At 37.1% G+C, this 71,406-nt stretch overlaps 4 protein-coding genes across 7 annotated transcripts; 3 read left to right on the forward strand and 1 right to left on the reverse strand.

The window, feature by feature from the left end:
* Positions 1-12,434: 12,434 nt before the first annotated feature.
* On the forward strand, positions 12,435-29,268 carry LOC147273120 (uncharacterized). The gene is made up of 39 exons (XM_086256425.1): positions 12,435-12,619; positions 13,069-13,130; positions 13,632-13,725; positions 13,869-13,976; positions 14,123-14,239; positions 15,016-15,166; positions 15,563-15,810; positions 15,982-16,170; positions 16,863-16,939; positions 17,049-17,166; positions 17,652-17,735; positions 18,055-18,150; positions 18,335-18,436; positions 19,019-19,087; positions 20,203-20,298; positions 20,398-20,505; positions 20,635-20,748; positions 21,019-21,102; positions 21,233-21,361; positions 21,542-21,740; positions 21,859-21,999; positions 22,169-22,212; positions 22,670-22,753; positions 22,863-22,931; positions 23,024-23,100; positions 23,661-23,730; positions 24,672-24,821; positions 25,181-25,246; positions 25,353-25,497; positions 25,643-25,707; positions 25,810-25,875; positions 26,405-26,498; positions 26,729-26,765; positions 26,894-26,951; positions 27,040-27,150; positions 27,571-27,638; positions 28,254-28,320; positions 28,421-28,489; positions 28,893-29,268. The coding sequence occupies exons 1-39, from the start codon at positions 12,545-12,547 to the stop codon at positions 28,977-28,979; spliced, it is 3,888 nt and encodes a 1,295-aa protein (XP_086112551.1). The 5' UTR covers positions 12,435-12,544; the 3' UTR covers positions 28,980-29,268.
* A 2,055-nt stretch (positions 29,269-31,323) lies between these two features.
* Positions 31,324-37,128, reverse strand: LOC147273121 (protein NLP5-like). 2 transcript variants are annotated; one of them, XM_086227545.1, is made up of 5 exons: positions 36,893-37,128; positions 35,337-36,370; positions 34,629-34,676; positions 33,628-34,537; positions 31,324-33,232 (listed from the first exon to the last, which is right to left on the reverse strand). In XM_086227545.1, exons 2-5 carry the CDS (start codon positions 36,207-36,209, stop codon positions 32,343-32,345), a joined length of 2,721 nt encoding a protein of 906 aa, XP_086083671.1. In that variant the 5' UTR covers positions 36,210-36,370; positions 36,893-37,128; the 3' UTR covers positions 31,324-32,342. The 2 variants fall into 2 exon arrangements, with proteins under 2 accessions (XP_086083671.1, XP_086083670.1); XM_086227544.1 differs by having other exon boundaries at positions 33,628-34,540.
* Positions 37,129-43,032: 5,904 nt separating this feature from the next.
* Positions 43,033-46,788, forward strand: LOC147273122 (uncharacterized). The gene is made up of 3 exons (XM_086256738.1): positions 43,033-43,137; positions 45,095-46,674; positions 46,785-46,788. The coding sequence occupies exons 1-3, from the start codon at positions 43,033-43,035 to the stop codon at positions 46,786-46,788; spliced, it is 1,689 nt and encodes a 562-aa protein (XP_086112864.1).
* LOC147273123 (uncharacterized) lies at positions 46,176-54,263 on the forward strand. 3 transcript variants are annotated; one of them, XM_086257685.1, is made up of 5 exons: positions 46,176-47,357; positions 47,532-47,843; positions 47,944-48,046; positions 48,131-48,766; positions 54,181-54,263. In XM_086257685.1, exons 1-4 carry the CDS (start codon positions 46,957-46,959, stop codon positions 48,752-48,754), a joined length of 1,440 nt encoding a protein of 479 aa, XP_086113811.1. In that variant the 5' UTR covers positions 46,176-46,956; the 3' UTR covers positions 48,755-48,766; positions 54,181-54,263. The 3 variants fall into 3 exon arrangements, with proteins under 3 accessions (XP_086113811.1, XP_086113810.1, XP_086113809.1); XM_086257684.1 differs by lacking the exon at positions 54,181-54,263 and adding an exon at positions 49,332-49,498; XM_086257683.1 differs by lacking the exon at positions 54,181-54,263 and having other exon boundaries at positions 46,177-47,357; positions 48,131-49,095.
* The last annotated feature ends 17,143 nt before the right edge of the window (positions 54,264-71,406 follow it).

Here is a 71,406-nt window from a genome sequence, read left to right on the forward strand (position 1 = left end):
TGTAAATATTAGTTCTATTGTAATTAATTAGGTTCCCTGTGTACGTAAATAAGGCTGAGTTGTACTTTCTTTATTCTTATTGATTATGTACTTACTCATATAAATTATTTCCTATAAATACCCCCATATAAAGAAGAATACATATCAGAATATTACCCTAAAACACCTTTATTTTGACATGGTATAACAGCAAAGTTTTAGTTGAGTGCTTATGGCTCTTGCTATTGACGGCTAATTATTAGTTGTTTTTCGCTATTTGTTGGCTACCCATATCATCATTTGTGGCGATTTTTGATGTGTGATTCTTTGCTAATGGATTATGCACCTATTTCTTTGGTAAAGTCTGGTACGTTTAATTATGCTAGCTCTAAGTGTTTGTGCTTCTACTTTTGATAGTGCATGATAATAGAAACATGCGCTATAAATCATAAGACTTGTGACCCTAAACAATTTGACAGGTACTCTGTCTCACCGGCCACTCTCCCAAGATATGTATTACTAATGCTAATTAATGGTATTCTTCTCCATTCAATTGAAGAAGTTCTATATCTCTCACTCCATCTTTATTTTTGTAATAATTAAATTTACGTTTGTTTAGTTAATAACATTTATATAATTAAATAATCTCCAATTTGATTAATTTTTTGCATAAATAATCTTTAAATAATAATTAAAAAAATTAGAATTTAATCCTTCTAACATTTCTTATTTAGAAAAAAACCTTATGACTTTTTTTTTTGCCAAATAAAGTCCTTATTTTACTATTAAAAGTCCTTTGACCATTGTCTTATTAAAAAAATATGTCATTATTTTTATTTTTTAAAGTTATAAGGTATGAGTTCACCTCATACCTTCCTAGGGTATAAAATGAGATTTGTGGAGGTTGTATGTTAGGTTTTAACTCTGAGATTTTCGACAGAGTTAAAACCTAATATAAAACCGACAAATCAGGACTTTAGAAGAAATAAAAATGCACTGCCGAATACTCGAAAATAACTACCAAAGACTCAACACCTGGTATGAGTGAAAAAATGGAAACTAATATATTAATATTATGCAATATGAAATAATTACAATATTATTAAATTTTAGTTAAAATTTTAAAAGTTATAATGCTTTATTCTAAATTGTTAAATTAAAGTAACTAAATAAAAATTTTCTTTAAAAAAAAAAAAATTAGATAGCATTCCTCTATTAATATTGTTTTCGTGAAATTAGCGTGTGGAATTTGCAGTTTTGCATCATCATCGAGGCGTGCCGCCGAGAGTGATGATAGCGTCCAATGAGTGGAAATGATGACTCTGAATGGATTCACTTCTTCTCTATCCTTTTTGCTCTTTTGTTTTGAAGCTGGCGAAAAGAGACTGAAAAGCCCAAAAGGCCCCTCCGCGAGTCCGTTGCTATATCATCACTACTGCTATGCTCACTGACTGACACTGCGTTGGTCCCTACTACATGAAGAATCTGGTCATCACTCACCATCATTGCTCCCACTACCTTACCATTTCGCCAACTGTTAATTGCCCCACTACTTTTCTTAATCAACATGCACCTCCTTTTTCCTTCGTTTCACACCCCAAAGCCTATATAAGCACACAATCATCTTGGCCAAAAAAAAAAAAGCACACAATCATCGATCAGTTTATGCAAATTTACTGCTTTGTATTTAATCTTGTATTTAATCTAATCAAAATTCATGTAGTTTGTTTAACTTGTACCAAGATTCATTTAGTTTGGTCCAAGTTGTATCAAGATTTGTTTATTTTTTATTGTACCAATTTTATTCATGTAATTGCATAACACGTATGATTTGATGTCGCATTTAACATTTTTAATTATGTTAATTTATCCAATGGAAATAGCACATTACGCTTAGACAAAAAAAAAAAATAGCACACAACGTTGATTAATTAGTAGTGGTATTTTATCTATGAGTTCTTGTTCAAGTAACATTAAAACATGTGGGCAAGTGAAACCAGTAGCAAATCCTGAATTCAAATCTTATTATTTGTTTAAAAAAAAAAAAACGGACTATGTATAGATAAAAGAACTTATCTTAGTTAAAGTTACTTCTGAATTAAGGAGGTGGGTCTGTTTAATTAATGGGAAAAAAAGGTTTTTAGTCTCAGTGTTTTACCTTGAAAAATAAATTTTGTTCATATGGTTTCAAAAGTCCACATTTGGTTTTTGTATTTTATATTATTTGCAATATAAGGACAATTTTAACAAATTCAAATTTTCAATTTTTGTTTGAAAATTAAATTGAAGGTTAATTACATACATGATTTTTTATCATTTTTTTTGTAAAACTTGCAAATTTATACAAGTCATTAGTTTTAATTTTTTCAAAAAAATCATCTTTGTTATAAAATGTCCTAAAATTACAAACAATACAAAACACATGGACCAAATACGAAATTTTAAAACCACATAAACCAAATATGTTTTTAACTTTTTAGAGTAAAACACATAGCTAGACTAAAAATGTTTTTTTTTTTTTTTTTCTGGAGGGATTGTATTTGGTAAGCAAGCATTTTCATACAATCCGGACGGTTCTGCAAAATAAGATAAAAGACATGCAAATGCAATGATGCCCATGACCATGCATGTTCAACTTTAAGCCTTCAACCACAACTTGATCTAGCAATTATCTCCCGAATCACCTCTTTATCATGTTTAGCCTTAAGAAGGAGCTAGGCCTTGCTTTAAGTAAAAGATATTGACCTCTACTATTATTATTGTAGAATGAAAAAGTCAAAACCAAATTCCGTGCACAAAGTAATTGGCTCACACCATCTTTGATATTTTCACATATATACCGTTGAGTGCCCAGACATTTATATAGTTTATATTTTAGTAGATCAATGAGTTGCACTCTAAAAAAGTAGATATCATGTAGCCTGCAAATGAACCATGATGAGGAATTCAGTTCTAGTACTGAAATATTTATTATACATATATCATAATCTTTACTTTGTCCACATCTGACATGGCGTCACATATCCTCAAGTCATGAAAGGTTTTCCTATTTTTCTCAGGCTAGGAATTGTGGACCATATAAATATAATGGCATTCCCGGCCTTAAACCATCGATCGGCACCCACTTTGCATCATCTCCAATTTCTAAGCTTAGCAACAAAATCAGATTCATGCTTCTAGTTCATTATTATATGTCGTAGGACCTTGTTCATTTGTTTTAGATGACATTCTTTTTTTATGTAAAGGAATATCGTGAGAATGTGGAGTGTTGTTTCACAGTTAAAAAGTATAATTTTGCCTAGTAGTTTATAAGGATTTGAGCAATATATTCTCTCATTGCCAATTAGTTTTGGATTGGATGCTTAAATTATTCATGGTATCAGAGCAGGTTCACCCACATGTGTTAGGCAAAGCAGTCACACGTGCTCCACGTCATCCAATATAAGTTATCTACGCGTTTGGCTTAAAGTGACGCCACACATGCGGGGTGTGTGAGAATGTAGAGTGTTGTCCCACACTGAAAAAATATAACCTTGTCTAGTACCTTATAAAGGTTTAAACTATTCCTCTCATTACCAATTAATTTTAGGTTAGATGCTCAAATTCTTCATATATACAGTTACATATTTTATTGAATTATTAGTACTACACTATATATAAATAATTAACAAGTACATTATAAATCATGCATGTAGCGTGTATGCTAGCTAGGAATGTAAGCAAAGCATGTAACATGGGAACCACCAAAACTGTGACCCGGCCTGAATTAAAAAACTAGCTTTTTATTCAGGGGGTGTATTAGTATAATAAGGAGTTAGTTTGTGTATCTTAAAAAATATGTGTGGACAAAAAACATAATAAATTCATGACACCTTTTAAGTATGTGGGATAGAAATGTGGGTGGAATGAAATTCAGTAACCCTTTTATTTTTTTATTTTTTCATTTTTTCTGAGAAAAGTAACCCTTTTATTTAAGGCTGAGTAGTTATCGATCGAGATCCTGCAAATCCCTTGTATTACAAGGTTGGTACGTTGTAGGATATATCCTATATGAATGGTACAAGAAATAAGAGGAAGTTAGAGCTTATATATATTGTTTATTGCGTGAGGTTGATGACTTGCTTATACATGCAAATCTTGAATAATATGACTCATGCACTTGTACTCGGTCCAAAAGAAAAAGCCAAAGAAAAAAAGAATCATGCACTTGTACCACTTCAAGATGTCAAATCTTATAAATCAAAACTCATTTTAAATGAAGATATATATGTATATAATTGACTGTTAGTTTAGGAAATTCCAGCAAATTTGAGCTTTTTTGGCCGATCATAGCCATCCACGCATATACCTTGGAGGTAGGCTTCTAGATTGTGCTAGCAAATTCCATTGCAACTGAGTAGTTCAGTGGGTTGTTGGGGATTTTAATGCGGCGTTGGCTTTGCTACTGTTAGTGAATAGTTAAGCAACTAACGCCCTTGTGAGGTGTGCATATATATAGTATACCACACAGCCATATGCATCTCCAATTGTTGAGATGTTGAGAGTGAAATTTGAAAATGGTATATATTCATATATCGAAAAATTTACATATAATGAATGTATATATTTATTTGCATGTAACGAATGTATATACTTTTTAAGTTTTATTATATTTTACTTACTCAAAATTTGAGTTTGATCTCATTTCACCACAAAAAAAAAAAAAATATTGTGTTAATTTATCACCTGAATTAAAAATTTGTTGTAATGTACCACCTTAGACTCATTATATCTAAACTCTTGTTGAAAATAAAAGTATTTTGGTATTTTTAAGTTAGTTTTTATTGTGTCAAAGCGGGTAAAGTGTAAAAAATCATTTTTTCTAACAATATGAATTTGAAAAAGACCAAAATATTCTTATTTTTCACAAAAGTTTAGACAAAATGAGCCAGAGATGGTACATTGTAACAAATTTTTAATTCAGATGTTAATTGGCACAATATTTTTTTTAAGTGGTGAAGTGAGATCGAATCCAAAGTTCAGGTGGATAAAATGTAAAAAAACCTACTTTTTATTTCACAATAAATGATTATATGACTAGCATGTGAGGAGATGTTATGAGAGTATAAATGTATATACTGTTACATATAAGTTTTTCTTATTCATATATGGTATGAGTTTTGGCATGAATATATAGTATAATATGAGAGAATCAAATGTGAGATCTAAATTTTTGTAACAAATTAGAATATATATGTTTTATTTTTAATAAGTGTTTGGTAAATTAAACTTTATAACTTTTATGTTTATAAAAATAATACCAGTATATTAATGAGATTTTAAAATAATAGTATTAAATATACTTTTAAATTACTATGAATTTTGGGTATTTGGAGCTAGTTTTTCCATTGTTTGCCATTTTTGGTCTTTTTTACAATTCTTTATTTATCTTTTTCAAAAAGAACCATTGGATAATTGGATATGGCTCGATTTCCAACTTTCGTTGAAGTTAGACCTAAATCTCCCTTTCACTGGGCCTCAGGAGATAGCCTAATTTTAGTTCAAGTATACTTTTTTCTCTTGTAGGTAATAGGTTCCATTTGATTAATTCATACAATATATGAGTACTTTGAAAATTGGGAAAATTCGAGAAAAATAACGTGATATTATCACCCATTCGTAGTTGAGATGCTACATTCAAAATGTTCCAATTAAAGACTCCACTTTTACTTACGGTTCAATTAAGGATTTACCTTTGTTAAAACATCCGTTAAAAATTGATCATGTGCTTGATTTTTAGGGTTAAATGTGTGAAAGTGAATTTTCTTCTATAAAATAATTTAAAAAATAAAACTAAACTAATTAAACAAATAAAACTAAAACAATTACACAAAAAAAATTAAACTAAAACTAAACCCACCACCTAGCCCTTCCCCTTCCCTTCCCCCCCCCCCCACCACCACCACCACCACCACCACCACCACCACCAATTTGAACTTAAAGATTTGTTTGTAGTTGCTGATATTTCTAACTGCTTATCATGCCCCCGCAAGCTCATGGGTCGTGGACGGACTAGAAGCTTGGACACCAGATTGAAATGTGCAGCAGACAACCCTTTAGTAAAAATATCTGCTACTTGGTCCTGGTTGCAAATATAGTTAACAACAAGTTCTTTTCTAACCATCTTGTCTCGAACATAGTGATAGTCCATTTTAAGATGCTTGGTCCGAGCAGGAAGAATAAGATTGGAGGCCAAAGAGATAGAACTCACATTATCACACCAAATTAGAGGACTTGGGATATGTAGATGTAAATCACAACATAAAGATCGAAATCATAACAATTCAGTGGCAGTATAGGTCAGCTACCTATTCTCCGCTTCGGTATTTGAGCGAGATACTGTTTGCTGAGTCTTAGAGCTCTAAGAAACCAGGTTTGAACCAAGATTGTTGCAGTTCCCACCATTGGAATATCTATGGTCCAGGTCATCGGCATAATTGGCGTCGGAAAAAGCAATAAGTCACGTGGAACCGGCTTTGTAGAAAAACACCATAGTGATGAGTGTTTTTTAGATACCGAAGAATGCGTTTCACAACTTGCCATTGAACATTTGTTGGTTGATCCATGAACTTGTAGATCACTTGGTTCATAGAGAATGCTATGTCGGGCCGGGTGATTGTTAAGTATTGGAGGGCACCCACCACACTTCAATATTGAGACGGATCAGGGAGAGGATCTAGCCCTCCATCATGCAAATTCATCTTTCGTCCGTAAACAGCTGGAGTAGAGATTGATTTAGCATCTTGAAACTTGGTTCTGTGCAACAAGTCTAGAACATATTTTGATTATGTGAGATGTAAGCCACTAGAAGCAAACTCGACTTCAATGCCCAAAAAAAATGCACAAGACTCAAGTCCTCCATAGAGAATAATTTTCCCAATTGAATAATAAGATTAGAAACCTGGAAAAAACTATTTCTTGTAATAAGGATGTCATCAACATAGATAAGTAAAATGATAAACACACCATTTTGTGAAAAAGTAATTAAATAATGAATAATCAGCTTTGGATTCTTCAAATCTTAAATCTTTAAGGTAATTTGAGATTGGAACCAGGCCCTCGGAGCCTGCTTAAGACCATGGAGAGACCATTTCACATTACTGATGCAATGAGGGAACTGCTTGTCAATGAAACCTGCCGGTTGTCACATATACACATTCTCCGTGAGAAAGCCATGGAGGAATGCCTTTTGGACATCGAGTTGGCCGATAGTCCAACGTTTACGGACTTTAAGGCAAGAACAAAATCGAATGTTGGAGTGTTTCATGATTGGACTGAAAGTTTCAGAGTAATCCACCCCTTCTTGCTGGTGAAATCTGTTGGCTACAAGTCGGGCCTTGTAGCGTTCAATCGAGCCGTCGGTAAAATGTCATTAACGTCAGACTTCCTTTTGATTTCACTTGTTTGGGAGGATATTCATAGAGGTCGTGGGTGGAACAAGAACCAAAGTGCCACTCTTTTGGTGTGCATTAAATTATACTCCCATAATATCGCACTACTTGACAAGTTTAATTGCTTGGCTGAAACAAGAAGGCTCAACAAATTGATTAGAAATAATAGCAGTTATATCATACTTAGAATTGGGTTTGTAGAGACCCTGTTTACCACGAGTTAATATGGGATGAGAATTGAGTGGTGGAGTACGATTAAGAGCAACCTGAGAAGGCACTGATTACTAAGGATGTAGTGGTGGACTGTTAGAACTAGGCGCTAGACTCGAAGTGAAGGATTGAAAAATAGATCGAGAGATAGAGGGAGATGTGGGCGTTGTAGGAGAAGAATATTGGGGCTGCTGTGTGATTGCCGTGTTTGGCGTACAAGGAGAGTGAAGACTGGAAACAAAAAGTGTATGGGACAGGCTTTAAGGCATGGACTAGTTTTAGCTCATGGGAGATGGGGACCTCAGAGAATGGCAAAGAACCATTAGGCGGTGAAGCGCAAAGGGAGGAGTGAGGGTGCAAGTCCCTGAACGGAAAAGAAGTCTTATCAAACACCACATGTCTGGATAAATAAACTCAACCTGATGAAATATCAAGACAAGGATACCTAAGGTGATTTAGAAAATATCCCAAAAACACACATTTTTTGGAACACAACTAGAGTTTATTGGTATTATATGGTCTGAGCTACGGGAAAGACTAGCAAAAATTCATATTGAGGAAAACGATGAAAAAGTTTTTCATATGGAGAGAAATTATTTAGTAAGCGAGTAGGAGTGCGATTGATTAAATAAATGGTAGTGTTGAAGGCATCAATCCAATAGCGTGAAGGCATACCAACATTGAAAATATGTCGATGCTTGCGCTCAGCCATCCTGTTTTGCTCGGGTGTTTAGTACATGAAAAACATTGTTGAATGCCATTAGTTGCCAAATATTCTTGAAAAACAAATTTTGTAAATTCTCCCCTTCATCAGTTTGAAGGGATTTGATTTTACAAAAAAATAAATTTTCTACATGAGTGTGAAATTGAATAAATATAGAGTATACTTCATGTTTATATTGCATGGGAACTAAGAGTAGCGCGAGTAATCATAAACAAACAAAAAATAATATGTAAACCCTTTTATTGAATTTATGGAAGAACACCATACATCAGAATGTATAAGTTCTAAAGGACTATAAGACACTGAACTAGATAAATGAATTGGTAATTTCGTGCTAAAGGACACGAATGGCAAAATGGAAGAATATGAGAACCTTTAACAAGTAAGGTTTTATTAACTAATAAGGATGCAAAACACCAGTAAAAGAGTGTCCTAAATGAGCATGCCAAATAGAAGAGGCAACACGACAACCAACAAAAGCAAAATGATGGGCAATAGGAACCAAAGATGACGCAGCAGCTGGGGACTGTTGATGATCAAAGACGCAATAGGTACATGCCTTGCTCACTCCTCCCTTGGAAAAGCGCCTTCCCTATTTGCAAATCCTTCCCATAAAAAGAGTCAGGAAAAAAGATAAACTAACATTGATTATCATTAGTAAAATGAGGGACAGATAACAAATTAATAGAAGCCTTTGGAGAGTAAAGAATATTGTTGAGGGAAAATGAAGAATAATAGGAGAGAGTAGAAGACCAAATATGAGAGACAGACAAACCTAGGCCATAACATAGAATCGCGGTATTCCTTCAGTTGTGCTAGGTTGCCTAGATCAGTGGTGATGTGCACATTCGCACCGTTGTTTGTTAACCATGTGGAGGAGGTAGGACGAGACCCTTGAGTAGTGGCTATAGCAGCCATAGTTGAAAACTTCTTGGTGAGAATTTTGCCTTTATATGAAAAGTTGAGACGATTATACCAATCAAGTGCTATGTGGCTTGAGCGATTACAGATTTGACACATGGGGCGATTGGACCAAAAAACAGAAGAGGACCCATTGGACGGGTGTGGTCCAAGGAGAGAGTCACAACCAGTAGAAGCACCAAAAAACTGCCCACGACCACCACGAGTAGACCTGAAGCCTCCACGTCCATTACTACGTTGTCGATGAGCAAGAAGAGTAGTAACCATAAGATCAATAGCAGGAAGAATGTGGTTTTTCATTTTTCGTTCAACAAAGAGTAGAAGCGCTTCGAGACTATCATAAGTGATAGGCGTGTCACGAGCTTGGGCAGAGCTTATTGTGGTTTCGTACATGAAGTCAGAGATGGATATGTTGTCACGAACAGTGTGTAGAGGCTCTCCTTGTAACTGGATGATACGGTTCTGATTCTGAGAGGAGAACCATTTCTCTAAGGAAACCTAGGTAGCATGAGAGGATGTGGAGCGTGCCATTGTAGAAAGGACGGATGGAGTGAGGGAAGCATTAATCCAATTGAGGACCAATTGATCTTCTTGTATCCAAGACTCATAGGCCGGAGATACTTCGTCAGTGATTACACCGGCTTCATCGGTGATAATGGCTGGAGGACATGATCTTGACCCATCCACATAACCAAGTAAGTTGCGGCTACGGAGGGAGGGCATGGACAATTTGGGTGAGTCACATAGTGTAATTGGAATGGTCCAGTTTGTAGGTAGTGAGGAAATTGGAAACATGAGGAGCTCCAACTTGAGGGGGAGTATTAGCATTGCTAGGGAAATGTTTAGGAAGATATTGGAGAGGAAAGAAGTCGTTGGACTGTGTGGTGCTCTGATACCATAAAATACAACACAAACAATTGAAAGATATAGTTGAAGGCCTTGAAACACAGAGACCATATTCACTTTTATTTATAGAGATTACATACAGTACTTTCCCTTTCAAAGGATAAGCCATAACAGAATTACAAAGGAATTCAAAATATACAACTATTTGAAACTCTAAGCTATAACAAGATCAAGGATCAGATAGGTTGTGATGAGTTGTTTGAATTTGAGCTTGAAGATTCGTTTGTAATTGCTGATATTTCTAACTGATTATCAGGTTATACATGTCCTCTGGGGCTGCACCGTTGCCAAGAGTGTGTATAGGCTATTTGTACTGAGCGAGATGCTGGGATTGGAGATGGACGGTACATTTGCTAGTTTTTTCCAGTTTTCCTAAGCGGTTATTTCAAAAGCGGAGTTAACTACTTTTGCTTATTTGTGTTGGGGCTTGTGGAATATGAGGAACAACTATATTATCAATAATGTTGAGGAGAGGGCTGAGGTGGTTTATGAGAGGCTCATATAGTTTGCGGAAGATTTTTTGCAAGCAAATGCCCAGCCATGCACATAGTGCACAATGCTGGCATCATCTATGAGGTGTGGAGCTCCCCCATCTAACCGCTATAAAATAAATATTGAAGGTGCTATTGAAGGTTGAAATCGAAGAAAAAGGTTGGGAGTTATCATTCAAGATAACATGGGAGGTATGGTGCTCGCTACAACAAAGCAAGTCTTGGGTCCCTTTACACCCCCTACGAGACTAAACTGATGGCTAGCGTGTTTGGACTACAACTTGCAGCAAATATTGGTCTCAATGATGTTATTCTGGAGACGGCTGCTGCTGAAGTGGCCAAGATGGTAAGCTATCCTTTTTTGTGTTTGACAACATATGGCGTTCTTGTGGAGGACATCAAGATGTTACTGGCGTCCCTTCAAAAAGCTTGCTGTCAATTATGCTGAAAAGACAGGAACAAGGTCACACACTCTCTTGTGAAGTACGCTTTATTGGTTTTCATTGTTGGCTCGACAATAACGATGGACCTCATTGGCTTGGTGTGATTTGAGTTGAATAAAAGTTGAGTTTTTTTCTGAAAAAAATGCTCTTATTATTGTTAGTTAATTACAATCATGTTATTGCTGGAAATTACAATTATATTTTTTTATTTGGGGGGTGTCCTTAACTCAGATTTTAATGGATTTTAAAATCTATAGAATCCATCAAAATCTAAAGGAATTTGGTTAGAATTCTCATAGAATTTGTTATGTGTAAAAAATGCATCTAAATCCATTAGAATCCTTCACTGAATAAAATTATGATTTTTTTAGAACACCTGAATTTTATTAAAATCCATTAAAATCTGATTTAGGATACTTAAATTTTATTGGACTTTTAAAATCTAGTAAAATTCAAGTTGGAGATACCCCCTAAAACTTTTTTTTTTTTTAAACCTGTGTATATTACTTTTGTAATGGTGGTGTATCAACATTTAAAAGTGACATGTAAAAAGAAAATATAAATGAGTATTTTTTTTAATGTAATTATGGATTATAATTGACTAACCATTACAAGCCCAGCAATGATAGATGCAAATACTTAAAAATGGACTATTTGTATTAAGTGTGTGAGATGTTTTGTCCCTCTGTATTGTCCCAGTAAAATACACATGACAAATTCAGGTCCGCAATGCCATGCGTCTTTATCACTTAACAACCGCACTCAATGCCAAGCCGGACACCTGTTTAAAATTTGTGCATTTTCACTCCCTCTCCCTCACACACTTCAAAAATCCAAACAACCACTTTGTGCACAGTGCACCACCCACTGAAATATATATGTTTATTATAATGTTTTCTTGCTTGAGCTAATATTATTATTATAAGCATAACATTCCTTGTGAGTTGTGACTTTCCAAAACGGACTTAATTCCAAACCTTTTGCATTAGTTTTCAACTCACTAACAGCCAGCCCGAACCAAAAATTACCAGAAAACCCTTGAACTTTATCCAAGTTTACGAAAACGCCCTCGCCGCTTCCCCAACGTTAACAAGTCTCTAAAATCATTAAAAAGTAGAATGCTCCGACAGGGCAACCGAAAGCAAGGGCAAAATAGTAAATAGGGGGAAAATGGTTGTGGGGTCCATCCAGGGTCCTCCTGCATCGGTTTGGATGCCCCTTGAAGATGGTGAATGAAAAAGAAGGGACTCTTCTGCGTTCTCACTTCTCTCAGTAGTAACTATAAATACGCTCTTTGACTACTCACTCACTCGCTCGCTCGCTCGCTCACTCTCTCTCTCTCTCTAATAGACACACATTCACACATTAAACGCACGCAGAGGTCGTCGTCTTCCTCATTCGCTGTGGAGCTAGCTCTCTCACGCAACGCAGAGGATAACGATGATGAGCCTCCTCCTTCTCCTCCTCCTCCGTTCTCGTCGTTTAGGGCTTGTCGTATCCGTTACTCTGTTACAGGCATGACCTTCATTGCTACTCTCTCTTTTTTCGTTACTTTATCAAAATGTCCAAACATTTTGAGCCAATTTTGTTGCTTCGTTTCCGACTTTTTCTTTCTTTCCAAACAAGGAAAAAGAAATGCTTACTTTTTTTTTTTGGTTGAAGGAACGAAAAAGAGTTCAAGCTTTTTCCTCTTTTTCTTTCTTTCCTTGCTTTTTATTCTGTATTTTTCCTGGAAATAATTTTAAACATTTCTTTCTTTTGAGTTTTGATTTGATATGATTTTTTTTTTTGAAATTGAATTAATTTTTTGTGTAATTGAAGATTTTCCAGTATGACAGGCGTTTCTTGTAATCTCACAGTTGGGTTTAGGCATTTTCAATTATGTTTACTTTCAAGTACAGGACTTTGATTACTTCTTCTCATATTTTTGTAATCTTTTTGATTCATGTGTAAACTCTAAACAGGTATTATTGATTCTATCTCTAGCATATGCTCAGAGGCCCGCAACATCGAATGCTACAACAGGGTGAGGCTTCCTTGATAATTTTACGTGCAAACAAATTAGATAATTTCTGAAACTTAATTATTTTTTCTCATTTAGTACTGCTGATTATTTTTTGCACTTTATGAGCTCATTGATGCATATTGCGTTGTCAGTTGAATTTTATTCAAATTTTAATTAGCAGTTTTTGAATTTGCTCAGATTGCTAATGTTAGTTGATTTTTATTAAAATGACATGCCCTGGTTCTGAATTATGTGCTGCTGATGTGGTGTCTCTATGATGGTTCAATTAATTTTTTAAAAATAATTTTTAATACCTGCTGATGTGGTGTACCAGTATTTTTCTCTATGATGTGCTCATATATTTTAAGCATCAAAATATACTTTGTCCATATTTCTGTTTGATATTTTTTTTTTCTACTGCATATTCTACATTTGACAAAAGAAGTTGAATTTTCTTCATCTTATATTCTTTTGTTTATATTGGGAATTTCTTACTTTTCTTTTTCTGTTGTCCCTGGAAAGGCATTCTGAAGGATATTGTGCCATGTATGGCATTTGTGGAAAACGTAGTGATGGAAAAGTATTGAACTGTCCTTATGGTTCCCCATCTGTGAAGGTACATGATAGAAGCAGTTATTGCTCTTTTATCATTAACAGAGTAGCTTCAAGTTTGAAGTCTGTCTTGCATCTTATTCTATCAGAATGAAGATCTGTTAAGGTTTTCAATCACCCAATGATTACTTATTTTTTGTCTTCCAGCCAGATGATTTGCTTTCATCCAAGGTCCAAAGTTTGTGTCCAACAATTACTGGAAATGTTTGTTGTACAGAAGCTCAATTTAATACACTACGGACACAGGTCCAGCAAGTAAGTATTTTTGTTTTTAGAGTTGACTGTAACCCACTCGGCTAAGAAACTAGAGTTATTCATCTTCCTCTCCAAAATCTTTTCTACCTCACCCAAAATTATATCATTTATATATACACTTTTTAATTTGTGTACTACTTTTGCAGGCAATTCCCTTTCTTGTAGGTTGTCCAGCATGCTTAAGAAACTTTTTGAATTTGTTCTGTGAGCTTACCTGTTCTCCGAATCAGAGTTTATTTATCAATGTGACTTCTGTAGCCAAGGTCAGGAAACCCGCACTGTTCATATTTTATGGTTACATATTAAGAAGATTTACTGTGTTCCCACCGTCATGCTGCTCGGCCTACTCCAATCTTGTTATTAATTAATTTTTAAATGTGAATGATATAAATTAACTCAAGTGCCACAAGAAACATTGATTCTTTCATTTAAAAATTTTCCTGCCCATAGATTTATATTAATCAGCTTGTATATTTCTTGGATTGTTCAAGGAACCTATTGCAAGCCATTGTTGCTTATGATATCTGCTGTTTTTAATGGTCATTTTCTCTAACACGCACAGGATCATGTGGTATCAATTGTGTCCCCATATCTTTCTTTCACGATTTTATTTGGTTAAGAATTTAAGTCTTAAACTATTGCATCAAAGACAAATGGAAATGAAAGCTTACCATCATTTGGTAAAAGATTTTAATCTTGAAAGTAATTTGAAATTTATTCTTTATGGTTGGTTTACTTGATATTACAAGCTTTTGAGTTTCATTAGGTTGATGAAAAATGAAAAAAAAAAAAAATTCTTGAATTATTTGAGGATGTTGTTACCCTCTTAATTGGTTGGATTAAAGTTTGAAATTGCTGCAATGAGTGGCATACTCTTTTATTTAGAAATATGTTTTTTTTTAAAATTGTTTATTGAATAGTGATTATGTTTACATGTCTTCTTGGAGAGAGACAATATTCTGCATGTAGAAGAGTATAGAGTTACTTTTTTTGATAAGAAGAGTATAGAGTTACTTAAGGAAGTTTATTCCCTTTTCAGGTTAATAACAATTTGACCGTCAACGGGATTGATTATTATATAACTGATGCTTTTGGTGAAGGGTTATATGACTCCTGCAAGGAGGTCAAGTTCGGTACCATGAATTCTCGAGCTATAGAATTTATTGGTGCTGGTGCTCAAAATTTCAAAGGTAAATTTATCCTTCTGAAATTGCAAATTAGGACTCTCTCTCTCTCTCTCTCTCTCTCTCTCTCTCTCTCTCATGCATGTACACTAATATGGAAACACAAGCATATAAAAAAAAGGTATTAATCGAGCCACGTGTCAATTTTTGAAATTGCCGATAAGATATCAATGCGGCAACATGAAAGTGCTGTACCAATTCTCTTATTTTATCCTCTTGGTTTGCTGGTATTAGAAGGTGGATGCTTGGTGTTTCATGTTCTTTAGAAATTCAAGAATATCTCTCTATTTACATTCTGCAGTGAAAATCTATCTTTATACTCTTAGGTCCAGTGCTTGTATGTCATTGCCTTAGTTTATTCTGTTTAATAACTTGTAGTGCTTTTACTGTGATTCATGGCAGAGTGGTTTACTTTTATTGGTAGACAAGCACCTCCCGATGTGCCAGGTTCGCCATATGCCATTAGATTCCGACCAAGTGTTACTGAGTCATCTGCGATGAAACCTATGAATGTATCTACTTATTCATGCGGTGATAATTCACTGGGCTGTTCCTGTGGTGATTGCCCTTCATCTACAGTTTGTTCTAACACAGTTTCTCCAGTTTCCCCAAAAGGAGGTTCATGTTCAGTGAGAATTGGGTCCATTAAGGTGAGAGAGCATATTGTTGAATACTTTTAACTTCTGGCTCTTGCATCAATTAGTTCATATTGGATGCAGATTTCTCATAGGCACAGTGTGAAATTAGGTATCATAGATGCACACTATAATTATGTGCTATAGATGCCTTGTTTACATGCTTTCCTCAAATGAAAACTGCAGGCCAAATGTATTGACCTTGCTGTAGCTGTTCTATATGTCATACTGGTTTCTGCATTTTTTGGGTGGGGTTTGTTTCATCGGACTAGAAAAAGAAACCCAGCTTCTAAAACAAAACCGTGGTGGAATGTAATGGATGATGCCGAAGTTCATTCAGTTAACAGGGAGAAGAATGAGAATCCCCCGATGCAGGTGGAAACCATTTTGCCACCCTTTTCCAATGTTTCTGTTTTTAAATATATTTTTATTCATTAATCTTTTATAATGTCTCATTTACATCTGTATGTGTGTTCAGAATTTATATAATCTATGTTTATGGTTAATGGTTTACGGGTTTAAATTTACTTTTTCCTCTCATCATTTGACACTTACATACCTTTGATATGGTGTATTCCATCATGTGCCATTTATCTTTGCTGCTTTTATCTGTCTGCATATCATCCCGCTGTTAAGATTTATTGATCATTTATGTCATTCTGAACTCACCAGCCACACTCCTGGAATTATATTTTATTTTTTCCGTTCTTTTGTTATTGTGTCCATTGATACTCTTTGTTGGCTAATTATGAAGAATTTCTTATACACTGTCAGATTATTGAATAACATTGTTGAGCTATGCATATAACTGGGATAAGCTTTGGAATTTTTCTTTGCTTTGATTTCTGCATAATTCTTTTCCAAAAAAAAAAAAAAAAAGAACAAGTCTCTAAAATTTATGCTGTATTCTACTAGTATTATCTTCTTCTTTAGCGTTCTGTAGTCTAATCACTTCATGAATTTCTCTTCTCTATTTGTGCTCAATTATTTTACTGTCATTAATCTTTAGATTTCTGTAGGCTGCTCTCCTCATAAAATTTGCTTGGACTGAATTTGTTGATTATTAGGTGCTTGAAGGTGCCCCTCACATTAAAAATGGTGTCCAACTTTCATTTGTTCAAGGTTACATGTCAAAATTTTACAGGTGACTGCTCGTGCCATTGTTCCATGTAGAATGATTGATATGTGTCAAATTTTTATGTCAGTTACGGCATAATGGTTTTTTACTTAAAAGCTTGCATTCTGATGTTCAGGAGATATGGAACGTGGGTTGCTAGGAATCCAATCATAGTATTGTGTTCATCATTGGCTATAGTTCTTCTGCTTTGTTTGGGTCTTATCCGTTTCAAGGTGGAAACAAGGCCTGAGAAGGTTCGATTTAATACTTGACTAGTTTTTTCTTAAGTTGTGTTAATCCCCTTTTATGAGTATTTAATAATGTGAAATGTGCTTGAATGCGCCACTGCAAACAAAATTAATTTTAGTTCTCTGTGATAGTTTATAATTGTTTTCATTGGACCTTCTGGGACCATGACTCAATGTGTCATTGTGTAATGGAACACATGTCTGCATAACTTATGAGGATGAGCAGTTTCAAATCATGTTGATAGTTTGCAACTCATATGTAGTTGATTCAAAATTATGATCTTGTGCATACTCCGACATGGTTTCTCTTTTTGACATTTAGCTTTCAAAAGAATCAAAAACCTTGTGTGCATGTCACGGTTTTTGAAACCATTAGAAACCGTGACATTTAGTTTACATTTTATTTTAATTTGTTATGGTCAAGAAGCATTCTATGTTATCATCAGACTTCAACAATTTTCTGCTCAACTTAAGTTTATGCACTGTTTCAGCTATGGGTAGGGCCTGGAAGTAAAGCAGCAGAAGAGAAGCAATATTTTGATAGTCACCTAGCCCCTTTTTACAGAATTGAGCAGGTTCGAAATTGTTACACTCTTTTTGGGTAAATTATTATTCTTTTAATGAGCTCTTATGCTTTAACATATGGGTATGCAAGGAGGCTATCTTTTAAAGCTAGTATAATTGGAAGGTAAAAGCAGCATGTAGAGCCAGCCAACAGACATCACAAGGGAATGAGCTGCATCTTGTTTTTTTCTTCCATTACTTACCATTATTAGTTTATTGTTGGTATGAGAAGCCTGCTGTAGACTAGGTGAAGTGGGTAGTGTTTTGTGACAGAAGTCCATTTAGTTTTTAAATTTTGGAGAAACTTCTGTCACCTTGTGTTTTTTGCAGCTTATTGTAGCAACAATTCCAGATGCTAAGCTTGGCAACTCACCTAGTATTGTGACAGAGGACAACATTAAGTTACTTTTTGAAATACAGAAGAAGGTATTTGGTCTTTCTAGAATTTAGTGTTACTTTTGAGAAGTGTTTATCTAATAAGATTGGACAGGTTATATGAAACTAGGACTGCCCTTTGATTTGAATTAACTCAGTTCTTTTCTTTGTCTTTTCTGAATTTGATGTGTGGCCAAAAAAATACTTCTAATATTATATTACTCATCTTTGACAGGTTAGTGGAATTCAAGCAAATTATTCAGGCTCAGTCATATCTCTGGCTGATATTTGCATGAAGCCACTAGACAAAGATTGTGCCACCCAAAGTGTCCTACAGGTAGAACTTTGCTTGATGGTCTGCATTTAGGTGACAAATTTTAGGTGCCTATATAAAATGCAAAAACCAAGCGTTCAATTTTTAACATCTAATGCAATCATTCTATTCAAATGTCAATTTTTAGGTACTTGTAACAAAGTATGATATGAGTATCTTAAAGTCTGTAGTCTGTACTCAAACCTGTATATCGAGGAACAACACGTCTTTAGCTGTTCCCGTTCCCCCTCAAACTCTTCTTCTTTTTTCTTTTCCCATGGTTGATGCACATGGAAAAAAGGATAAGAATTGATGTGAACATTCATATCCTGTTGCTAAGAAATTTCTTCTGCAATAGCCCTGTTGCTTTTCGCTTACCTTGTGTCTTTGATGGCATGTATCTTGCATTGATAGAGCGTCTGATTTCTTTTATAAGGTGTTATACCAACAATTTCTTCGTTTTATAGAAAATTATTGTAAAACTACCTACTGTTTTACAATTTATGTTGAAGTGCCTTATGGTGTTACCTTCTTACTATAGCTGGAGAACCTAGATAAATTTAACATTGTTATTAACATGTTGCCTTTTTATCTTCATGGTACCAGTATTTCAAAATGGCTCCTGCAAATTATGACGATTATGGTGGGATTGAACACCTAAAGTATTGTTTTGAGGTATTTTCTTATAATTTCCATCTACACATTGTCTAAAGAGTGAATCTGTTTTCTTGTTTAATTAGATACTGGCGTTTGGACAAACTGTTCTAGGTATTTGTTGTTTTTATCGATGCCACCATTTCCAGTATAAGCTACTAGAAGCAATCCAGTTTCCATCAAATTAAACACTAATATAATGTATGTTTGTATTGAACATGAATGGTGAAAAATAAAATTTGAGTGTCAGGTTGGTAAGACAAAATTAGGCCTGCAATATGGTTGTTTAAAATAACTGATGGGTAAAGGAATTGGATATCAGTGTATCAGTTTCTGGTCCTACTGCTTGATCTATAATATGTGCATCTCTTATCTGTAGTATTCTTAAACATTAAAAACCCTTAATAGTATCTGTGTGTTACACTATTTTTGGTTGATATCTGTGTGTTACTTTGGAATGGGCATTAATGGTGACAATTTAAATCCTAAAATGTCAGGGTTGATAAGACAAAATTGGGTTGCAAATATTGGTGCATCTGTTACTGATCCACTGTTTGATCTATAATATGTGCATGTTTGCTTCTAGTTTCTGCTACATTTTTCAGATAATAAGAAAGTAGATCTCTGTCCATATATGCCTTTTTCTAGATGAGCCATAATCAAGGCTGATCGTAATATTTATAGGGCATTATGTGAAAGTTGAAAACATGGGTCCTTTGTACATACTCACTTGGAGAAATACAAGAGAAATTTTTTTCGCATGTCAATACATACATTAATAACTGAGACTTTCTATTTTTTATTTTCACCAAAAACCGAAACTGATACTTAATGCATCACAAAACACAAATCATAGTGAAATGAAAGAAGTTAGAACAACAACCTGATTTGAAGCATTTAAGAGAGCCACAAGATAATTTATAAATTTAGAACATGATAGAACAAGTAACAAGATAATTCGTCTGGTCAGATGACCAGCCTCACATCTTAACATGCACTATTCAAGCCCACCATTTTAGAGTTGCTTTTTTTTTTTTTTTTTTTTTTTTTTTTCCAAATTCCTCAAATTACATGGCCATGAGCCCATGATTTCTTGAAAGTTGACCTGTTGACATTTCTGTTTTGTGCTTTTCAAGCACTATTCCTCTGCTGACAAATGTATGAGTGCATTTAAAGCTCCTCTTGATCCTAGCACTGCATTAGGAGGTTTCTCTGGGAAAAATTTTTCTGAGGTAATAACTTATCCATTTCTCCTGAACTAATTTCTTTTTTCATCCTTTTTGAAGATAAGATTGGAGTCTTTAATAACCATTATGATTTTTCCAACGCAGTCAACGGCATTTATAGTAACTTATCCTGTAAACAATGCTATTAATAAAGAAGGAAATGAAACTGAAAGAGCAGTGGTGTGGGAGAAGGCCTTTATCGAGTTAGCAAAGGTTAGCTCTTTGTTTTGTGTCATTCCCGTAATTGTTTAATTTTTGCATGATTGGTTATCCTGCCTGTTCTGCATGAAGGTAGACAGTTATCTTTTTTAATCTCTAAGTTTTATACCTTGTTTGTGATAGGCTGAGTTATTTCAAATGGTGCAATCTAAAAATTTAACACTTTCTTTTTCATCGGAAAGTTCTATTGAAGAAGAACTTAAAAGAGAAAGTACTGCAGATGCCATTACCATATTGGTGAGTGTTTTCTCTCTTTCTTTTTAAGTTGCATTTGTCCTTTCAGAGTCAAATATCAGAATATACTGTAATTCATAACACTTTTCTTACTTCTTGATGTAGTCATTTGGAATAGATATTTCTCACTCTTCTTATCCAAAAAAAAAAAAAAAGAAATAAAAAAGAAAAAAGATTAGATTTCTCTCACTCATTAAGTGTAACTGCAACAAATTCCTTTATGTGAGCCTTTTTAAATGCCTCATCCATTTTTGGTTTTCCACTTCATTGCAGATAAGCTATCTTGTAATGTTTGCTTATATATCTCTTACTTTGGGTGACTCACCTCGATTATCTTCATTTTACATCTCATCTAAGGTATGGTCTCAAATATTTTCATTTTTTTTTAATGGACTGAAGAATTGCATTATTTTTTAATGGTAGTTTCTCTAGGTTGAAAATGTAGACATTATTTATATCATTGTAATTGTATATGGCTGAATTCCAGGTTTTGCTTGGTCTCTCTGGAGTTGTGCTTGTCATGCTGTCCGTTCTTGGGTCAGTAGGGTTTTTCAGTGCCATTGGAGTAAAATCTACCCTAATCATTATGGAAGTTATCCCATTTCTTGTTCTAGCCGTAAGTTTCCCCTACAATATATGTCCCTCCTACGGATTCTAAATTTTGTACGAATGCTCTGTGATTCCCATATTCAGACTACAGCATGTACATTTTTGTTTGCCAAAATTGTTTGTTAATGTATATCTCTTACTGATTTTGTTGTAGCTTATAATACTCTGAAGTCTCTTGTCTTATCAGGTTGGGGTCGATAATATGTGTATACTGGTGAATGCTGTCAAACGACAACCACTGGAGTTGCCTATAGAAGGGAGAATAAGCAATGCACTTGTAGAAGTTGGACCATCCATCACACTAGCTAGTCTATCAGAGGTTTTAGCATTTGCAGTTGGCAGTTTTATTCCTATGCCAGCATGCCGTGTGTTCTCCATGTTTGCAGGTCTAACATTTTAATCTATTAAACCTATACCTGTGAAATAGTTTTTGTATTTTGTTGTTCCCTTGCTGTCTTATCTCAGGCCTATTCTTCAAACTTACTTTTGCACATCCTTCTGCAGCACTAGCTGTTCTTTTGGACTTCCTCCTTCAGGTTACCGCTTTTGTAGCTTTGATTGTTTTTGATTTCCTGCGAACCGAGGATAAGAGGGTTGATTGTTTCCCGTGTATGAAAATTTCATCATATACCAACTCTGATAAAGGTATAGCAAGAGTTCTGTAACGTCTGTCTGATTGATGTATTATTGCTCACACCAATTTTCAGTATATGATATATCATAATTTTTCCTTTTTCCTTGTTTATTTATTTATTTTTTAAATCTGTTTGCATTAAAATTTGTATAATCTCTATCTGAATGCTGTCTTATTTAGGCATTGATCAGAGGAAACCCGGTTTGCTGGAACGCTATATGAAGGTGATTCTTTCTTGTGATTCAGTCATTTTTTTTATTGATACTACCTTGACCCAGTAAACTATCTTGATATATAGTCTGGATAAGGATGAATTACAGACAATGTGGAACTACCAGTGTTGTCACAGTTTCCTGTTCTAATGTTTAAAAGTCAAGAACACACGTTACTAAAAATTCTACTGTAATGCATAGACCAAATCAACCTCTAAAACTTAGTATGTTGCCTTAGCATTTAAATATTTTTATCCTATTTTTTGTTCTTAATTCTGTGTGATACCATTTGCTTTATGATTCACATGTTCTTTTGCCGTGATAATAGTTTTTGCTTTCTGCTTACCTTAATTTCTAATCATGTTGGGCTTTGTTTTATGTTTCACATATTCTTTCACCGCGATAATAGTTTTTGCTTTCTACTTTCCTTAATTTCTAATTTTGTTGGGCTTTGTTTTGCATTTTTCAGGATATCCATGCTCCCATTCTCAGTATTTGGGGAGTTAAAATCGTTGTCATATCCATCTTCGTTGCATTTTCATTGGCAAGCATTGTGAGTTCTGGTTCTTTTACCTGCTTTATCATATTCATGCTGATATCCATTTTGTTGTTTGTGCTCATACATTTCCTGAATAGACTTCTGATTCTTTCAAACCCTGTAGGCATTGTGCACCAGGATTCAGCCTGGTCTGGAACAAAAAATTGTTCTTCCTCGAGATTCCTATCTTCAGGTCTAGAATTCAGTTACCTATTTATAGCAATGCATTTATGTTATCAAGTATTCTGATTTATGCGATGCGACATTCCATTCTATATATTGCAGGGGTATTTCAATAATGTTTCAGAGTACCTCCGAATTGGACCGCCACTATACTTTGTTGTGAAGAACTACAATTACAGGTATCACATTGTCATTTATATTCACTATTTCCTGACGTTGCCCACTATCACATTATCAATAGCTAAGACGTGGTGCTTTCTTCAAGCATGTTACCGTACTACACATGAACATCTAGTTCTGGAGTCAGTATATAATTCCATCTCATATAACAGAATCATGGGTACTCGAGATTTCTGTTAAGGACATGCAATCACATATAAGCATCCTGATGAAAATTTTACCTTTCAATATATATGATATTCTTCAGAATTCCACTGCATTTTCCATGTACAAGCCCCACGATGCCTATCTGAAATGAAAATCATTTTTTTCCTTTAGTTGGCATCACATGGACGATTGGCATGGATAACATCTGCTCGTGAAAGCAATTATAATAAACTATCTATAGTCAAAGGGAATTATCTCCATCTATCTTTTCACAATGCATAGTTCTCTTTAGAATAATGTGAAGTTTCATTTGGTATTTTGGAAGGTAAAATGCCTTTATGTAAATACTCATCATACTTAATGCTTCCATCATTGGAAATCTTCTTGATGCTGATGTTACTCTGCTCCTCAGTTCAGAATCAAGACATACAAACCAATTATGCTCAATTAGCCAATGTGATTCAGATTCTCTTTTGAATGAGGTAAAACCTTCTTCCATCTATTGTGATAAAAGGGTAAAGTCTTAGTTTTTGGGCACTGCTTAAAAGAATTAGATGCCTCCCCCCTGCATTCTCTTTGTTCACATGTCAGACCTGCAAGTGTACAATAGTGCATGTTGCTGTTGTTTTGAAGTATCTTTCTTGTTTGAGCTGGTTGCTTCCATTCATACTGCTAATTTCATTTTTTCAATTTGTTAAACTGACTTCTATATGGGTTATAGAGGCTTACAGCCTATAGGTAGGAAAACATTCGGGTTTTATTAATCTGTAATTGGATAGAGGGTTCAGTATATTTAATATAATATGTAATGCTGGTAAAACTATAGTTTTAATAGAAAATCAGTTTAGGTCCCTTGTTAACATTTTTTTTTTGACAAGTCCGCGTTAAGTTTTTTTCCCTTTTGGGTTAGGTGTGCGCTGACTGTCCTTTTTTGTCTTTTTTGACAAAAGTCCCCAATACTTTGTTTTCTTAAAAATGTTCAGTCTCAACCCAATAAATAGGTAGGAAAATTATTAAATGAGGGACCTAATCTAGGAAAAAGGTCATCGAACTTATTGTATTAAATATTATATGTTCATTTGTTTGTATGGAACATGGCATTGGAATTTTACCTCTGTTGAGTCTTTATTTTACAAGTTTCAGCCCACTATTGAATTTTCATTACGAAAAAGGCTGAGATTGTTGACAGTTTGGTTTAGCAGTTCAGACATTTTCATCCATGACCTTCACTCTTCTCTTTGTTTGTGGTTCCTTCTTTTGTCAATCAATCTATTTGTGGCTTTGGTATCCTTTATGTCTGGTACCCTCTTAGTTTAATCTAGATTGATAATTTGGCAATATAACATGTCACTATGTTACACTGTCTGGCAAGAGACCTATATGTGCGTATGTATGTATGTGAATTATCCTTTCGCTTCTGCAGATTTCAAGAGCATCCTTAATTCCAGAATCAAGTTACATTGCTAAGCCTGCTGCTTCATGGCTTGATGATTTTCTTGTGTGGATATCCCCAGAAGCATTTGGGTGCTGTCGGAAGTTTACAAATGAGAATTATTGTCCTCCTGATGATCAGGTGAAGATCCACTGATTCTTGATTATAACTTTTGGTATAGATATGGAATCATGGTCTCTGATGTTTGAAATTTCTTTTAGATCCAAAATTGTGGGGTTCTTCTAAAGTTTGGAATCATGAAATCACTTTATTCAGTTTAGCATGTCAGAGTCTCTCCACCATCTGGGAATTTGTAACTAATTGATGTTTTCAATACTGATACTATTCGTAACTATGCACCAGTTACTTTCAACAGTATAAAAAATAAGAACAGAATTCTAATCATGCTTCCTGTTAGCTTAGACATCTTTTATACCAAAATTCACATGTTTTGTTTTGGTATCTGCAATCCATTAGTACTAAAATTTAGTTTCTTCCAGCCTCCTTGCTGTTCGTCCAGTGATGGTTCCTGTAGCCTTGGTGGAGTATGCAAAGATTGTACTACGGTAATATATGCACTGCATATTTGAGAAATGTTTCAAGTGAATCTGCCATCTGATTTCTTTGTCAGATGTATGCATCAATTCTCATTTTCTGCTTTGGAGTTTTCAGTGTTTTCGTCACTCAGATCTGCGTAATGATCGTCCATCTACCACACAATTTAAAGAAAAACTTCCATGGTTCCTCAATGCTTTACCCTCTTCCGATTGTGCTAAAGGTGGCCATGGAGCTTACACTAGCAGTGTGGAATTGAAAGGTTTGTGGAAAGGGTATTGTGCTTTCATAATAACCTGCAAGCTGATAACATGCTTTAAGAAAAAAAAAAAAAAAAACTCTCATATTATTGTGGCTTGTTATTTGAATTTACGTTTTAATTAGTTAATCATATTTTTGTTCGTCAGGCTATGAAAGTGGCATTATTCAAGCATCATCATTTCGTACATATCACACACCTCTCAACAACCAGGTATGAGAGTCTGTGATCACTAGAAACAAAATTTCAATTTTTGGTTTTTTCCATCTTGGATTAAAGTGAGCCTCACAATTAATTATCTATGATTTATTTTAGGTTGACTATGTAAATTCAATGAGGGCTGCTCGAGATCTCAGTTCAAGAATTTCTGATTCTTTGAAGGTGAGATTGAAGGCTACTTTCTGAGTTAATTGGTTTATTTACATTACATCGTTACTTTTATAAAGCCAAGAGTCATATGTTTCACCAAACTCTGTATTACTATAAATGTAGTTTAAATATTTTAGTTAAACTCATATTATTACACATGTTTATTGTTGTAAATAAATTGACAGGAAGTGTCGGAATGGCTTTTATTGTAAATAAATTGAAAAAAAGTTTCGAAAGAAGAGAGGAGAGAGAATGTGGAAAAAAGTTGGGAGAGTGGCAGAAATGGTGATGTGGGCATGTAAACTGTTGTTTTTTCTTTTTAATTGAAAAACCAAAGTTCTTCCAGTTAGATTGAGTACAACAACTGTCTTGCCCCTTTCAAGCTTTCCATAAGCTTCTGGTGCTTAATTCTCATTATATTATTTTCTATGAAACATTTTAGGCTGTTTAGCCACAATAAATTAGCATTTATTAAATTTTTTATTCACCTCTGTGCTACTCGTGGTATGTCTATTGGACTGATGTTTCTTTTCTGGTGCAGATTGAGATATTCCCTTATTCAGTTTTTTATATGTTCTTTGAGCAATACCTTGATATTTGGAGAACAGCGCTGATCAACCTTTCTATAGCTATTGGTTAGTTGTTATTATTTTTTATAAAACAATGATAAAAGTTAGATTATTTCTACATATGTGTTAATTCTTATATCCAAAATTATTGATGTAAAACTCAAATGTTACTTGTCTGAAACTCAGATTTTACTATGAAGTTTGTATCTTTCTCTACTTATGTGCATATATGATAAATTATGGTTTTTTCAGTTAATCAAAAAGAATAAATCAGGATCTGTTTTATGTTTTTCCAGGTGCTGTATTTATTGTTTGTCTGGTTATCACCTGCAGGTCAGTAATGATATTCTTAGCCCTTAGTTAATTGTAGGCAAGAAAATTTGTGAGGAGGAGGTGTTTATATTTAATGAATTGAGTATAAGAAATGATATATTGATCTTCCCTTGAAATTTGGTTTGTAGTTTATGGAGTTCAGCAATAATTCTACTGGTGTTGGCAATGATTGTAGTGGATCTCTTGGTGATCTTTCTTCCACAAAATTCTCTTTCAAAAAAAAAAAAAAAATTCTATTAGTTGTCATGTTTGCTCACAAGATAACATTCTACAGGGTGTGATGGCAATTCTTAACATCCAATTGAATGCAATCTCTGTTGTTAACCTTGTGATGTCAGTGGGCATTGCTGTTGAGTTCTGTGTGCATATGACGCATGCTTTCTCGGTCAGTATCAATTTAAATATTTGTATCTTAATTATTTATTTTTGCCTTCTTCTTGGAGAAGGATTTAACATCGAAATGCACTACGTTGTGATCCATCACTTTTCCATTTCAATTTAAAAGGTAATTTGTGTGCTCATACTCTCTCTCTCTCTCTCTCTCTCTCTCACACACACACACACCTATACACTCACACACAACAGAGTTATGAAGTTCTGGAATAAAAAAAAGAAAAAGAAAAGAAAGAAAAGAAGATACAGTAATGGAAACTTTAAATGTATTTCTTTAATATTTTTTAAATGGTTTAAATTTTTTTTAGAGTTATCGATACTTAGTTCTGCTTAGTTCTTCTTTCCCTTCTAATATTGGGTCATTTTTGCATACAACTTGACAGTTTGCAGTTGGTGTATATTTCATGTACAGGTTAGCACTGGAGATAAAGATCAACGCACTAAGGAGGCTTTGGCTACAATGGGTGCCTCTGTCTTCAGGTATATATATATATATATATATATATATCTCTCTCTCTCTCTCTCTGTTTTTCTGGGAAAGGGATGTGGGGGGGGGGGGGGGGGGGGTGTGGGTGGTTCTTAGCGCCAGAGAACTGGTATTCAGATCCCTGAGACGTTTGCATTACTTGGACATTTCTAAGATACTTGTGAATTTGTTAAATGTCCCGACAGTAACTCAGTATATAATAGTTTCAGTTTCTAGTTGTGTGACTAGGAGCAGTATCTAATTAGTTCTGCTCAGAGATGCTGACTAGCTGCTATCTATTGATTGGCTGTACAGTTTCCCTGGTTGGAAACAGTTGATACTGGGTGCACAAAATGGACCAACCTTACCCCTATGACCGATCCAGACCGACCTTCCTGAAAGAAATAAACTCCTTTCACTATGTCTGTCACATACTGGAGCACCTTCCACAATAGATCATGCTTTCATTAAACAGCTGACATGTTAAGTCCAATGTCAAAGGATCCTGTATAATCCAGTCTTCCAGATGTAAAATTTTTCTCCCATCCAGTCTTCCAGATGTAAAATTTTTCTCCCATCTTACATCACCATTTTAGTATAATATTTTCTTTGCTGACATGGTTTTGCAGTGGAATCACACTAACAAAGTTAGTTGGGGTTATTGTGCTTTGTTTCTCGAGGACGGAAGTCTTTGTGGTACTGATCCCTTACTCTCATGATTGTCCAATTTCACTGGCCATTACTGTCAGCACCCTAGAATATTTATCTTTCACTCACTTATATATATGTTTTGCAGGTGTATTACTTCCAAATGTACCTTGCTTTGGTTCTTCTTGGTTTCTTACATGGGCTTGTATTCTTACCAGTAAGTCAGTACACTTTTACTTAGTTAATGTCCTTGCCATGTACACAAGTCAGTACATGGGCTTGATGCAATTACATGATTTCATTTTCGAGTCTGCATCCTTTACTGATCTTTTTGGTGTTGATCTTGTGTTTATGTCTAGAACTACATAGTTGTAGACTTCTATATAATTATATAAATCCTAAATACTAAGCCCTAAACCTGGAATGTTTAATTTTTAAACTCCAAAACACATTTTCGTTCTGGATTTAGGCACAAGATCATCAGTAGATCCTCTCTTTGGAATCGGAAAATAAAGAAGTCATGTGAATCTTGAAAATTCATGATCACAATAACTTGAGAAAAGGAAATATGTTTAAATGAAGAAGGAAACCATGACTTGTTGGGTTTTTCTTGTTTGCAGGTGGTGTTGAGCATGTTTGGTCCACCTTCAAGATGTGTGGTGGTTGAGCAGCCAGAAGATCGGCCATCTGTTGCATCACAACTATGAGAAGCTGATATGATTTGGTGACCACAACAGCAGCTCTTTTTGTAGAGTCAATTCCTATTTCTTATACAGCCGAAATTTCATGTATGATCAGAGTAGAGAAATGTCTAAATAGCTCAACGTGTAAATTATATTACTTCTGCTGACAAGAAAAGAAAAAAGTGAAAGAAAAAAAAAATTATTTCTATGCATTTCACACTACCATGCGACTACATCAATTTCCTTTGGCAATTGGCATTGACCTTGGCAATAAAAAGAACACTGAGTTCATACACCAACTGACCAACCTGGACCATACCTCATTGTGGAGTTATGTTGTGATCTTCAATTGGTGTAAAGAAGTAAACTTACAAGAGTGTTCACATATTGTACAAAAATAAGGAACATCTGCAGAAATAGAGTTAAAAAATTATTAATTATTTGTTTTATGAATTATTTCAATAAATTCAAAGGAATCTGGCACACTGGATCTGTCAAATTCTTCCAAATTCTATGACTTAAATCAATGAAAGTCAGTAAGAGTTTGCCAATGAGGCAATAACGAATATCGAAGAGACACTACTCAGTATTACTTGGACAATGCTTTACAACCACTGGATTCCTCGATTCTTAGATGGTTTGGTCCCACTAATTCATATAAATTGTTCGACTTACAATGTATGATTGGGATCCTTTTGATTTAATGACCCTTATTCTGCATTTAGGAATTCCTATTAAAATGATCCAGATATATAATTACAAGGGAATTTTTTAAAATATTTGTATGGCAGAGGCTATTTCGACCACTCTCCATTGCTGAGTTAACCACCTTAACATATTTTGGACAAATTTTTTCTAGTTTACCTTTTCTTGCAAAAAGTTATGGAATGACCCAGATTCATTCAACAACATGTCACTGAAATATACTAAGAAGTTCGGCAATTTACGGCCAAATATAATGACAACGGTGGAGTTAAGCCGGTAAGGACTAAAGCCAATGGGGGAGTCAAGCCGTTGAGGCTATCGAGACAGTCTGTCTTTAACAAATGACCTGTTTTGAGGCAAAAAGAGTGCCAAAAAAAAAAAAGAGCCATCAAGTCAATTCATTATAAATAATAGAATTAATTAATGTACAATATATGACAAACCTTTTATTTAACAATAAGGAGATCTTTGTAAGTATTAGTCACATAGCAGATGGTCATACCGTTCATGTCCAATCCTTTCACGTGTCATTTTGCCTTGTTGTCTCTGGGTGAAAAATTTATTAGCTGCCTTTGACTTCAACCATACAATATTTAATAATTTAATAATAAAATACTGAATTAATGGATTGAAGCATTATTATTAGCTTGCCGAGTACCTTTTGAGTTGAGCTTCAGTTTACACATTGAGAGATCGAGAGTCGGTGGAGAGAAAAAAAAAAAAAACAGCATAAGCAAGAAGAAGAAAGACCAAAGTAGCAACCAAGTCCCATTCTCTCTCTCTCTCTCTCTCTCTCTCTCTCTCTCTCTCTCTATCTCTCTCTCTCTGTGTTGTGAAATAATGCTTTGCCTGTAGTTTACAGTTTCAGTTCGCAATTTCAGTTTCAGATCTATAGTTGATTGCATTGGAATCGATTTTTCAGTTCGCAGTTTCAATGTTAGTTTGTAGTTATAGTTTGCAGTTTCAGTTCACAGTTTCAGTTCGCAGTTTCAATTTCAGTTTCAGTTGAAATCTCAATTGCAGTTTCAGTTTCAATTATAATTTAATTTATGAAAATTCTCAAATTTGATATACCAGTTTGAATTTGGAGTCTTATAATTCTTAAATTTTTCATTATTGTAATAGTTTCATAAAAACTTTCTTATTCTATGTGTTTTTTTTTTTTTTTTTGGTTTGCATATCTAATAATTTTATGAAATATGGAGTCCTCCTTTTTATGTTTTTAGATTTCGGCGTACACTCTAAAGAATTTGTTTGTATGTGTAGTTAGCTTGCAGGTAATGTTCATCATTTTCTGCTTTCATGGTTGACTAGATTACCTGAAAGTTAATTTTTTGTGAAAGTTTGGGTTAATATATATTACCTAGAAGTTGTTTTCTGTTGGGCTTTATAGGGGGTGGGCTGCAAGTAAGTAGTAGGTGGGGTTTGAGTAATTATTTTTATTTAAGTGCTTTTAGTTAATTTAAAATATTGTCAATACCTTGTAATTAATGGACTCTAAATAATATCAGCATAAACACTATTTATCAATAGGAAAACTCCCTATAATTTGAGAATAATCAATTCCAGTTAATTTCAACTAGAAATCTACCAATATCTACAATTTAGTTGGTTACATAAATCAATTCACATTACAAAAGGAAAACAAGAACAAGAACAAGAACAAAAGCAAAAAGCCTACAGTTTTTATGGTGAATAAGGGGGCCAAAGGCCTAAAAAAACAAGAAAAAGACTACAAAAATAGCCCAAGGCCTAGCAACACCTGCCAGGTCCTCAACTAATCTTCCCTGCACAAGTAGGAGGGGATGAGATGCCCAACTCAGCAAGACTGTCAGCAACACTTTACAAGTCCACTCCAACCCCAACAAACGCTTGCACCCGAGAATGAGAGTAGATAGAGGATGACAATCCTCAAGAGGCTTCCAAACAACCCGAGTCCCAAGCAGACTTAAGCCCAATTATATCCCCCATAACTCAGCATTTAGAATCTGCCTTTTGCCACTCTCCATGGTGATCCAGAAACAGGAAACTGCCAAGCTAGAGTAGCTTGAGTCCTTAAGGGTTTTGACAACTTGGTCCTAGTAGCACAAAACCATTCCTAAGCTGCATCCAGAACAGTCTTGTGAGGCCATATGTTGGGAGAAGATCTAGGACAGAACACCCTCTGCTTCCTCCGCTTCCAAAGATACCAGAAACTCAGACACAGTGGCCCAAGGAAGACCGCTGCAATCATGACCATTGTTCTTAAGATGATTAAGAATCCAACCAACCCTATCTCCTCTCTGACCATCAACAAGAGAAGCAGGCATGCCAGAACCAGCCCAAACCTCTCTAGCCTTAGGGCAGGCAGTCTCTCACAATAAGCACAGCATCTTCACAATTATGGCCAAAAAGCTTACACTTCATTGTTGAACAAAAAAATTATGTTCATTCACTAAAATATACTGGCAACTATCAACTATATATAATATAATGGACCAACAAAGCAAAAAAGCTTGACCAATGCCTTGAACTCAATATCCCCAGATAATTTCTGTTTAAGATGGATTACCAAGACTTCATGCTCCAATCCATGCAGTGAGACTTCAACACCAGTACTGAAACTAGTGCAAGTGGTACGTGCATTTTATAGACTGCAAAATTCTGCAACATCAGTGTTGCAACTCGAGAAGCATCTTACACTCATGAATGGCCACTACTACCTAACAACAGTTTTAAATGACGACGAGAAAGCTGGAGAGAGAGCTTAATTGTGTGGCCCGGCGAAGATTGGCATACATCAATACACTCCTCTAAATCAGCATCACATGTTAATAGCACCCACTCTGAGTCATCATCCAAGTATTTGATATCAAATTTACTCATGTCTTCTATACTAAATCGCCTTGCAATTTCTTGCACCAAATCTTCATATCCCCAATCACTTTGAATGCGGAACCGGGTTTTCTCGTCTCCATATGTGACTTTTACTCTTTGAGCATCCCCTTCTTGAATTAGCCGGCCATTATTTTTCACTGCAGGTGGAATAGACTGCAGTTTTTGTTGCTCTCTGAGATTTTTACCACTTTGGGATCTTGGCAGTAGCTCCCTTCCATCTTGACCCAAGGCATGCAACTCTGCCTCACTTCTGACCCTCTTTAGCATGCCATCACTAGAGTTACCTCCAACAATTGAATCATCGTTACCAGCGACGTTCCATGTGGGAGGTTGTTGCTGTGTCCTGCTGGAACAGCAATGGCTTGAACTGGAACTCTGACTGCATGAAGATGAGGAAGATTTTGATGCAGTAGCTTGGGAGCTGAAAACACCACCTTCCGCAGGCATGTTTGTTGGCTTTGGCTGATCACTCAGCTTTGAAGTTGAAAATGGGTTGGTCCCCGATAAATTTGGAGAGGTTAGCTCTTGGAAGTTTGTATAGAAAGAGTCAATTTGGAAAGCACCAGAAGCGCCTTGGACTGAGTCGATAACAAGTTGCAGTTTCTGTAGAGAGTGGCCAACCTTCTTGATTTTTCGAGATGGCCAACGTTTAATCCCATGTTGTCGGCATATCCTCTTCAAGGTTGTGGAGCAAACTAAACATGGTAAATTTGAAAAAACAAAAGAAAAAAAAAAAACAATATTAAACATGAAATTTTGAAAAAGGAAAGTAATCTTCCTAGTAGAAATTTTAACATAATCCACATAAATACAAAGAGTTGCAAATATTATAGTGTGCTAGTCTTGTAGACATTTTGTTTAATTCAGTTGGTAATAGCTGCTGAAACTGAAAACACTAACATGGCAACTTTACTTTGGAACATTGCAGTGCGTATATGTATACTATACAAAGTATACACATAAAACGATAATGAATTACATAAAGTATACACACAGCACCATTACTCTGAAGGCCACCAAAATGCCACACAGACATTCACAAGAGCTAAAACATCAAAAAGGAAGCAGGTTTATCAGAAGAAGTGCATACCTCCAATACTCTTTGCAGCATCTTTTAGGCTACCAGAAAAATATTTTCGAAGAACTTGCAAGGTGATAGCTTTCTCTGCCTTGGTACGTCTTTTCTCTCTTGTCTTATTCACACCAACGCTTGAGAAGCTACCCTCACCGAAAGTAGAACACTCTCCACCAAACTCAGTACCGACTTTTTGGTTTGAATCTTGTTGATGCTGCTTTAACTTTGAGGATTTCACACCCAGAATCTCCCTTTGTTTTTCCTTTGGGTATATTGAGACATCATTACCACTCTGTTGGACCTCTGTTAAACAGGCAAAACTACTAGGGCTGGGGTCTGAAGGGACAACCACTTCACTGACTGGAAAATCAGTTTCCTCCTCTAGTTCCTTGTCTGTGACAACCCGTAAGCTCCGGCAAGTCTGTTGTATGATTAAGGATAGTGCAGTCAGCATCTTCTTCTGTTCTTCAGGATCCCTGCACTCCACAGGCAAGAAGAACTCCAGAACAAAATCAGTTGAACCAGTGAGGATGCTCCGTAGACGTATTGCAACAGCTGCATGCAACCCAAACATCCTGGCGTGGTGAGATAGAGGATACTCTGTCTTGACAGAGGAAGTTATGTCATTTGAGAAGCATGGTTGATTAGTCATAAAAGCACTCCCAACAATGCCTTGGCCTTTTAACAAGTGATGTTCAGAACAAGCTTCATGAAAGCCCTGGATATGACGATCAGTCACATGGCAAGCATGATCCACAGTTGAAACACAGTGAACGTAGTTGTCATCAGAATGTCGGCACCCATCTTTACCTTGTTGAGTGCACAGAGCCCAAGTTTGTGCTAAAGGCAATTTGTGTGTCTCACATGCAGATCTCAAGACCTCCTGGATCTCGGGTAATGCAGCTTGGTAGGGCTTGTCACACTCCTGCTAAGATAATACACCAAATGACCTTAAAAGTGATATTGGAATATTTATCTAATAAATCACTTTGCCTTCATGGAAATTATCTGCTTACCTTTACATTATGAGTACTCAAATTTTTAGAACTTTGAAGATCAACAGCCTGCAGATTTAAAAGGCTTGTGCAGATCAGAAAACAAGATTCATGAGAACAGGCTGATTTGGAGAAGAGTAGTAAAGAAGAATCTCAAAAGTCCTTATCTAAGGAGCATGGATCAAAGAAGAATTTCATATCACAAGTCTTTAATGACTTGTAATCGACACTGCATTTGGAATTTTTGTATCTCTGAAAGCTATAATCACAGACATTACTGATATTCAGTGTTGGGTGGTTGGGGGAGGACAGGAAAGACATACAGACCAGACCGCAAGTTCAAAAACAGTAAAGGGAAGTTTGTCTGCATAAAACAATAAAAGCCAATAAAGCAAGAAGTTTTACAATGTTAAGATTGGATGGCCACCTATACACTTTAATTTTGAATGAGGACTCTCTTGAAAATAAACAAAAAATGTCGGTTACCACAAATTAAATACAGATAATATGTTTACATCTTGATTATCAGTTATATTACATTCACAGGGACTAATGGGACTTTGATTGATGTCAACTCCTGTAATATAATTTGTCAATGGTCATTAAAAAAAAAAAAAACAATAAACTCCCCGGGTCTCTTGCAGTCTTTTACACAACACTCACTGTCCTAATTGATACGAAGAAAAAAAAATTGAAGAATGAAATGCTGATTCAGGAAAGAGCACAGACCTCAAGTGCCTTGCAGACACTTTCAAGCTCAGTTTGATACTTTATCTTCTGGGTGGTTGTAACAACCTCAAGGACGCCCAAGCAAGTCCTACTACCTTGTTCAAAGATGGGAAGTGCTAGAGTTCCACGTACATCATACAGTTGAGCATGGTCAACCCGAGGGTACTCATCACTTCTAAAGAATCGAACATCAGGAGTCCACTCAGGAACCTTACCAGAGAAAACCCGGCCAGGCAACCCCTTAACCAACTCCTCAGAATCCTCTCCAGTCGAGAACTGATAATTCACAGAGATGCCTCGATATTTGGCAAGCCTGGGACAGCCCGAATCAAGTGAGAAAAGTAGATCATTAGTTGTTAAAACACGTCTACCCCCTCTATCTACTGGCACCCATATTTGTACAAGGACATCTTTGTTTCTCATGACATCACCAATGTACACAAGTGCCCTCATTAATCTCTCCATCACTGGATTTTCTGTGGGTCCAATCCACCACCTTCTGCTCAATTCATGACCTTCAATTGTAGGATCTGCTAGTTGACCAGAGCAACCTTCAGCATCTATCATATTCTGGCCAGGAGACTGAACATTGACAGCATCTATCATATTCAACAATGGTCTTTGCATCTCTTGTTGATTGCTGTTTTGAGATGGGTTCATGCTCAAATTGCCATTGGTCTCCAACGCAGGCCAAAAAATTGAGTGGTCCAAGAGGGCATCTGAACCGGAGGAGATCTGATTAGGAAATTCGGGTCCATCTGTGGTTTCCAACCAGCATCCCTCTAAGAAGACTTCATCCATGAAGTCTAAATCCATAGCGAAATCAAGTTGAGCTCCCAGCATCGTAGCTGATGATAAAAGACCATCTTCCATGATGACCCCTTTGCAGAAACCCCACTTTCTAGATTCTATTCCACTGAATTTATTTGAGAACCTTTAGGTCCCTAAACTGATCGAATGCGAGCTAAAATATCAAAATAGAAGATGTCTTAAGAACAAGTCCAGTCTCCACTGTCCTTCCTTGAAATTCTAGTCTGTCCAAATTCCCCAAAATTTTAAACAAGATTCTATGAGTATACAAAATAAAAGAAGAAATTGCAAACTACTTTTCGAGAAGTAAGAAAAGTGAACCAATCAAAATCTTAACCATGAAAGAATATGAAGATTATATTCTCTGTTTTTTTACCATACAAATCGTATACGAGTCAAAAGTATCAAAAACTAATCAAATTACCAAGAACTAATAACAGTAATAGTCTAATAGAATAAAATTTCATCAGAGAACTTGGGCCTCCCACTCCCACTCCACATCCATCAAAGTTGCAAATATCTACGATGCAAATCAAAAGGGATGATAGAAAGAAAAATAAAATATAAAAAACCCACTTTCCAACTTATCAACTTACAATCAAGAATCTAATTTTAGCCATAGAAAGTGACAGAAACAGTTTCATCAATGAAATAAAAAAGAAATCAACAAGTTTCATCAACTCCAGTTTCTGACCCAAGACAAAAGAAACCAGAAAAAGTAAATAAGAGAGAAAAGAACAACTTACTGTGTGAAGAGTCTTGTAGATACCCAGGATGATGTGGGTATTTTTGTTGTATTTAGTTATTCATACACTTCTCCTGAAATACCAATAAAAGTGTCTGCAAGAGGAGGAATATGGAGCAACAAACAATCTCATAAAGGGGGCAATTCCTAGTCCACCTAGTTCCTTGTGTTCCTTGTGATGTCCCCTCGACAAACACAATTCCAAAGTTCCAAGCTGGGACTCTCTCTCTCTCTCTCTCTCTCTCTCTAATACTGTTTATGATTCCATGCTAATTGGCAATTGTATTTGTGTGAGAAAGATTCTCCCTTTCTGCTTGTACCTATGGACCCCACACACACGTACGCAAAAAATCCATCAATGGGCCTTGCACTTCTCGCTGTGAAAGTCAACCAACAGCGTAGCAAGAGTAGAGAGAGAAAGATTGAGAGAATCAGAGCGCTGATTCAGTTTGGGTGATGATACAATATATATATAATTTGAAGCGGTGGGTGGGAAATGGGAATCCTTTGGGAATCAGAATTTGTTCAACACTGAATAAACAAATGGAGGGGTAGTGCCTTTGGGCTTTGCCACTCACTCGCTCACTCTCCCACCTTAGATGCTCTACGACGCCTCTTTGAGTCACTCTCTTTATTTTATTTAGGCCAAACGATACTTTTAAACCTATATTTTTATAAATTTTTTACTTTGATCATGATCTTTTGATTTTGTCAATTTCAATCATGTATTTGTAACACAATAGCAATTTCGGTCAATTTAAATTATTGAAGGAAAATCCGACATTGTGAGTGGTATTTTGGATATCTTATTCACTTATATGTTTATGTAAACTCATACCTGTCATTAAACACAATCAATCTAAAAAGATAAGAAGTTTTATCGGTAAATTGAATATGTTCTATAACGGGTAAAAATTTAAATAGACATTTAGGGCCTGTTTAGTATTTTATTTAAAAACTATTTTTTGTTTTCAAAAACAAAAAAACAAGTTTTAGTCAAAAAAACGTGTTTGGTAGACGATTTTTAAAAATAATTTTTAGAAAAAAAATTCAAAAACATGCCTTTTTTAAAAAATGATAAAACATCGTTTTTCTCTTTTTTTTTTTTACACTTCCTTTTTTCTTAGATGTCATCATTTTTTAAATTTAAAAATTATTTTCAAATTTAAAAAATTGATTTTGAAAACTCATATTTAAAAAAAAAATCTTAATTTTTGGAAAAAAAATTTTAGTTGGATACCAAACGGGGCCTTAGGTAAACTAAAATGTTTGAAATGTCAATCATGTGTAAAGTAATTGCTTCCATATAAAATTTTTTATCAAAAATTTAAATGAAATTAACTATTTAGACTTAATTGCTATTATATTAAAAGTACAAAACTTCTGCATTCCAAATATCAAATTTGTATCTTATATAGTTATATTGAAGTCTTTCTGATCCCTTTGTTTTCAAGTACTCAATAATGTTGTATAAAGAAGACGAAAAGGACACTAGACTAATTGTAACAGAGTCAGAGTGCCACGTGCAGAGACGGACCTCTTCAAGTACAGCCCACCCCATTTTTTGGCAAAAAAAAAAAAAAAAGGCTTGTAGTAATATTAGCCTAATAACTCAATACTCAATTGTTGTCACTCAACTATAATAATAGTCTAATAACTCCTTTTGAATCTCTAAATTTAAAATTAGCTTTTTGATTTATGGTTTTAATATAGGGCTTTCAATTTCAATTAAAAGTTCTAAAATTTTAAGTTAGGGGATGTTTGAGTTTGTTATAATATGTTATAGAACTATTAATTTTTTTAATTGTTTATATGTTGTTAATTTGTTAATTTATTTTACTAAATAGCCATTAGTTTTTAATTGATCACATATAATAGACAATTCTAATATTTCGCACATTATTTACAATTTCATAATGTGTTGTCCTCCGTTTATGAATTATGTCATGAACTTGTTAGAACAAGAAAATTATAATGGTTGATCGAGAAATTTATTCGTCTTGTGTTGACTCTTCATGTTTCGACAGCAACAATTGAGCGAACATTTTCATCCATAAAATTTATTAAAAATTGACTTTGAAACAAGATATGTGATGAGTTTATTGCTTATTGTATGGTTATTCACATTGAAATTAAAAGATCTTGTTGATACTATCAGTTATGATTCTGTTATTGATGATTTTAATATTGTAAAGAATCATAGGGCACAACTTAAGTAAGTGTATTTTTTGTTGTTTATTAATAAAATTCACTTCGAGTTTTCTTTGAATAAATTACATTTTAGATCAATGAAGTGTTTTAACAAGTTATTTGAATTTGAAAAGTGTTATAAAAACAAATGTTATACTGCCAAAGTTTAGCCCACCCCATTTTAAATTCCTGGGTCCGTCCCTGGCCACCTGCAACAATTCTTGTAGATGATAGAAAGGGAAGTGGGCGAATTGTACGTCTCTGATCTTGAGTTAAACTGTCAATTTTCAGAAGCTTCACTCTCTCTCTCTCTCTCTCTCTCTCTCTCTCTCAGCTCTGCCATTGTTGGAAAGTATAAAACCCTTTAATGTTTAATATTTTATGTTTTATTTATCAAAAGTAAGGAGAGAAAATGTACTGAATGGAAAAGAGAAAAAAGAAGTATACAATTTTTAATCTTTAACTTTGGTTTTGGATGGATTAAAAAAAGGAAATGGTATAAAGATAGTAAATTAAATATTGATGGTTAACCATTAAATTTGTGATGAGCATTTGAGCAAAAAAAAAAAAAATGTGATGGGGATTGATGTATCGATCTTGTTAAAGTTATTTGTGAACAGACGAAAAACAAGACAAAAAAAAAAAAAACAAAAACAAAGGAGAGAGATCACCAAAGTTAGAGAAACACTAATCGTGCATTTGTGCTGACGTCCAAATAAGCTCCCATGCAAAACTCAGTCAAGGCAGATAAAAGTTTATGGTAGTTTTTAGCTTAGTAAAAAAGTCTAAAAATAGACTCCTTCGCTTGTAAGCTTGAAAAAATAAAATAATAAAAAAATAATTCTCCATCACCAATTGTATACACTTTATGAGTTTTGTTTCTCTCGTTTGTGACGTAGCTGAGAGAGACTAATACAATTTTTGGTTCAAGTTCATTTTTGCCCATGAGCTATATAAACTAAACGAAAGTATACAAAATAGCTCATCTGTCAAATATTAGAGGGATAATTTTGTCATTTTATCAATTAACAATATTTAATTATTATTTAAATAACCAAAATTAATATAACCAAAATAATTATATAAAAAAACCCACCCCAGCCCGTTCACTCACCCGGCCACCTTGCCCCTCCCTCCCCCGCCACCTTGCCCCTCCACCCCCGCCACCCAGCCTCTCTCTCTCTCTCTCTCTCTCTCTCTCTCTCTCTCTCTCTCTCTCTCTCTCTCTCTCTCTCTCTCCGCGACAACCCCAGCCACTTTCCCCACCCCCACGTCGACAACCTTTACCACCACTTCCAATCCTACTACGACGCGCTTGACCTCGCCGCCTCAAACGACGTCGTCGTCGTCGCCGTCGCTTAGCTCCTCCACCCTGACTGGCGCACTCCTCTCAAGAAGCCTTTCCTCTGGCTCGGCGACCTCCACCCCTACGTCTTCACCAACCTCCTCCGCTCCTTCCTCGACCAAAACGACACGCCGGACTCCGAAATCAACGACGACAGCGTTGGCATGGAATGTGTGGGAATGGTGGGGTTCTGTCGGCAGTAGGAGGGTGGGTGGGGGGATGGTGGGGTTGGGGTGAGGGGGGTGGCACAGGGTGGGTGGGGGGAGTGGCGGGGATGGGGGGAGGTGGAGTGGTGGGGGGGGGGGGGCGGGGGAAGGAGGGGCTGGGTACGTTGGCAGGGTGGTGGGGTAAATAGAGTATGAAATGTACGATGGCTGACTGGCTGAGGAAAGCGGGTCGAACCTTGGCGTGGGCTCGACTTCACGGAGGATTTGGGTTCGTGGGTTGGGGTTTCTGGAGGGGCTGGGTGGCAGGGGAGGGAGGGGCAAGGTGGCGGGGGTGGGGGAACGGGCCGGGTGGGTTTTTTTTATAATTATTTTAGTTATATTAATTTTGATTATTTAAATAATAATTAAATATTGTTAATTGATGAAATGACAAAATTACCCCTCTAATATTTGACAGATGGGCTATTTTGTATAATTTCGTTTAATTTATGGATTTATTTGAAATATTTGATAGTACATGAAGCTATTTGAAATAGACCCTATAGTTCATGGGCAAAAATGAACTTAGAACCTAAATTTTTTATTCACCTCTGTGCTACTCAGAGTGTTAAATTTCGAAGTTTTCGCCGAAAATTTCGATTTTTGGGGGTGTCGAAATCGAAACCCATATTTGCTAAAATTTCGGGATGATTTCGTCGAAATTGTCGAAATTATCGAAATTTCGCCGAAATCGTCGAAATTTCGGCGAAATTTTCGACGGTGGTTTTCAATCTGGTTTTAGAGCTGGGTTTTTGCAGAAAAATGGAGAGGTTGCAGGGGGGAGATCGAGGGAGAAAGAGGGGTGGCGGCAGGGCGGCGGCAAGGGGAGATCGAGGGGGAGAGAGAGGCGACGGCAGAGGGAAGATCGAGGGAGAGAGGCGACGGCAGAGGGCGACGGGGCGAGGGCAGGGGGCGATGGGACGACGGCAGAGGGGCGAAGGGCCGAGGGCAGGGGCGACGGCGGGGGAGATGCAGGGGCGATGGGCCGAAGAAGAAATGCAGAAAAATGGGTTGCTGCCTGCTGGATAGTGGAGCCTCGAGGGAAAAGAAAGGAAAGGGAAAGGAAGGAAAAAAAAGAAGAAAAAAAAAAAAGAAAAGAAAAAAAAGAAAAGGAAGGAAAGAAAAAGAAGAAAAAAAAAATAGAGAAAAAAATTAAAAAGGTTTAGGGTTGATTGGGGTTTGGGGCCTTTGGGTTAATTGTGAAGAAAAAAAATAGTTTGGGGTTTCGTTTGCCCGTTTTGGAGTTTCGTTTAGTTATTTTTAAACCCTAAACTAGTAAACTATAATATATTTTTATATAAAAAATAATTTAAAGTACCCTAAAGGGCTTAAACCATAGTATCATATACCATATCCTAAATAATATAGAATATAGATTATAAAATATATAGGGTTTAGTGTATATATTATAGAGTATAGATAATATACTAATTTCATTTTATACTAATTTTATTTAACAGTATTTGTCTCCAGCGTGCATTATATTTATCTTATATAACATGAAACCTACTATATAATTTGGTTTCTTCAATATTTTTTATCAATTTAGTAGATAATATGATAAATAAACATATGGTAAAGTTTCATTCAAAATTTCCGTATTTTGATAACAATTTCCATCATTTTCATCAAATTTTTGTCGAAATTTAAAAATCTTCGAAATTTCCGTCGAAATTTTCATCGAAATTTCCTCGAAACCCGAAATTTTATTCCTTGGTGCTACTCTGGTATGTCTATTGGACTGATGTTTCTTTTCTGGTGCAGATTGAGATATTCCCTTATTCAGTTTTTTATATGTTCTTTGAGCAATACCTTGATATTTGGAGAACAGCACTGATCAACCTTTCTATAGCTATTGGTTAGTTGTTATTATTTGTTATAAAACAATGATAAAGTTAGATTATTTCTACATATGTATTAATTCTTATATCCAAAATTATTGATGTAAAACTCAAATGTTACTTGTCTGAAACTCAGACTTTACTATGAAGTTTGTATCTTTCTCTACTTATGTGCATATGATAAATTATGGTTTTTTCAGTTTATCAAAAAGAATAAATCAGGATCTGTTTTATGTTTTTCCAGGTGCTGTATTTATTGTTTGTCTGGTTATCACCTGCAGGTCAGTAATGATATTCTTAGCCCTTAGTTAATTGTAGGCAAGAAAATTTGTGAGGAGGAGGTGTTTATATTTAATGAATTGAGTATAAGAAATGATATATTGATCTTCCCTTGAAATTTGGTTTGTAGTTTATGGAGTTCAGCAATAATTCTACTGGTGTTGGCAATGATTGTAGTGGATCTCTTGGTGATCTTTCTTCCACAAAATTCTCTTTCAAAAAAAAAAAAAATTCTATTAGTTGTCATGTTTGCTCACAAGATAACATTCTACAGGGTGTGATGGCAATTCTTAACATCCAATTGAATGCAATCTCTGTTGTTAACCTTGTGATGTCAGTGGGCATTGCTGTTGAGTTCTGTGTGCATATGACGCATGCTTTCTCGGTCAGTATCAATTTAAATATTTGTATCTTAATTATTTATTTTTGCCTTCTTCTTGGAGAAGGATTTAACATCGAAATGCACTACGTTGTGATCACTACTGGAAAAATGGACAGTAGGCACGAATAATGACTCACAGTTATGAGGCGAATGAGATTACAGCATTTCCAAACATGGTTTTGAGCAATCAGTGACTCAAACTTAGTGTTCACGGTGTAAGCGTGAGTAATTTAATAATAGGCACTGGTAACTGTGAGGATTTTTAAAATGCAGCGGCTTCGGCTGCGTGGAGCCGCTGCAACGGAGCCGATAAATGAATGAGTACAACATTCGCATTTACTAAGTCACGGATTACCAAACTGTGACATGTAGTAATTCACAGATTTCCAAACCGTGCCATGTACTAAGTATTGTTCGGATTGTGTACAAGTTTACTGGTTATCTAAAGTCTCACGGTTTTGAATAAATTGTGTATATTTAAACTATTAGTCACTGTTTTCATGCAGTGCCTATTCCAAAAGTAATATTTTATCTTTCAGTCACGGTTTACATACTGTGCCATGATCAAAATTACTATTGCCACTGTCACGGTTTACCCTAAACCCTGAAATTATAAGCAACAGAGGACCGGACCTCTCTTGAGAAGACCGGTCCTCCAGAGGCGATCCATCATTTCTGCTTGAATTAAGAATCGGTCCTGTCTTGAGAAGACCGGTCCTCCAGAGGCGATCCATCATTTCTGTTTGAATTAAGAACCGGACCTCTCTTGAGATGACCGGTCATCCAGAGGCGATCCATCATTACTGTCAGATTTTATCTATTAGTCACGGTTTACATACTGTGCCATGACCAAAATAATATGGCATATGCGATATGAAGGATTAACCCTCCTCCTTCCCTCTCCAATTTATCACGCGAAATAAATGATATTAGCAGTACCCACCGCGCGCAGGAGCAAAACCCCCTTCTCTTCCCCCCTTTGATTGAGAAATTTTTCTGCGCTCAGGGATCAAATAAGGCCAGGTATGGGTTTATTTAGTATACTCATATCCCAAATTTGCCTAATTAAGTATGTAATGGTAGTCTTCTTATACTTCATCCCCATTATGAGTTGTTGGCTATGAAGTTCAACAACGACCACGAGACCGGATTAGATTAATGAGATGAGAAATTGACAAGGAGAACCTGGCAATCTAAACTTGAATTATTACATGTTAGACTTACCTATTATTTGCTCTACATCTGATTGATTTAGAACAATAGAAATATTGGGTTTGATTGCAATTTAGGAATTCCCATTTTTTGAGGTTCATGACTTTATAATATATGTTATGAATATATCATATGAGTATGCATTTGGTTTGTCACTTGCGTGATGAATAATCCCCATACGTATGTATTTTGTTTGACATTTTAATTTAGCAAGCATTTAATTTTTAGTATTGCATTTTTAATATTACAATACCTACTTGTATATTTGAGCTGACCTATATTCCTGCAGTTTTTTTTTTAAGATTCTAAATACAGAACAAAGAAGAACACTTGAAGCTTGGTCTGTGCGCTTTCACAATTGAAATCAAGTTTGTTGTTGTCTCAATTTCTATTTACATGTAGATATAATTGTTATCAACAAAGGTAGTGAAAAAATGACTCAATTTTCTGATCCCATTTAGTTATCCTTCTTCCTCCCAACCCATGTTTTTATTATTCTCTCTCTGTATTGGCCTTGGCAGTTTTGGGTATAAGCAAATGAACAACGAGCAGGTGGTTACAGTAGAAATTAAAATTAATTGTTGAATATATCCATCAATTGTCATAAGTATGTATTGGGAAACTGCATCCAAGCATATTTCCTATTGTTCATACATCCACTTTTTTGTTGAACATCTTTATGGGCTTCGTCTGCTATTATTTGAAGGATTTTTTCTGCAAATTGACTTAGTTTTCTTCTAATTACTAGGCAGATAGTGACTTCTCAATGGATAAAGATTGGGTATTTTTGGATCGTATGAGTGACGAATATTTGACAAGGCTACGTGCATTCATCGCCCATGCATTAAGAGTATCCGCATTTGATGGGCACATTAAGTGCCCGTGTAGTCAATGTTGTAATCGGTATTGGAAGTCACCTATAGAAGTTGAAGAACACATTTTTGTTGATGGTATGGACGAAGATTATGTTAATGCACCATGGACATCGCATGGGGAGCAGTTGCCTAGGCCTAACACCGAAGCAACCCATGTTCAGAATGAAGATATGACTGGTATGTTGCATGATGCCTTTGGAATGCATGGGTTTGAATATACTGCTGGAACTAATGATGATACCTCCCCGCCGTCTGGGCCCACTTCTGCTGCTGAAAGCTTTTTCCATGCGATGGAGGATGCTAAAGTAGAGTTGTACCCAGGCTGTGGCAGAACTAAGCTTTCCTTCTTGGTGAGATTATATCAGATCAAGTGCTTGCATTCTTGGACCAACACATCTTTTACAGAATTGCTGACTTTGCTAAAGGATTGGTTTCCGAAAGGGGTGAATTTGCCACCCAGTTTTTATAAGACCAAGAAGTTCATTACTGACTTGGGTTTGAGTTATGAAAAAATTGATGCATGCCCAAAAGATTGCATGTTATATTGGAAGGAGCATGCCAACAATACATCATGCCATGTGTGTGGCAAACCACGTTACAAGGAAAACATAGAGGCCGGACATGTCACTCGTACTAAAGTTGCTAATAAGGTGTTACGTTACTTTCCTTTGGGACCACGACTCCAACGTCTTTATATGTCACATCATACCGCTGATTCTATGGTATGGCATGCCGAACGCAGACAGGTGGATGGTGTGCTTAGGCATCCTGCAGACTCCCCAGCGTGGGAAAAATTAGATAGTTTGGATCCATCCTTTGGTTCAGAGCCACGTAATGTGCGCTTAGGGTTGGCTAGTGATGGATTTAATCCTTTCGGAATGATGAGCTTATCCCACAGTACTTGGCCGGTGATAATTTCAGTTTATAATCTTCCACCGTGGCTATGCATGAAACAACCGTGCTTAATGCTTTCTTTGCTTATTCCCGGTCCTAAGAGTCCTGGAAATGATATAGATATTTATCTTCAACCTTTAGTGGAGGAGTTGAAGACTCTTTGGGAACATGGGTTACCAACATTTGATGCAGTGAAAAAAGAGACTTTCATCATGCGTGCTGCCGTTTTATGGACAATTAATGATTTTCCAGCATATGCGATGCTTTCAGGTTGGAGCACTAAAGGGAAGAAGGCATGTCCACAATGTGCATATGGGACATATTCTCTAAGGTTGAATGTAAGTCAAAAAGAATGTTATCTTGGTCATCGTCGATGGTTGCCTATCAATCATCGGTTTCGAAGATTGACTCATTCATTTAACGGATCCCAAGAGCATGGTTTACCACCAATTCCTATGACAGGTGGAGAGTGTCTGGCTTCATTAAGTGGGTTAACCTTTCAATTCGGTAAGGGTAAAAAGAAATCTTTAACTCGCAAGCGCAAACATGATGCTGCCAAGTACGATGGTCCATGGAAGAAAAAAAGCATTTTTTTTGATCTACCATATTGGAAGGATCTTCTTATTCGACATAATCTGGATGTGATGCATATTGAAAAAAACGTCACAGATAGTGTTTTGGGGACGTTGTTATGTGTTGATGGGAAAAACAAAGACACATACAAGGCTCGCTTGGATTTGGTGGATCTAAAACTGAAAAAAAAACTACATCCCATACTTGAAGGGGGAAGAACAAAACTACCCCCGAGCCTTTCACCTTATCAAATGAAGAAAAAACGTCAATGTGCACAGTCCTTGCATCAGTCAAGGTTCCTGATGGGTTTGCCTCCAACATAGCCAGATGTGTTAAAGTTGAAGAGAAGAAATTAATAGGTCTAAAGAGCCATGATTGCCATATACTTATGCAGTACTTGATTCCTATTGCAATTCGTGGGATCTTACCAAGAAATGTGATTCGTGTGCTACTCGAGCTTAGTTCATTTTTTCGAAACCTCTGTTCTAAGGTTGGTACTACTGGTCACTTTCAAGTTTTGTCTCGAAGAATCGCAATTACATTATGTGAATTAGAAAAGTTATTGCCGCCGGCATTTTTTGACTCAATGGTTCACTTGCCTATTCACCTTGCTGATGAAGCAGCAATAGCTGGTCCTGTACAATACAGGTGGATGTACCCAATCGAGAGGTATTAAAAACGCAGTATGTAATGTATAAATATATTTTATTTATTATTTGCTTTATTCTCCTCTGTTACATGAATCAAACATGCACAAGTTATATATATATATATTTTTTACACTTTGATTTGGGTTAGTTTTCTTTTACTTATGCTCATCACCACGTTAATTATTTTATGCAGATACCTGCAAACACTCAAGAAATATGTTCGTAACAAATATCGTCCCGAGGGCAGCATCGCCGAAGGGTATATTGTTGAAGAGTGTTTAACTTTTTGCTCTATGTATCTTGGGGACGAAACTGTTACACGTCGAAATAGGCCTGGTCGAAATGTTGATGCGGTAGGGAGTGGTGCACGTGACGGACTAGTAATATTTTCAGCACCTGGAAGATCTCTTGGGAGAGTTGAATTATTCAACCTAGACCAATCAAAATGGGAAAGAGCACACTTGCATGTGTTGCTCAACTGCCCCGAAGTCCAACCTTATATAAGGTGCAATACATAAGATGTTGATGTGAATTTGATAATACTGGATGGTTTCATTTTTTTCAAATAATTGTCAAACCATCTTATCATTTATTTCATTTATTAGGGACCACGTTGCTCGTGAGAGGGCAAATCGAGGACCACGCATAAGTGAAGCAGCATCTATACAATTAGCGCACTTGTCATTTCCGGAGTGGTTTCGAATACATGTTAGTATCCTGCTAGTAATTGATATATTTAGAATGATGTTGATGTATTTCGGAATAGTGTATAATATTTGGTCATTTATGCAGATCGATGACCAAATAGATCGTGGGGTTTGCAACATTAGTGACGACTTGTGTGCATTGGCTAGTGGACCGAGTCGGCGAGCTGGTCGTTGGAAAAAATACATAATGAATGGTTATCGGTTCCATGTGAAATCTGTTGATGAGGCTGGCCAGTCACAAAATAGTGGAGTATTTGTACAAGGTGAGAATGAGAATTATGCTATAGTTGAAGATACTAATCCGAGCTCATCCATGGTTGACTATTATGGTGTACTGAATGACATTATTGATTTAGACTATCATAATGACCGACATGTGGTGTTATTTGATTGTGACTGGATAAATGGGCAAGGCCGCCAAAGTGGTATTAAAATAGATGAATATGGGTTTACATTAGTGAACTTCACTCGATTGATGCCCCCACAGGACACATTTATTTTAGGGTCACAAGCACATCAGGTGTTTTATGTGCAAGATCTAAATCAACCAGTTTGGCATGTTGCCGTGAAAACAAGGCCTAGAGATTATTTTGACATGGGCATAGTAACAACCCATGATATTTCTGCACCTCAAAACTTGGATGATGCCACTAATGTGGTCGACGAAGTAGAGGTCCGAACAGATGTGGAAGATGTGATGGTGACTTAAATGGACAGCCAGGTAAATCTTATTTTGAATATCACACTTTATGGCAAACATCATGAGGAGGTGATTTGGTTTTTCGCCCATGACTAATTATATCCCTCGAATGAACATGTGAACATATTTTACTTTGGTGTTTGCAATTTGTGTTCCTGCTGATCTGAACTTAGATAAGTCACTTGCAATATCCAGAAAACAAGTAGATTAGATTCACATGTTGTATTTTCAGGCATGCAATACGGAACATTATACTCATAGTTCTTACTGTGCTTACTTTCTTTTCATCACCATAAGATGGTTGTTTTGTAATGGAATTTGCTTCCATAGCATATGGATATTATATATTATGTGCAAATATGAATAACCCGATAATTTTGAAGATCTACATGGATTCATTTGGTAACCTTAAGATGATCAACAAAATAACAGGGCAATGGACAATATATGAAACAAGGCTAGTATTTAAAGTATTTGATGCAATTGTAGATCGGGTACGCTATTTTTGGATCCCTCACAGGGCTCTTTGATCCACTATTTTTTGGTTCTGTGTTGTGGTTATATACCTCTCTAACCTCCATGTAAGGTGTAGGAGGTTCCACCAATGGTGACCATTGAGGACCAATTGGCATACCTCTTGGGGAACTAGAAATGCTCCTAGAAGGACTAAGACTCGTAACATTCTGGCCCTCATCGAGTGGTGAGCATGGTGTTGGCGCCTCTATACCCTTCGGGAGCTCAAATGCAACTAGGTCTTCCTTAAAATTATTGAAATCCACTGTATGTCCAAGAATTTGATGAGAAGGATTCGCATCTGAATGCAGTGGATGAGGATGAGCACATGATGACTCTCCATTTTCTAAGGGACGATTGGATTTACTGGATGCGCTACTACCTTGCCTCATGATTGTTTATTTTAAAAGCAAATGCAGCAACCCATATGCTTTTCTATCACTCTATGTAGATATTACATATTTATAGAGTCGTAACTATTGAAACATTGTTGTCTAGAAAAATAATTGAAACACTGATGAGGCTAGACAAAATAGCTTGGTATGGAGTTCATTATTGTGAAATGGACAATTGGTTGACAGCTTTATGTCATAACACACAAGGCAAATAGTGGATTATACCCCTGATGTTTGATTGAGTACAGACCAATAATACATGTGTGCATAACGATGAAAACATTATTCAAATTACTAACTTGGTAAGAGAGTGGTGAGGAGCTACTGCACCAGAGATTCCCACTGCATGCACCTGAAAACTGCTAAGTGCAGGAACTTTATTCATTTCAATGACAAATAGTCAACATTCGTATGATAAGCAAGCCTGTGCATGGAGTGTAGTGTTGATTGTCATTTATTTCTACTATGTATGCACCATAAACCATTCAATGCTCTCACTCTGCCACACTTGACATATATAAAACATAATCATGCCTAAGAAAGTTAGAACCCCAATTAATCTTAATGTTTATCGGGAGTTATGGTTTGAAGACTCAAGTTATGATACACCACCCTCGGATGCGTGCTCGCAAACTGATTCAAGTGAGAATCCTCATGAAATGAGGGATTTCCAAAATTCTGTGTTGGCGAATTGGGTGCCAGCAACTCGACACGTTCTTCCTCACCGAAACGGCCGAGGTGACACCAACTTCTTTGGAGAACCAATTCCTGGCCAGCGATCTGCAAATGACAGGTTAGTTCATGATAAGAAAGGTAATCAAATTGCTGAAAAAAATGTCCAATTCGATTATGGATATACTAAGCGTAAGAACAAAACAGTACGTAATGCACCATGTTGAAAAAGAAATTGTAAGCATAGGTCCTTTTTCTCCTACACCCAAAGAGGCTTTTATTAGTAACTTATATTAGTAAAACCTAAGGTTCTGTAAGGATTAATTATTGCTTGTTCTAATATTTTGATTATGTTAATATCTTGCTTGTTAAATCATTGGTTTTATTGTCAAGCATGCACCAACATGTGCTTCCTTGAATTGGACTTCATGCATTTCATTATGCTTGTTCATTGTATAATAAATAAAAAAACGTTAAAGGGCATGTATTTATGTGGTTTTTAGGTGCGATTGCACAAACTTCATATGAAAAAAAAACCCCAAAAAAAAAAAAAATTTTTTTGAAGCAACAGAGAACCGAACTTCTCTTGAGAAGACCGGTCCTCCAGAGGCGATCCATCACATCTGCTTGAATTAAGAACCGGACCTCTCTTGAGAAGACCGGTCCTCCAGTGGCGATCCATCATTTCTGCTTGAATTGAGAACCGGACCTCTCTTGAGAAGACCGGTCCTCCAGAGGCGATCCATCACATCTGCTTGAATTAAGAACCGGACCTCTCTTGAGAAGACCGGTCCTCCAGTGGCGATCCATCATTTCTGCTTGAATTGAAAACCGGACCTCCTTAAGTCATTATATTTTTTCACCAAAATATGCCGTCATTTTTTTTCATTTTTTTTCCCTCTTTCTTTCCTGCGTGGCTCGTGTCCCGTGCCCCCCTCTTTCTACTCTGCGCGCGTTGCTCCTCTTCTCTTCACTCTCTCTTATTTTCTTCTCTCTTCCTCCTCCCAATCCCTCATCAAATCACATTACATCTCAAAATTTGTTCTGACCTCTCACTTTTCGGCCCCTTCTGAAGATTACCCACTGATTTGTGTTGGTATATTTTGTGTTCTTCACCAAGGTATTTCTCTAATTTTCGACCGGACCTTCCTTCTCCTTAAACAGTATGTTAATATATTTTTGATGTTTTCTAACTTGATTTGTCTTCTTTGTTGCTTGTTTCTTCATGGTTCCACTTATTTTCTGAAAATGTTCGAAATGGATGGTATGGCTTGTCCTCTCCGGTATGTGTCCTCTTTCTCGAAACATACAATTTATGTTTATCTAAACTTGATTGGGACCATGGGTTTGTTTGCTGGGTTGTGTTCCCTTGTGTAATTTGTTGGGATTATTTGTGGCTAATGAATACTGGAATTGTTGGGATTATATGTGTTTTTGCATTTTGTTAATTGTCCTTGGGTTGTTGGTCTTATTCATCATCTTCCCTTGATGGTATGGCATCTTGTAATTTTTAGGTGACTAGTTTAATGGCCCCTAAGAAAGCATCCTCTCAGCAGCCCATTGCCAAGAAACGGAAATCTCAAGCGAGTTCTTCCGAACCTCAGGAAGAGACTCCTATTCCTAGGGATGACTCAAGTCAGTATAGACGGTTTCGCAATGCGGACTGTGAAGCCCGTTGGGAGGTGATAGAAGATAGAGGTTTTATATCTGAGCGTCCAATTGTCATTCGAGAGATGAGTGCTGACTTCGTGAATATTTTAGCGGCACGTGGTCTGCGACCATATGTCGAATCCTTCCCTAAATACAATATCAATCTTGTTGGTGAGTTTTATGCCAACTTTCCTCCCGATTTCAAAGTAACCAAGGATTCACATGTGTTTCTTCGGGAGCACAAATGTATGATTACGCGTGATGACATTCGTAGTGTTTGTAAACTACCCTCCTCTGGCAAAACTGATTATAAAAAGTTTCTTAAGTTCACTTCTTCCTTATCACGGGAACACATTATCACCACTCTTTATGATGCACCAACATTCGTTCCCCCTGCCTCTCATCGCGTCATCTCTGGAAATTGCACACAACTATTCCGTATGCTATTTATGTTTGTTCGATGCAATGTTTATCCCACGAGTCAAAAATCCCGCATCTCTGATGAAGCGTGTAGGTTGATGATTGCCTTGAATACCCCTGATGTTCCTGTTCCTTTGGAGGACATCATTTTCACTCATCTTGTGGAATGTGGTCGCACGGTCAAAAATGTGAATTCTCAACTTTCATTTCCTTGTCTCATCACTCGCCTTGCCGAACGTTCTGACATTCCTGTGATGGATGATGATCCACTATGGGATCCGGATGGTCCGATTGACGGATGGGTTTTGCGCAAAAGTGATGCTAACTCCCGGTCTGTGGTGGCTCAAGTTCCCGAGGCAATTCCTCCAGCTCCGACTGCTCCCTCTGAGCCTTCTTCTTCTGGAGTTCCTGCTGCACCTAACTTTGTCTCCATCATGGAGCGGCTTGACCTTGGATTCTCAGCAGTTAACTCTCGCCTGAATGCTTTTGATAACCGCATGGATGCATTTCAGCAGCGGTATACTGGGGATCTGCACGACATCCACTCGACTCTAAGCGAACTAAAGGATCGCTTACCTGATTTTTATCCTTAGTGCTTCTTGTAATAGGCCTTTGGTTTTTCCTAGCCAAAAAGCGGGAGATGTAGTGTTTTCAGTTAACTTTGGGATCTTATTGAACTGATTCAATGGTTGTAATATTTTGTTGTGCTTCAATTCTTAATTCACATTGAATCCTTTCTATTTTGGTTTCCATTTATTTCCCTTGCTTCCCACAGGTTGTGTTTTTTTGTAATTTCTATTATTTGCAGGTGCAACACTTAGTACAGGTTTATGTGTTTAAATTGTGTCTTGTGTCTTGTATCTGTATCTATAAGCGGTGTTGTCTAGGAAACGTGGAAGGGGGAGATTTGTAAGTGTACTCGTGTTTGTGTTTAAGGCTTAAGGACTGGACCTCACCATGTGACGACCAGACCTCCAGTAAGTCGATTAGAAATTTCTGGGCTTGAGGACCGGTTCTCTCTATTGAGGATCGGTCTTCCAGTGTGCGTAGTGATGAATTGTTGGGCGAGAGGTCCGGTTCTAACATATTGAGAACCGGACCTTCAGTAAATGTTACTCTGAATTACTGGGCCTCAGGTCCGGACAATTCACAGTGAAGACCGGTCTTCCAGTCTGCCTGGCGATGAATTTATGGGCTAGAGGACCGGTACTCTCTATTCAGGACCGGATCTACAGTAAGTGTTGCTCTCATTTTCTGGGCTTCAGAACCGGACCATTCACATTGAGGACCGGTCTTCCAGTAAGCGTGGCGCAGAATTTATGAGCTAGAGGACAGGTCCTTTCTCATGAGGACCGGACCTCCAGTACGTGTTATTCTGGATTTCCGGCCTTGAGGACCGGATCTGTCCATTGAGAACCGGATCTCCAGTAAGCGTGGCTCTGATTTTATTGGCTAGAGGACCGGTCCTTTCCTTTGAAGACCGGTCCTCTAGTTAGAGTTGCTCTGAGGACCGATTCTCCCAATTTGAGACCGGACTTTCAGTGACGATTACACTTGATGGCAAACTTTTAAAAGGTTTTAAAAAGTGATCTTTAAGATCCTAGAATTGTTTTAAATGAGTTTGGTGTTTTATCACATGGGGATGTTTGTTTATTAATTGATCAAGTAAATGGAAACTTAATTAAAGATTTGCTTATGATTGTTTTGCTGTCTTCACTTGATGTCAAAATTTATTAACAGCTCACTCACAGCTTACATGAGATGTCGTTTCCCACTGCATATTAGGAAGCACAAGCAACATGAAGATGGAGCTGTTAATCCGAATCCGGAACCTCGCAAGGTTCGACTGAAGAAAAGAGCAAACAGGGCGAGGATCACTCAGCCAGAAACCAACTTATCTGATACTGACAGTGATTACGCTGAATATCTGAGGGAGACCTACGGATTGGAGTCAGGAAAATAGCTCACAAGCATGAAGTTTGCCACTGCCCAACAAAGTTTCTGACTTGACTGTGTTACCTATATCATGCATATATCCATGAATGTAATATATGTTTGCTACTTGTGACCATATTAGTAGCAATGACTGGTTTTATGTAGATGTATTATTAAGACTGCAGAAAAAGTGTATGTATTATGTTTTATTTTATGCTATATATTTTGCCTAGTAGTCTGATGTAGGACAAGCCATACATACATACCGCACAACAACCCATCCTCTTCTTTCATCCAACCCCAGACATTGGAATATAGTAAGCAAAGAACAAATCTAACCCCAGCCATTGCAATACATCAAGCAAAAATATTCATTACTGTTTGAGGGATGAAACGGAAGGAGGCAACTCAGAATGGTTGGAGGGAAACAATAGGAATGAATTGCTCTACTGTTTGGTTGGCGCCTAATTTTACACCCGTGTGAGTTTTTGAATGCATTATGACACATATTGGAAAACTGTGAAATATGGAACATAAAGTGCAAGGATTTAGTTTTTTAATAATAGCAGTGTGATAGATTTTAACTATTCCAGAATAAGGGTTTTTAAAATTGCCGCTATATATTTCAGAGCTGTACAAATCATTAGCCATCCATTAGGTAAATATACTTTCCCTCCAATTATTTCAGATATTTTGGAAAGTTTTATTATTAAATAATGGGTGCAAATATTTTATTGCAATTTTTAGGGGAATTAGGGTTTTTTTTTCCTATTATAAGCCAACTTTGCTTTTAGGACCCATTATAAACCCACCACCTTCGTTCAGACCACCCAGTCGCTACAGACCGGTCCTCCAATGGTCCCTGTTCAGTTCCACCTGATGAATCAGGGGATGCGTTCTTGTTGATCGGCGCCATAGTGTGCGAAAGTAGAGGTCCGTTGGAGCTTACACCGGTCCTGCAAAGTTGGTGTGCCTGATTGGTTGCCATTCTTGAAGGTAGATAATACTCTCTCACAATCTCTTTCGCTCTCTCTGAATGAATAACCCCATGTCGCTAGCTCTGTCTATCTCTGTAAATATATCATTCGCCCTGTATAGCTTCAGATATGGTGAATTTTCATGAGTTCTGTATGTTTGGGTCCTTGAAATATATTTGATTTGGCATATATGCTTGCTTATATTGAATATTCTCCATTGGTGTTGTTGTTTGAGCTAATATTCATGGTCACTCTGGCTTTGTTTTCTGCAATTATTTAACTCATTAATCAGCCACTTGTATAGTGAAAGAGAGAGAGAGAGAGAGAGAGAGAGAGAGAGAGAGAGATTAGAGAATACCAGCTAGCCTTGACAACACAGGAGGATGGTGAAGGGAGGCAGATTGAGAACAGAGTAAGGTAGCAAATTAGAGTCAATATAGAACAGAGACATGTCTATTTGAATATTTATCCACAGTCCCCACTATGCACTTCCTCATTGCTTTTTTTCTTTTCTGGGTGTCTCACCAACTTTAACCTTTTCAATTTGAGGATTAATGAACTTTCAGCCTTAGTTGACTACTTGTTTTCATTTTTATTAATTACTCTTGTTGTTCATCACACCAAAATGGTGAATTTAGTTATCACTCGCCCTTATATCTAGCTTCATCTATGGTGAATTTCCATGACTTATGTATGTTTGCATCTTTGCAATTTATTTGATTTTTAATGTTCTTTATTAGTACAGATGCGTAATCACTACGTACCCCATACTGGACCTTTGTTCACTAACCTAGCACAAGACCACGAGACCCAACCTCCACTGAATGGCTATGATTTAAGACAAAGCGATGACATTATGTACACATTGCTTAGAGGTGTGAATGATGATACCACACACAACGTTAATGAAACTGAGAATGAGATAGTTGTCCAAACTCAAAATCAAACCAATGGATCGAGCAATGCAATGGGTTTCTCAACTTGCCAACCAAATGAACTTTTGGGACAAAATGGTGAATCATCGAGGCCAACAAATGATGTGGGGAATGAAACGGGCACTGATTCGCAACTAGGTAAGCGCAAGAGATTAGGAAGAGGAAAAAATAAGAGAAAATTTGCTGTAACGAAACTAGAGAAGTTGGTATTCAATGAACATGGGCAGGCAGTTGAACCAGCTGACCTATGTGCAAAGTTTTCAAGATTTGTGGGGATAATAGCAACAGATGCCTCTTACTTTCCAATCAATGTGAAGTCGTTCAGATTGTTTAAAAAGGGAACCAGAGTGGAGAAAGCATGGAAGGATGTGAAGGTAAAGATCTCTTTCACCACGCCAATTGTTTCAGTATATCAAGCATTATTAATTTATTCATGTGCTAATGTATGATGCGTATGTACAAACACATTATGCAGGAAGCTCTTGACTGGTCAGATCCGGATACATTAGCTAAGGAGGCAGCAATTGAAAAGATAACAAAGGCAAAGTTGAATGACCGTTGGAAGAAATTTAAGCATGATCTTAAGGTGGAATGGTACTACCCAAATGTCGGTACAGCTGATAGGTGGATTTGCAATGATAATCGTGTTAACATTAACCAATGGCGCTTGTTGGTGGCTGATTGGGACATAGAGAAAGAGGTAAACTAAGCCATAATTCCTCGAATTCTTATTTTCGGCATTCTCATGTAGGTGGAAAAAATTGACAGTGTCATTTGGATTTTTGTACATAGAAATACTCAAGGATAAATAAGAGGAATCGAAGGCAATTGAAGCTGCATCACACCACTGGTACACAAACCTTTGCCCAAAAGCGACATGCATGGGTGAGTTTTTAATACATTACCTAATGTTGAGGGTTAGTGGGAAAGAATTTGTCAATTTATCTTTCAGTTAGATTGATCAGCCAATTATGTATGGGGATGATAGTTTTGAACAGTGTAAGATTAATTTATGCTAGTTTTGGCATTATCTAATTTTGTTCCACTTCATATAGGATATTTTACTTTAGTGATGCTTGCTTAATAAATATAGTACAAATGCATAGACCAAAGTAGTGGTGTATTTTTTCATGATCATGCTTATTTGATGCTTGAAATCCATAATAGTGTAGAAAGACAAAATTATATGGCCTCAAAAGAAGAATCACACACATTTACATATTAAGTAATTATCCTGAGATTGCTTATGCTTTGAGCTAGCCACTGGTCATGTTAGCCTTTATCTACATAATCATTACAATTATGATAAAGATGAGATAAATTTAGCCTTTTTGATTCACAAAGGAGGTAATGCTTGTATATTGAGAACCGGTTTCAGTATGAATTTTTGAGAACCGGACCTCCAGGGGCAATGCTTCAGCACTGTGCTTCTAATTTGTTGAAGAATCGGAACTGCTTTTGGAGGACACAAAATTCATTTACATGAATCAAAAAATTGGAGTACCGGACCTCTCTTAACAGGTCCGGTCCTCCAGAGGCAATACAATTTTTCAGCTGTATTTTGAGAACCGGACCTCTATTTTGAGAACCGGTCCTCCTTAGGTCATTTTATTTTTTCACCAAAATAGTCCGTCATTTTTTTTCATTTATTTTCCCTCTTTCTTTCCTGCGGGCCTCGTGTCCCGTGCCCTTTTCTTTCTCCTCTGCGCGCGTTGCTCCTCTTCTCCTCATTCTCTCTTATTTTCTTCTCTCTTCCTCCTCCCAATCCCTCATCAAATCACATTACATCTCAAAATTTGTTCTGACCTCTCACTTTTCGGCCCCTTCTGCATACCAGTAAATTCATAAATTTAGACTATTGATTCACCACTAAGAAATGCGAAAGAAGTACATTGATACCAGTAAATTGAGTATATTTCTTGTTTATTTTGTGGTGATGCTTTGTATAATTTTGCAATTCCTAATTACATTGGCAGATATTGGTAGAAAAATAATTTGCCTTTATCTATTAGGTGCATGTTTTCATTATTAATTAAGTACTTGGAACATGTGTGTTATGTCTGATTTTGTGCAGAAACGTGAGCACCCTGGTGAAGTGCTTGACCGTATAACATTCTTCAAACTCATCTACAGCCGCAAAGTGAAAAATCAACTCAAGCCGGTTAATGAAGAAGTCGCTAAACATTTTGTAAGTGCCTTAGTAATTAGATCATAGTATATACACATGTCAATACTACTAAACTGAGCATGTGGTGTTGTCTTTTTTGTTTTAATGCAGGATGAGTTGACTGCACTTGAGCAGAGGGAGCAGGAGAAGGGAAGGGAAATTACGCCTGATGTTCGTGATGAGTTGTATGCAGAGCAATTTGGGCCTGAAAAAACGCAATACTGTCCGCGGCTTCGGGGTTGGAGTTGAATGGAAAGATGTACCTGGAATTGTTACACAGAGAAGGGGATTGTCACGACAAGTCGAAGTGTTACAAGCTCAATGTGATCTCCAACGAATTGCTGCAGAAGAAGCACGTCAAGCAGCAGAAGAAGCGCGTGCAGAAGTTGAAAGAATCAAAGTTGATGCAGCTAGGAAGGAACAAGAAGCAAGAGAGAGAGATGAATATTTTAGAAACAAGATGGCTGAATTTGAAGCCCGTTTGAACAATCCTTTAGTTGCTGCTATTTCAGGTGCAGGGGTACAAGCACTCCAAGGGCTGGATGTGCAGGCTTTAATACAGATGTTGTCAAAAGCTTCAGCCACCAAAGAAGCTCAAGCAACCCCACCAGTTGGTGCCAATCCGAGGTTGATGATAGGTTCCGATGTCTCTGATATGGCCGTGGACAATGCGAACACAGCAAATGATGAGTTTCGCAGCCCATGATTGGATCCAAGTATGTACAAAAATTTTTGGATAAGTGTTGGTAGCATTTTGGTTTAGACAGGTGAATTCTAGCCCCTTTTGTGAAAATGATGGTGGGGACTTAAGTATAGATTATATTCCTAGAACATAGTGATATGATGGGTGTAGGAACTGACTGGCTAGAACATAGTGATATGATGGGTTTAGGAACTGACTGGCTTAGCTGTTGGGTAAAAATTTTATTTTGGCATTGATATGTGGCAGCTGATTCCTTGAGCATGCCAACCCTTTCATTTCAGTTAGATTGTGAAATGCTTGTAAGGAAGGGGTTGGAATCATATCAGTGAACTTAGATTGGGTATATTTTGGATGTAAATAGGCAAGTTCTTTTGTTGAACAAACTAATGTAATTATAGACTCATCAGTATTGTGAAGCAAATGTCTGAAAGTTGAATCCATGGCTTAAAGTGGCAATTTTTAATTTTTTAATGGCTAAAATTATGGTTTATTAATAACTAATTGTTCAATACATACTTATTATTATAAGTATATATATTATTTGATATTATTGTATATGAAACAATATATGAGCAATTGTATATATATTAGTTTTATATATTTAATGAAAGTATGGCACGGATACCCGAAGGTGAAAGGCAAAGGTCATTTAACTCAAAATACATGAATTCATCGTACATGTTTTTCATGTCACAGTATGGTATATTTTAATAGTATTTAGTCATTCACGGTTATACAACCATGAGACCATTAACTGGAGTGGTCTCATCGTCCACCAAGCCACTTTAAGCCGGCTCAAGCTTGGCTCAAGTATATAAGCTTGGCTGAAGTATGCTAATGCCGAATGGGGTGGGACCCGGTGTAAATGGACTCACGGTTAGGTAAACCGTGACAGTGTGACAATGGATACGCCTCCCAATCGCACCACTCCCCAAACCGTGACTAGATGATCAATAGGCACTGCAAACTGTGCCCTTTGAGACCAATTGGCATGGTTTGGTGGGTGTGCCTGATGAAGGATTTTGCAGTAGTGGATCCATCACTTTTCCATTTCAATTTAAACGGTAATTTGTGTGCTCATACTCTCTCTCTCTCTCTCTCTCTCTCTCTCACAGACACACACACACACGCACCTACACACTCACACACAATAGAGTTATGAAGTTCTAGATTAAAAAAAAAAAAAGAAAGAAAGGAAAGAAGATACAGTAATGGAAACTTTAAATGTATTTCTTTAATATTTTTTAAATGGTTTAAATTTTTTTTAGAGTAATGGAACCAAATGTACCTAGCTTTGGTTCTTCTTGGTTTCTTACATGGGCTTGTATTCTTACCGGTAAGTCAGTACACTTTTACTTAGTTAATGTCCTTGCCATGTACACAAGTCAGTACATGGGCTTGATGCAATTACATGATTTCATTTTCGAGTCTGCATCCTTTACTGATCTTTTTGGTGTTGATCTTGTGTTTATGTCTAAAACTACATAGTTGTAGACTTCTATATAATTATATAAATCCTAAATACTAAGCCCTAAACCTAGAATGTTTAATTTTTAAACTCCAAAACACATTTTCGTTCTAGATATAGGCACAAGATCATCAGTATCCTCGATCTCTTTGGAATTGGAAAATAAAGAAGTCATGTGAATCTTGAAAATTCATGATCACAATAACTTGAGAAAAGGAAATATGTTTAAATGAAGAAGGAAACCATGACTTGTTGGGCTTTTCTGTTTGCATGTGGTGTTGAGCATGTTTGGTCCTCCTTCAAGATGTGTGGTGGTTGAGCAGCCAGAAGATCGGCCATCTGTTGCATCACAACTATGAGAAGCTGATATGATTTGGTGACCACAACAGCAGCTCTTTTTGTAGAGTCAATTCCTATTTCTTATACAGCCGAAATTTCATGTATGATCAGAGTAGAGAAATGTCTAAATAGCTCAACGTGTAAATTATATTACTTCTGCTGACAAGAAAAGAAAAAAGTGAAAGAAAAAAAAAATTATTTCTATGCATTTCACGCTACTATGCGACTACATCAATTTCCTTTGGCAATTGGCATTGACCTTGGCAATAAAAAGAACACTGAGTTCATACTGTTAATGACCGAAGTCTTGTAGCACTAGGATCCTAGTCTTGTTATACTTTTCCTTTACTGTATTGTATTACTTGGGGACTAAGTCAAGCCTTCATCCTTATACTCTATATATACCTGCTGTAAACCACATATTTGTTAATGAGAATCAATTTATTCACATGGTATCAGACGCTTAGGTCTCTTTTCTAGGCTTTTTTCTTTTTCTCTCACCCGCCAACCCTTGTTCTTGCTGCCTCCTTGCCTACTTCTCTCATGTCAACCTCCGAACATTCCTCCCCCTCTGGTCCCAATGTCGCCACTTTCCTTAAACTTACAGACTCCAATTATCTTCTTTGGTCGACTCAAATCCGACCCTTTCTCATTGGTCATGATTTATGGAAGTACATCGATGGCTCCGAGCAGGACTCTTCCTCCTGTTCCTCCCTCTACTGAAGTTTTGGTTAATCCGACCTATCTCCCATGGTTTCAAAAAGACCAACTTGTTATGAGTTATCTCACCTCCACTCTCACTGAACCTATTCTTGCTATGGCTGTTGGTCAAGACTCTTCGAAGGCTATCTGGGATTGCCTTCAACGCCACTTTTCTCAGCGGTCCATCGCCAATGCTGCCACCACTCGGTTTCAACTTCTTGGAATCAAGAAAGGCACCAAGTCTATTACTGAGTACCTTCAGCAAGTTAAATCTCTTGCAGATTCTCTTGCCGCCATTGAGCAGCCCATCTCTGATCCTAATCTTGTTACTACTACTCTTCGTGGTCTTGACTCTGTCTATGATATGCTCGTCACTGCTATCCTCAACATTGATCCGCTTCCTAGTTTTTCGGACCTTCGCTCTCGGCTTCTTTCCTTTGAGTCCCATGCTGTTCGGCCTTCTTCTTTCCCTGTTGAGGCCTCCTCACATGCTCTTGTTGCGCAACAACAACCTTGTCCTCAACCTCCCCCTTCTTCCCACTCACAGCAGTTTTTCTCTTCTTCCCGTGGTGGTTATCGTGGCCGTGGTGGCTACCGTAGTGGTGGTCGTTGGGGTCACGACCGTGGGCGTGGTCGCGGTGGTGGTGGTCACTTTCCCTTCGCTGCTTCCTCTTATGGTCTGCCTCCCTTTGCATCGCCCTCCTGGCCAGCCTCGTCAGGCCGTGGTTCTTGGTCTCCTGCTCCTGGTGTTTTGGGTGTTGCTCCTTCTCCTTGGTGTCCCACTTGTTCCACACATCAACATGCTGCTCACATGTGCCCTCATCGCTACGTCGGGCCGGATTCTACCCCTCACTTTGCAGGTTATCAAGTAGCTTCTCCAACTCCTCTCTTCCCTGAGATGCCATGGATTCCTGACACTGGTTGTGAGATCCCGGATTTTTTTTTCAAGGAGTTATTTTAAATTTTTTGAGAATTTATTTTAAGGATTTTGGAATTTATTTGGAATTTAAAAAGGTTTTGGGTTAATTTTTAATTTTTGTTTTAAACTGGGCTTGACCCAAAAGTTGACTTTTAAGACTAATGGACTTTCGTCTTTGACTTTGGTCACGTTGGAAAGGTCTCGAGTCCACGAGTTCGTAGACACGAAGCACGCATAAATCCGAGTTACGGTTTGAGAGATACAGGCGTTTGAAAGGAGGGGCAAATTCGTAATTTTGCTTGAGTGGGTTTTAAATACCCAAAATCCAGAAATTTCTGGACACTCTCTCTCCTCTCTCCCCGCGTCTCCCTTCTCTCTCTTCTCTCTCTCTCTCCGCCTGCCCTCTCCCCTCGGCAGTTCGCCGTCCGGCCGACCCATCGACCAACGGCGGGCACCAGAGAGTTCCTCTCGCCGTCGCCGACCTCCAGCGGCCGTCCTCTTCGCCAGCCGACCACCGTAGACGGGGAATCGGCGCGAGACAGAAAACGCCCTCGTCGGCGATTTGCGTTTTTCGACGGAGTTGCGGCGCCGGACCACCTGGGTCCTCCTCCTCTCCTCACGGCGAGTCTTCCTGTACCTTTCCCTCACGCCGGTGACGCTCCACGACGGCGATTCAACGCCACCAAGGTTGCGGCTGCACCACCGCGATTTCACTGTTCCGGCAGAAATTGAATGGCCGGACCTACTGGGCTTTGTTCGCCTCGACATGGTGAGTCTAGCCATGGTCTCTGTTCGTCCATACGAGGCTCCACGACGGAGCAATGAGCTCGAGAAGCCAAGTCAGCCGTCGACTTCCACCGCAGATTCCGGCCATTTCCGGCGACTTTTGGTCGTCGGTCCAGTTGTCAAAAACGACCCTCGAGGTATGGGCTTTGTTTCCCCCTTGGTTTGATTGGTCAATTTTGTGAAATTGGAAATTGAATTTATGGGGTTTGACCCCATTTCGGGTTGACTTTGAATTGAGCCTATTTGAATGTTTTCTGAGTTGCTTTTCATCCAATTGAAGTACCTAGGTTGAATTTGGGTTGATTTTCAGTTGAAAAATTATTTTCTTAGATTGTGCCGCCGCTGCCACCGTCGGCTCCGCCACTTGTGGCGGCGGGTCGGGTGATTTTCATTGTCAGTCAGCCTCCCCAGGACATCCAGAGGCCAATTCTAGTATTTGTTTGCGTATTGGTGAGTGTTTGTATGTTGTTAGGGGCCGGGCAGCCACCGTGCGTGGTGGTTACCGCCCATTTCGGCTGTTGAACGGCCAAATTATGAACCCTGAATATTTAAATGTTGGTTGTCTGGTTTTAACAGGTACACGGGCTCGAGAAATCTCATTCCCGATGCCGTTATGCTGCAGGATTTGATATCCGAGCAATGGTGCCGTGAAGGGCATTTTGGTCATTTAATGTGGTGACACTGTGATTGGAATTAGATACTTTGATTGTTTGCCTTGTTTGTTTGTATGCATCAGTTTGACTAGGACTTGGTAAAATCTAGGCTTGAACCACTGAGAATGAAATGATGGTAATTAAATTGATAATGATACATTGAGTGAATTGAATTTGGATGAATTGACTAATTTAATCTGGTTGGTTTGATTAATTGAACTATTGAAGATCTGTGAGTGATTAAGTTGGATTTTTCTTAAATTGCATCCTGAGTTGGTTTGATGCAGTGAGGGAATTAGATTCAAGTATTTTATTTTTGTCCTGATTATATAAATTGTTTGTTGTGTCTGCTTATATGCTAGACAGGTTGAGTCTAGGTTTAATTTCTAAGACTGAATTGATGGATGTGGAAATCCTAAGTTTAATGGTTGATGATTGATATTTGTTTTACTTGTTGGATTGATTAGGACAAGGTAAGTCCTAGGGTTGGATCAGAGGATGATTTTGATATTAATGATGATTAATGGTTATGATGTGGGTGCTTCGAGATTATTTTGAAAGAATTGATTTGAAAAGAAGCAATGCACTGATATTAATTGCACTTGATAAGTGAAATGGAATATTGATGTGAAGTTTGAAAGAAATGTGTTTATATGAAAGGAAATTGAAAGTTGATGGTAAAATGGTAGACTGGTTGCCCAGATTAGAAAAGTAAGCAGGGACTGTATCTCCCTTGGGTGAAAGACCCTAAACCTGATTTGAGAATCCGCTTGTACGGGGTGTACTCGGTGGCCTTAATTCGAGGCGGTTAGTCGTGACCGTCGATATAAGCTCGTAAATACGATTGGTGTACTCGGTGGCCTTAATCCGAGGCGGTTAGTCATGACCGTCGATGTAAGCTCGTAAATACGATAGGTGTACTCGGTTGCCTTAATCTGAGGCGGTTAGTCGTGACCGTCGATGAGAGCTCGTAAACACGACACTGGGCCAAATAACCAGGGCAATGGTTAAATGAGAAGAAAATGAACTGGAAAAAAGAGAAAGGTATAAATTAGACGACGGGTATCACTTGATGACGTTTTTGTGCTATTAGTGCACTATATGAATTGCTATGGATTGCCTATTTGATTATTGATATCCTGATGTTATTAAATTTATAAGGGAATGCATTGATTTGTTGCTGAGTAATTTAATAAGATCATTGTGAATTGCCATGGTTGAATTGGTGATGTGGATGGTTTTGCTGATTGTGGATTGATAATTGAATACATGGATTAACTTAAATGAATATGTTGATTTGGTTATAATCTTGGGGAATCAATCTAGAGATGTTGAATTAAGGATGGTCTTGCTGTTAAATTGAAATAACGGAAAATATTTGGTGCATTGAGGATAAGTTAGATATTAATTGAATATTTGGAATATTAATAAAAGTTAATGGTCTTGTTGTTAGTGATTTGTAATGAGTTTGATTATTGATGAGTTGGCTTGAGTTGCCGGAATAGTCTTCATATTATTAATCAAATAAAGTGGAACTGAGAAATGTGGTTGTGTTTCTAATTAAATTGTATTTCTTTAAATATTAGCTTCCACAAGTAAAATATATTTTCAATAAAATTTTGGTTTTAAATTTTAATAGGCTTACGTATTTTTAGGGAATTTGAGAATACAATGCCAGACAGTCAGGCGTTGTACTCTTGAAATCCTTAAAGTACGTGCCGCACGTGCCCGGGTTTGGGGCGTGACACTGGTGCCACTCATCATATGACTGGCTCTCCTGTACCCAATTCGACTCCCTATAATGGTAACAACAATGTTTTATTGGGTAATGGTGACACTATGAGCATCCATCATACTGGTAAACTTCCATTAACCTTGGGTTCTAAGATCTATTCTCTTCAAAATGTCTTTCACGTTCCCTCCTTGCGTAAAAATTTACTTTCTGTTGCCCAATTTACTAAGGATAATTCATTTTTGATCCGTTTGGTTTTCGCATTGTTGACATCCATTCTGGTTTAACTCTATTTCAGGGCCCTTGTAGAGATGGCTTATACCCTCTCTTCGCCTCTTCTCCTCAAGCTTTGTCTGCATCTCTCTCTTCCTCCGTCTGGCACAATCGTCTTGGTCACCTATCTTCTTTGATTCTTCGTCGTTTAGGCTCTAGTTTAGGTTCTTCATTATGTAATAAAGACTCATTTTGTAAGAGCTGTGCTCTTAGCAAGTCTACTAGGCTTCCATTTACTCTTCATAATAAACGTGCCCTGCATTCCTTTTATTTAGTTGATTCGGATGTTTAGATGTCTACAATTGCTTCTTCTTCTGGGTAGCAGTATTATTTATTATTTACTGATGATTTTTCACGTTTCTCTTGGATTTATCCAATGAAACGCAAATCCGAAGTCGCTACTCATTTTCACACTTTAATTGCTATGGTTCGTAATATTTTTAATTCCTCTATTAAATTTATTCAAACTGATGGTGGTACTGAGTATGTTAACCATCATTTTAAATCCTTATGTCTTCATTTAGGCATTCAACATCGGCTATCTTGTCCTCATACCCCGCAGCAAAATGGCTTGGCTGAGCGGAAGCATAGGCATATTGCCGATATGACTCGCAAACTCTTGACTACATGCCATGCTCCGCTCACTCTTTGGGCTGAAGCTGCTTTGACTGCTGTTCATATCATTAATCTTCTCCCTACCCCGGTGTTGGATTGGTCTTGTCCTTATTCTGTTTTATTTCTTCAACCGCCTGTTTATTCTCATCTTAGAACCTTTGGTTGTGCATGTTTTCCGTATCTTGGTGATTATGTGTCTAACAAACTAATGCCCCGCTCTCTTGAGTGTGTCTTTTTGGGTTACAGTGTGCAACATAAAGGCTACAGGTGTCTTGACCCAGTCACTCAAAGTGTCTACATCTCCCGCCATGTTGTTTTTGATGAGGATAGTTTTCCCTTTGCTCGGCATGCTCCAGCTCCTCTCTCTCCCACTGTCGAGCTTGAACTCAGTCCGCTTGGCCCTCCACTGCCGCAACTAGCTCCAGCACCTCCGGTTCAGCGTTTTGTCCCACCTGCTGCCCCTGATCCTCCTCCGCCCGCTTCGCCTCCTGCCTCTCCTCCGGCATCGCCACCCGCAGTCCTGCCTGCTCCTCTTTTGTCGCCCCTTCCTACTCACTCTATGCAAACCCGGTCTAAGGATGGCATTGTGACACCCAAAATTGTTACGGATGGTACCATTCGGTACCCTTTAATTCAGGCTCATGTTTCCTTTCTTACTTCTCCTATGGAGCCTACTTGTTTTTCTTAGGCAATAAAATTTCCAGAATGGCGTCTTGCGATGAGTGACGAATTTAATGCTCTTCTTAAAAACAACACTTGGTCTTTAGTTCCTCCATCTCGTTCTCATAATGTTGTTGGTTGCAAATGAGTTTTTCGTATTAAGCATAAGTCGGATGATTCTATTGAGCGGTATAAGGCTCGACTTGTTGCTAAAGGCTTTCATCAACAGCCCGGCATTGATTTTGATGACATTTTCAGTCCGGTTGTTAAACCAGCCACCATCCGCACGGTTTTCTCGTTTGCTGTCTCTATGGGCTGGTCCATGCGTCAACTCGATGTCAAAAATGCTTTCCTCCAAGGTTATCTTCATGAGGATGTGTATATGGTTCAACCCCCGGGGTTTCTTGATTCTCACCGACCTCATTTTCTTTGCAAGTTGCATAAGGCTCTCTATGGTCTCAAACAGGCACCGCGAGCATGATTTCATCGTTTTAGCTCTTTCTTGCTTCGTTTTGGGTTCGTTCAATCCAAGGCTGACACTTCACTCTTCATTTTTCGGCATCACTCACAGGTTCTCATCCTTCTCTTGTACGTGGATGACATTGTACTCATTGGAAGCACTGATTCTCTCTTGTTCAGTTTCATTGATCACTTGAGCAAGGAATTTGATATCACTGACTTGGGTGCCTTGAGCTGCTTTCTTGGTCTTGAGGTCACCTCCTCTTCCACGGGTATTCATGTTTCTCAACTTAAATATACTCTTGATCTTCTCCGGCGCTATAACATGTTGGACTGCAAGCCTTGCTCCACTCCCATTGCTGCCAAAATTGTGCTCTCTCCTCATGATGGTCCATTAATTGCCGATCCTACTGAATTTCGGCAACTGGTGGGTTGCTTGCAGTATCTCACTCTTACTCGTCCGGATATTGCCTTCGCAGTTAACAATGTTGCTCAATTTATGAGGGCTCCACGGTCTCCTCATCTTATTGCAGGTAAGCGGATTCTCCGGTATCTCAAGGGCTCTCTTGATTTTGGCTTACCCATCTCTCGGCTCTCTGGCACACCCACTCTTAGTGCCTATTCTGATGCTGACTGGGCCGGCTGCCCTGCCTCTCGGCGTTCCACAACCGGTTATCTTCTCTTTTTGGGCTCCAATTTGGTCTCTTGGTGTTCTAAGAAGCAACCCATGGTCTTGCACTCTAGTGCTAAATCTGAGTACCGCTCTCTCTCTCTCTCTCATGCTTGCTTGTGCGGAGACGGTCTGGATTTCCTATCTTCTTCATGAGCTCGGTTATTCCATTTCTTTTCCAATTCACTTATTTTGTGACAATATTAGCACCACTTATATGGCTGCTAATCCAGTCTTTCATGCTCGCACTCGTCATATTGAACTCGATTATCACTTTGTTCGTGAACGAGTTGCACTCGGGAGTCATAAGGTTTTCTTTGTGCCCTCTGTTGATCAAACGGCTGACTTACTCACCAAAGGCTTGTTCAAATCTCGGCACCTACTGCTACGTTCCAAACTTGTCTGCCAACGGCCGCCAAGTTTGCGGGGGAGTGTTAATGACCGAAGTCTTGTAGCACTAGGATCCTAGTCTTGTTATACTTTCCCTTTACTGTATTGTATTACTTGGGGACTAAGTCAAGCCCTCATCCTTATACTCTATATATACCTGCTGTAAACCACATATTTGTTAATGAGAATCAATTTATTCACACATACACCAACTGACCAACCTGGACCATACCTTATTGTGGAGTTATGTTGTGATCTTCAATTGGTGTAAATAAGTAAACTTACAAGAGTGTTCACATATTGTACAAAAATAAGGAACATCTGCAGAAATAGAGTAAAAAATTATTAATTATTTGTTTTATGAATTATTTCAATAAATTCAAAGGAATCTGGCACACTGGATCTGTCAAATTCTTCCAAATTCTATGACTTAAATCAATGAAAGTCAGTAAGAGTTTGCCAATGAGGCAATAACGAATACCGAAGAGACACTACTCAGTATTACTTGGACAATGCTTTACAACCATTGGATTCCTCGATTCTTAGATGGTTTGGTCCCACTAATTCATATAAGTTGTTCGACATACAATGTATGATTGGGATCCTTTTGATTTAATGACCCTTATTCCGCATTGAGGAATTCCTATTAAAATGATCCAGATATATAATTACAAGGTAATTTTTTAGAATATTTGTATGGCGGAGGCTATTTAGACCATCCTCCATTGCTGAGTTTTTGGACAAATGTTTCCTATTTTACCTTTTCTTGCAAAAAATTATGGAATCACCCAGATCCATTCGATAGCATGTCACTGAAATATACTAAGAAGTTCGGCATCTTATGGCCGAATATAATAACAATGTTTGGCAGAATACTGCCGAATGCCTTTTTTATTTCCATGCAATGGTTACTTATTGAAAACTCCGCCAATGTTCGGCAGTTAGGTGCCGAATAACCACAAATATTTGGACAGACAAGTGTCGAATGACTCGACGAATAAAATTGAATTTTTTTATTTTAAAGGTAAAATTGAAATTTAAAAATAGAATGGTCAACTCAGCAATTTAGGGTGGTCGGAATAGTCTGAACCTATTTGTATTTGCATACATATGGAAGTGTAGAATGCAAAATCATTTGAAGGATGGGGACTATAGTCCAAAGGCAAGCTGGTAAGGACTAAAGCCAATGGTGGAGTCAAGCCGTTGAGGCTGTCGAGACAGTCTGTCTTTAAAAAATGGCATGTTTTGAGGCAGAAAGAGTGAAAAAAAAAAAAAAAAAAAAGGGCCATCAAGTCAATTCATTATAAATAATAGAATTAATTAATGTAGGATATATGACAAACATTTTATTTAACCTCTACTACACCTATTGTTCAAATGTAACAATAAGGAGACCGTTGTAAGTATTAGTCAAATAGCAGATGGTCATACCGTTCATGTCCAATCCTTTCATGTGTCATTTTGCCTTGTTGTCTCTGGGTGAAAAATTTATTAGCTATCTTTGACTTCAACCATACAATATTTAATCATTTAATAATAAAGAATATTGAATTAATGGATTTAAGCATTATTATTAGCTTGCCGAGTATCTTTTGAGTTCAGCTTTAGTTTACACAGAGAAAGATCGAGAGTCGGTGGAAGAAAAAAATAAACAGCATAAGCAAGAAGAAGAAAAAACCAAACCAGCAACCAAGTCCCATTCTCTCTCTCTCTCTCTCTCTCTCTCTCTCTCTCTCTCTCTCTGTTGTGAAATAATGCTTTGCCTGTAGTTCACAGTTTCAGTTCACGGTTTCAGTTCACGATTTCAGTTTCAGATCTGTAGTTGCATTGGAATCGATTTTTCAGTTCGCACTTTCAATGTTAGTTCATAGTTGTAGTTTGCAGTTTCAGTTCGCGGTTTCAATTTCAGTTTCAATTGAAATCTCAATTGCAGTTTCAGTTTCAATTATAATTTAATTTATAAAAATTCTCAAATTTGATGTACCAGTTTGAATTTGGAGTCTCATAATTCTTAAATTTTTTATTACTGTAACAGTTTCATAAAGGCTTTCTTATTCTATGTGTTTTTTGTTTTTTCATTTTTTTTGGTTTGCATATCTAATAATTTTTTGAAATATGGAGTCCTCTTTTTAATGTTTTTAGATTTCGGCGCGCACTCTAAGGAATTTGTTTGCATGTGTCGTTAGCTTGCAGGTAGTGTTCATCACTTTCCGCTTTCATGGTTGACTAGATTACCTGAAAGTTAATTTTTTGTGGAAGTTTGGGTTAATACATATTACCTGGAAGTTGTTTTCTGTTGGGCTTAATAGGGGGTGGGTTGCAAGTAAGTAAAAGGTAGAGTTTGAGTAATTATTTTTGTTTGGGTGCTTTTAGTTAATTTAAAAGATTGTCAGTACATTGTAATTATCAGACTCTAAATATTATCAGCATAAACTCTATTTATCAATAGGAAAACTCCCGATAATTTGAGAATAATCAATTCCAGTTAATTTCAACCAGAAAACTACCAATATCTACAATTTAGTTGGTTACATAAATCAATTCACATTACAAAAGGAAAACAAGAACAAGAACAAAAGCAAAAAGCCTACAGTTTTTTTTGGTGAATAAGGGGGCCAAAGGCCTAAA

Source organism: Dryas octopetala, chromosome 9 (genome assembly GCF_963921425.1).
Source record: "Dryas octopetala chromosome 9, drDryOcto1.1, whole genome shotgun sequence".
Classification (NCBI taxonomy): domain Eukaryota; kingdom Viridiplantae; phylum Streptophyta; class Magnoliopsida; order Rosales; family Rosaceae; genus Dryas; species Dryas octopetala.

Bases quoted from the DNA above. Each gene is read 5' to 3' on its own strand.
- LOC147273123 (XM_086257685.1), top strand. From the start codon at position 46,957: ATGTGCACAGTCCTTGCATCAGTCAAGGTTCCTGATGGGTTTGCCTCC. The intron at 47,358-47,531 runs GTATTAAAAACG...TATTTTATGCAG, and splicing joins TGGATGTACCCAATCGAGAG to ATACCTGCAAACACTCAAGA. The intron at 47,844-47,943 runs GTGCAATACATA...TTCATTTATTAG, and splicing joins GAAGTCCAACCTTATATAAG to GGACCACGTTGCTCGTGAGA.
- LOC147273122 (XM_086256738.1), top strand. From the start codon at position 43,033: ATGGCAATTCTTAACATCCAATTGAATGCAATCTCTGTTGTTAACCTT. The intron at 43,138-45,094 runs GTCAGTATCAAT...TCTAATTACTAG, and splicing joins ATATGACGCATGCTTTCTCG to GCAGATAGTGACTTCTCAAT.
- LOC147273121 (XM_086227544.1), bottom strand. From the start codon at position 36,209: ATGGAAGATGGTCTTTTATCATCAGCTACGATGCTGGGAGCTCAACTT. The intron at 34,541-34,628 runs GTAAGCAGATAA...GTATTATCTTAG, and splicing joins TGAGTACTCATAATGTAAAG to CAGGAGTGTGACAAGCCCTA. The intron at 33,233-33,627 runs GTATGCACTTCT...TACCATGTTTAG, and splicing joins TGCTGCAAAGAGTATTGGAG to TTTGCTCCACAACCTTGAAG.
- LOC147273120 (XM_086256425.1), top strand. From the start codon at position 12,545: ATGATGAGCCTCCTCCTTCTCCTCCTCCTCCGTTCTCGTCGTTTAGGG. The intron at 17,167-17,651 runs GTTCGATTTAAT...GCACTGTTTCAG, and splicing joins TGGAAACAAGGCCTGAGAAG to CTATGGGTAGGGCCTGGAAG. The intron at 25,498-25,642 runs GTTTGTGGAAAG...TTTGTTCGTCAG, and splicing joins TAGCAGTGTGGAATTGAAAG to GCTATGAAAGTGGCATTATT.